At 45.7% G+C, this 72,089-nt stretch overlaps 1 protein-coding gene across 1 annotated transcript; it reads left to right on the top strand.

Moving 5' to 3' along the window:
- Window positions 1-15,008: 15,008 nt before the first annotated feature.
- Window positions 15,009-47,534, top strand: LOC144770650 (mucin-6-like). Its single transcript, XM_078655358.1, has 4 exons — window positions 15,009-15,073; window positions 26,654-26,711; window positions 31,778-31,813; window positions 44,577-47,534. Exons 2-4 carry the CDS (start codon window positions 26,672-26,674, stop codon window positions 45,266-45,268), a joined length of 768 nt encoding a protein of 255 aa, XP_078511484.1. The 5' UTR covers window positions 15,009-15,073; window positions 26,654-26,671; the 3' UTR covers window positions 45,269-47,534.
- The last annotated feature ends 24,555 nt before the right edge of the window (window positions 47,535-72,089 follow it).

Below are 72,089 nucleotides of genomic sequence, written 5' to 3'. Positions count from 1 at the left end.
AATTCTTTGTCTGATTGGCAGCCAGTGTAGGCTCCTTAGTTCATCCCTCACTGATGTTCGATGGGGACTTTGGAGCAGTGTGCGGGCCGCACAGTTCTGCACAATCTGCAGTGTGTTTAGGGTCGACTGAGGGGCACCCAGATACAGCGCGTTTCCAAAGTCCAGTCTAGACATGATAAGTCCCTGGATCATGATCTTCCTGGCCTCGAATGGCAATACGGGGAGAATCTTCCGAAGTACCCTTAGCAAACCAAAGCAAATCGCTGAGAGTTTTGAGGCTTGGGTGTTGAAAGTGAGAGCTTTGTCGAGCCAAATGCCCAGGCTCTTGATTTCGTCTTTGGGCACCGGGGGGGAACCCAAAGAGGAGGGCCAGAGTAGCTAGAGAGCCAGGGGGGAGGGGTTGCCCAGGATCATTAGCTCGGTCTTATCGCTGTTTAATTTAAGATGTGACATCGTCATCCAGTTGGAGACCTCCTCCAGGCATGTTATCAGATTGCCGGGGTTGGATTTCAGTTGGTTGAGGGACACCACCAGCTGGGTGTCGTCCGCGTAAGTGACAATTCGCACTCCAAACGGTCGAATGACACTCGCTAGTGGCTCCATATAAACATTAAACAGCGTCTGGCTTAATGTGTGGTGCCTCTGGAAGTTGTACCTGTTCTGGGAAGCTAGAAACTAAGCTTTAAAGACTTTGCTACAAGAAAAAGTTATCGCATCGCTCCCTGCGGAGCGCATCCCCGGCAGTGCAAGGAAATTCCCACCGCTACGAAGGCCGAGATCGTCGCAGCGCCTGTTGCCGCTGCCACAGCCGTCGCATCCTTCGTCTGCGGGACGCACCAGACCGGTGCGGGAAGACTAACATCGCTGCGAGTGTCGTCGCAATGCCTGTCGTCGCTGGGTGAGATCACTGCACCGCTTGCTTGCGGACCGCATCACGTCACTGCGAACATCGTCGCAGAGCCATCGCATCGAGGAGCTGCTAGAGAGAGATCACCGCTGGATCGTGCATCGTCGCCCCGGAGATTTATTTATTTATTTATTTGTAACATTTATAAAGCACACTGTTACCAGCCGGTGTCCTGACGCTGATTGACCACTCCGAAGACTAACCCTGATGCTTATTGCCTAAAGAACCATGTTTTCAGGACCTTCCGAAAGGACATCAGATCTGGGGCTAGATGTAGGTAATTTCATTTTACCACTTCTTAAATACCGAATTTTACCAATTCCGTATTTAAGAAGTGGTAAAATGGAGGGGGGGTGATGTAGGTAACACAGAATCGGTAAATACCGCATCGTTAAGATTCGGTATTTACCGATTCTGTAAATACTGATTCGGTAATGCCCATTGATTCCTATGGGCATTGAAGCCCATAGGAATCAATGGGCATTACCGAATCGGTATTTACAGATTCGGTAAATACCGATTCCAGCAAGGGTGCAGGGGGTGACACTTTGACACCCTCTAGCACCCCAAATACAGGCATGTGCGCCATGTGGCACACAGACATGCCCTAAGGGCATGTCTGTCTGTCACATGGCATAGGTGTGCAGGCACAGATGTGCATGCACACCTGAATTTTTGAAGAGCGTATAAAATCCGCCTCTAGCTCTGCCAGAGAGACTTTTAAAGTGGTCAAAGAACTCCTCAAAGTCCCTGAGCCCGTGGTTACCCATGATGAACAGAAGTGTATGGAGCTCGCAGACTTCTTTCATACGAAAATTGAGAAGATTTTAATTACCCTGCCTCAGCCCCAGTTGCCTCATTACAATCATAAGCCAAACATAGCAACACAGCCTAGCGAGGCATCTATCCATTTAGATACTTTTGGCCCAGTAGCAGTGGCGGAAGTTTTGAAAGCCCTTGGATCCATGAAAAGTGGCTCTCCTATGGACCCGGTCCCTACAAAGTTCCTTAAACTAATAGCAGCTACCATCGGGGCCCCCATCACAGATTTAATGAATGCTTCCTTTGCTCTGGGTTCGGTGCCACTGAGCTGGAAAACAGCGGTTGTAAAGGCACTCCTAAAGAAGCCTAGTCTAGACCCCGTAGACCTGGCAAACTTTAGGCCCATCTCTTTGTTGCCGGGTCTCGGCAAAATTGCGGAAAGGTTGGTGAATCAACAACTGTCGGGCTTCCTGGAGTCCAACGGACTGCTTCGAGATTCACAAACCGGATTCCGCCCAGGCCAGGGCACTGACACTGCCCTCTTGGCAGTCGTGGATGAAACTAGACGCATTTTGGACTCAGGAGGGTCAGTGGCAGTGATCCTCCTGGACCTCAGTGCGGCGTTCGACACCGTGAACCATCAGGTGTTGATTCAGCGGCTGTCAGAGGTAGGCATGTCAGGGGTTGCCCCGAAGTGGCTGAGGTCATTTCTTACCAGACGCACATACCAGGTTTGGGAAGGCAGTCATCGGTCTACATCTATCCCCCTCCAGTGCGGAGTGCCACAGGGCTCGTCTCTCAGCCCGACATTGTTTAATGTTTATATGGCCCCCTTGGAGGATGTGGTCGCCCCCTACGACATTAAGATCGTCAGTTATGCGGATGATACGCAGTTGGTGGTCACCTTATCCCAACTGGTAGAGAATCCCGACCTACTGCACTCCTGCCTGTCGGAAGTTCACACTTGGATGGATGAGTCAGCTCTTAAGCTGAATGGCTCGAAGACAGAAATAATGCTGTTAGGGAGTAAAATCTCTTCACTCCCCTTGACCAGCTGGCCGAGTTGCATGGGAGACCTCCCTAGCTCGAAAGAGGTGATCAAGAGCTTGGGGGTCTGGTTAGATCAAGATTTATCGTTTAGGACCCATGCCAAGAAAACTGCAGGAGTTTGTTTTGCCCTGCTACGGTCAGCTCGCAACATTTTTCCTCTTCTGCCTGTAACATCAAGGAAGCTGTTAATCCAGGGTCTGATTACATCAAGACTGGATTACAGTAATGCAATCTTTTTGGGCGCCCCGGAATCCACTTTGAACAAACTCCAGCAGGTCCAAAATGCGGCAGCAAGGCTGCTCATGGGCATCCCTAGGACACAGTCTGCCAGACCTGCTCTAAAGGCGTTGCACTGGTTGCCAGTGCGGGAAAGAGTCAAATTTAAAGCACTCTGTACAGCTCACAAAATCCTCCTGGGGAAGGGCCCCCCAATACTGAGGAATTTAGTGGTCCCATATAAAGCGAGCAGAACGCTGCGCTCTGATCAAAAACACTTTCTCTTAGTCCCCAGAGTTAAAAGGGCCCGTACCGGTGGGAGAAGGTTTTCAGTTAACACAGCGAAGCTGTGGAACTCGCTTCCTTTCAAATTGCGTGCCGAGACGTGCACTTTGCGATTCCGCAAATGTCTTAAAACTCACTTGTTTCCTGCTTGACTGCACTAATCTTGCCATTTTTATTATCTGATGGTGTCTGGAAAAGCGCTGGGATGCCCAAGGGTAACTGCGCGCTATATAACATTTTAAATAATAAATAAATAAATAATAAAAATAAAATTCGGTATTTTACCACACAATAGGATTGTGTGGTAAAATACCGAATTCTGAAGGCCTGTAGCACTGTAAACAGTGCTACCTACATCTTGGATTTACAGAATCGGTAAAATTACCGATTCGGTATTTTACAGATTCTGTATTTTACAGATTCGGTAAATTTACCGATTCGGTAAATTTACCGAATCTGTAAAATGATGCCCCTACATCCCAAAAACCCATTTACCGGTTGGTAACGGCCGAAATCGGACGTTACTGGCTGGTAAATGGCCACCTACATCTGGCCCCTGGTGCCTGTCTGAGGTTCGCTGGCAAAGCGTTCCAAGCCTTTGCTGCTCCCAAGGAAAAGCTTCTGCCTCCCCATCGAGGTTTCTAAATTCTTGGGACCACTATCAGCCCCTGATAGGCTGACCTAAGGGATCTAGCAGGTTTGTACCACCGAAAGTACTGGGTCATGCACTGAGGGCCCAACCCATTAAGTGCCTTAATGCTTTAAATGCAATCCGTTTGCGCACAGGTAACCAGTGTAATTTCACCAGCTCTTGGGCAACGGAGGCAAATTTGGGTGTACCCGTGATCAAGCGGGCCGCTGCATTTTGCAGAACTTGTAATTTATTGAGCAGGCCCTGTTATTGAGCCATTACAATAATCCAGCCGGTACAGGATCAATCCAGACATCACTGTTTTCCAGTGCTCATCTGGAAGAAAGGGCAGAATCTTGCGTAATGTCTTTAGAACATAAATGGTGGCTGAGGACAGTGCGTTTACTTGAGGCCTAAAGGACAGTTTATCGTCCATCAGAATCCCAAGGTTCTTAACCTTGGCAACAGGTGAGGAAGGGACGCCTAACTCCTCCGGCCACCATCTTGGGGACCAGAAATTGTCTCTAGCCCCAAAGAGAAGAACTTCGGTCTTTGCCGAGTTCAGTTTTAGGCAGTTCCCTACCATCCTGTCGCTGACTGCAAGCATGCAGTCTTTAAACCTGCTGCCCATGCCTTCCTCTCCCCCCGGTAGCAGCGACACCACAATCTGCGTGTCGTCTGCATACGATGTTAAATCAAAGCCGTAACATCTAATGACTGGTGCTAGGGTAGAAACATATACATTAAAGAAGGTAGGACTCAGAGATGAGCCCTGGGGAACCCTACAAGGGAGCACGAACGGACTTGACTCTTGATCATCCAAGGCCACCACCTGCCTCCTGTTGGAAAGGAAAGCTTTCACGATCTTAAGTGTTGTACCCTGAATCCCTGCGGCCCTCAGACGGCCCACCAGTAACATGTGGTGGACCGTATCAAAGGCCGCGGACAAGTCCAGCATCCATCACTTTCCTGATGTCTTCTGCTGACTTAATTAGGGCAGATTCCGTACTGTGGCCCGCCATGAATCCATGTTGCGATGGGTCCAGAGCTTGCACAGCCCTGAGGAAAGAGCTCAACTGAGTATTCATTATTCCCTCTATAAGCTTGGCAGGTAATGGAAGTCTGGCAATGGGCCGATAGTTGTTCAGATCGTCAATATCCAGATTTGTTTTTTTTAAAAGGGGCCAGATGAATGCCTGTTTCCAGCGGGAGAGGAATTCCCTACATTCCAGCATAATATTAAATAATGGTGTGAGCATGAAGGCTATCGGGGCTGCAGCTAGCTTTGATATAGTAGCTGGGCAGGGGTCATGAGGAGAGCCTGATTTTAGCCTCAGCAACCGTTTCCTTACCTCCTCCTCGTTTACCGGGGAGAAGCTCAGGAGCCTGCTTTCCTGTATATTATTCTCTACCACCTCTGGTTTGACCTCTGAGGGGTTGATCTTCACTTGGCCATCCAGGGAGTTAAAAATCGTCTCCACTTTATTTTGGAAGAATTTAGCCAGATCTTCACATAGTTCCCAACTAGGGGGCACTACCGCGGGTTAAAACTGTTTGGAATAGTTCCTTTGGGGAGTTCCTTGCCTCCTTAATGCGATTGGTGAAAAAAGTATGTTTTGCTTTCCCTATCAGATCTCTCTTTTTATCGACCTCATAATAGTTTTTCCTCCACTCCCATTCTAGTTTCTTACAGATGCTTTTATGCTCCCTTATCTCCTCTGAGAACCACGGGGCTGATGGCGACGTGCAAGTAGAGTGGCAAAGTTTGGGAGGTGCTAATTGTCTACAAGCCTCGTCCACCCAAATTGTGTAGGTGGTGGCCGCATCCTCTACATCAGCTGAGAGGGGCACCATCGTGGATATCAATAGGTCGTCAAGGGACGCGCCTTCTATATTTTTCCAATTCCTGATAGTCCTAGCTGGTTTCTTAACCTGTCTCGATCTAGGGCGTAGTGCCATAGCGATATTAAAACAAACTGCGGCATGGTCAGACCAGGGAATCAGGCGCATAGTCATGACACCTATATTAGGATGGTTGGAAAAAACTCCGACAAGGGTATGCCCTGCCTTATGAGTCGGGCCGATCACCAACTGCTTTAACTCCACCCCATCCATTAACTCCATGAGCTCCCGCGTATCCGGGTCAGAGCAGCAGTCAAGGTGGAAATTAAAATCCCCTAGAACTGTAAAAGTCTTAGCACATGCTGCTTTCCCTAGCATACTTCCTAATGCCGCTAGAAATGGGGCCTTAGTCCCAGGGGGTCTATACAGTAAACAGCCTCTGAGGGATTGATGATGGGACAAGCTAAAGTTAGAAGCCAGTGCGTCACCCAAGTCTACCACTACTGGCTGAAAATTCCCTCTTACAGAATCATGGTAGATGATCGCCAGGCTCCCACCTCTCTTCCCACATCTATTCTGGACATGGCACCCATAGTTGGGAGGGGGGTGGCTTTGACAATGTCTGGACCAGAGGCTGCATCAATCCATGAGTCAGTTATACAAGCTATCTTTACAGCTGTTTCCTGTATCAAGTCCGCTAGTTCAATTCTATGTTTAACTAGGGATCTAGCATTCAGCAACAGACATTTAACCTCGACAGGCTGAACCTTCACCTCTCCTCTACCTGTATTGGGAATGGCGTTATTAGCCTGCCACCAGACCTTTGGAAGGGCTTATAACAGCTCGGGCATCGATGTAATACAGCCTGTGGGTCTTTACAGAGTTCAAGACATACGCAACCTGACGTTCTACCTTCTCCCCCTAGGGCCCACAATGTCCCCCGATCATAGGTGAGGTAGCTTACAGTGCTCACGGAGCCCTCACCAGAGGGTCTGGTGCTGGACGTGGATCTGTCGTGGATGGGGGCAGACGGGCTTGCCTTTGGCGCGGCGCTGGCGCGCCAAAGGCGCACCCGCGCCAGCCTGACTTTTGTGGTCTAGGGGAGGAGAAAGACTAGACCGCTCAGCCTTGGCCCGCTTCAAGATGGCGGCCGTCCAGGCGAGCGTTGAGTCGCAGTTCCCTCGTCCCTGCCACCTAACCTGTGAGTAAACAAGGCTGCAGAGTCTCTAAATCAGCCTGCCCCTCACCCACCTCTGACTGACTTTCTCCAATTTAAAAGAGAAAATATCAGAGTTTTTTTTAAAATATAGCAGCACTCAGAAATTGAACTGTGCAAAATTAGGCAATGGGCAATAGTGTTTTCCACCTAGCTCCCGGCTCACGCCTCAGGGGCAGCAGATCGTTGCAGCCCCTACAAGATCGATGCATCGTGCCTTTCCGAGAACAAACTTCCTACGGAACCTACGCACCGGAATCCATACAAGTGGCCTTCCTCCCCATACAGATCGGATTCATCGCAACACGCCCGGCTCACGCCTCAGGAGCAGTTAGGTCGCGCGCCCGCGCCAGCCCGACTTTTGTGGTCCAGGGGAGGAGAAAGACTAGACCACTCAGCCTTGGCCCGCTTCAAGATGGCAGCCGTCCAGGCGAGCGTCGAGTCGCAGTTCCCTCGTCCCTGTCACCTAACCTGTGAGTAAACAAGAGCGCAGAGTCTCTAAATCAGCCTGCCCCTCACCCACCCCTGACCAGCTTTCTCAAATTTAAAAGATAACATTTCAGAGGTTTTGTTTAAAAATATAGCAGCACTCAGAAATTGAACTGTGCAAAATTAGGCAATGGGCAATAGTGTCTTCCACCTAGCTTCCGGCTCACGCCTCAGGGGCAGCAGATCGTTGCAGCCCCTACAAGATCGATGCATCGTGCCTTTGCGAGAACAAACTTCCTATGGAACCTACGCACCGGATTCCATACAAGTGGCCTTCCTCCCCATACAGATCAGATTCATCGCAACACACCCTCTGCTGCAGAGGGGTTGTCACATCGCCTCCCCAAGGTCTCAGGAACAACGCATCGCTTGTTTGCCACCGCACCAGCTTCTGCTTTTGGATCTTTGTCGCATCTAAAGGTACTGTTGGCTAAATGTGACGCAACTGTGAACTTTTCACGCATCTGTGGTTTATTTTTATCGCAACCTTAAGAACTCTTTCGCAACCATATTCTTGAACTGTGTATTTTGGATTTTTGTCGTTTTGGTCTTGTGTAGTTTAGATTTAATATCTTTATTTTTCTAAACTGTTGCGGAGTCAGTTTGTGGAGTTTTCACTGTGTTACTGTGAGTGTTGGTACAAATACTTTACACATTGCCTTCTGATTAGCCTTGACTGCTAGTGCCAAGCTACCTAGAGGGTGAGCATGGGTTATCTCAGAGGGTTTCCTCCTTGCCCTGACTAGAAGCAAGGGTCCCTATTTGGACAGTGGTACATATCTCTGCCTACTAGAGACCCCCTGTTCTAACAGTCACAGCACTACAAACCATATAATTACACTACACACAACACAGTTCACCTCCAGATAATGACACTACACATAATTATACTACAAGCTACATTTCACACAACATATTTATAATGCACATATATCCACAAAATTCCAAGACATATACTTTACAGTCCACATAAACAATTTCCACTTCACAACATGCCACATAATTCCACACCATATGATACTACTCCACACTATGCCACATAATACCACTGCAAACTCTGCCACATAATTCCACATCACACAAATCAATGCCACACAATTCTGCACCACACAACATAATTACATTCCACATAATACTATTAAGCACCACATAGCTACACTACACATGATTGCACTCTACTCAATACAACATAAATACACCCCACATAAATGCACTCTATGCCACATACCAGCAACACACATAAATGCACTATACGCCAAGGCATGTAATTCAAATAAGCTTAATGTCACTAAACACCATAACATTCCACACTACACAATTCAACTCCACACATTTCAAATACACACCACATAATTCCACACCAAACCACATTTAACAAATACACGACACAATTCAACAACACACAACATAAGTCCAACACACACTGCATATTTCCTCATCATGCCACAAAATTTAATACACCACATGAATTAAATCCGCAACATGCCACTACACAATACCATTCCACATAATTATGCATATTTGCCTGCATAACAGACATTCTCACTGTACATAATTCCAATATACTTAGTACAATTAAATTTTTATCCACATATTTCCACGCCACACAAATTGAACAGCTTTTCCCAAATGTTGTCCATTGTAAAGTTTCCAAAACACACTAGTAGTTTTCTGCATTATCCTCCCTAGCGTGAAAATGCCGGGATCACTTCGCAGTGATCTGAAAGTCACCCAATGACAAAATGCGGTTTCCTCAGAGGTCAGACTCAGACATCCTTAGATCTGAGCTCAGTACCATAAATAGGTGGCGAAAGTGGCTGTCATTTAGAGTGCTTAGAATTAACAGTGGTGAGAAATGTAGCACTATGCATACCATAAGCCTCATTTTCATAGGTGCTTCTCTATAGCCACAATCCATTAGAAAGGATATGACTTAAATAGTGGCCGGTTGCTTGGATGTAGCCTTACGGTTAAAGCTGTCGACCTTGAAGCTGAGGACCCGGGTTCGAGTCTCGGCATCGACGCTCAACATCCTGTGATTCTGGGCAAATCATTGAATCTTCCTGTGCCTTACAAAAAAGGAATGTGTTTAAGGGAGCACTGTAATACACGGAATGATCATATTGGTCATACAATTAGTATTTGAGCTCCACAGTTCTGGCAAGAGTCCTGATAATAGCGCTTGAGAAATCTACGACCAATGAATCGGGTAGGGTAATGTTGGGTAATTAAAATACAAGGAGGGGCATTCAAATCATCAAAAAAATAAATATATATATATATCGTAATGCCTCATTTGGATTTAACAATACCACAAGATTCCTGATAAGCACATCATAGTGACTCAGACAGGTTACACGGAAGTAGCTGTAGTACTACGTCTCCCGAGGTAGTGTTGGGGAAGATTATTGCATAGGAAATTAAAACACAGACGTTCTCAAACCGGCACTCCCAGGTGCCGGGCAAGAGGACAGGTGGCATTGGTTAGGAAATGCCCTAATGGAGAGAGTCAAGCGCAGTGACTGGTTCCAGCGCTGCCTCAATAATTCAGGACCACATGCAGTTAAGGGGCCCTCTATGCGAAGGAGGGGCACCCCGCGGAAACACATGAGGGTAGAGGAGCTACTGAGCACTTATCCCCTTTTTATATTCTGTGTTAACTGCAATTCATAAGTCCCAAACCGATATAGCAAGGTAAAACAGGGGCCGGCACAAGAGGGAATCAAGGAAACCATTAGGTAGCTGGTAAAACGGGAAGCGTTCCCAGTCTTTAGAATGTATGTTGGGAGGTGCCACAATACGGTAGATGATATTAGACTAATGTCCTCCAGCTGGTACAAGTTGATCAATTTCATGGTTTATGGCCATTGGGTTAAGGACCTTGCAAGAGGATTCGGTTCAATCACAGAATCATGCAGAACCATTGGAGGTTACATCGCTGAGGGAAGAGAGGGATGGCGAAAACCTATGCCCAGTCATACCGGCAACATAGCGCTGGTGAGGACACTTGCCGGTTGCCAGCATAAGCTAAGCACAAATTCAACAATGCTGAAGATGAGCTAAGCTACGCAGTGCACGCTACAGTGATACTGCTGGAGGGTAGCTTAAGATTTTCAGTCTACAGCTAAAGCCTCGGAGAGGCAAAAACGAGCGAAAGGGGGTACAGAACCCTCCAGTGCGGGTACCACTAGGCCATTGTGTTAAAGGATTAGGAGCAAGGCAAACTAGCATTATAGTGTCACTCAGAGAATTTTGTTGCGCGCACTGCATCACCAAATGTGATGCAGTGCGCGCAACAAAATGTGTTTTACTTATTTAAATGTTTACTTACCTGTAAAACTCCGTAATCCATACATTACTACCCCCCATCCTGCACCTCCCCCTGCCCACATCACCGCCCTGCAGTAACTCCTACTACCGACCGCTTCTGAAGAGGAAGGAGGGGGGAGCCTCAGGAAGACCTAAGCCTCCCTGATGGCGTGGCGGAGAGCTACAGGGATATTAATTGGTAAGAAGGCACACCGAATGGCAGTGTGATGGAATAGGACCACTCACCTTTGGATGCCTCACGGCTGGGTGAGTCGGCCTAAGGGCGGTGTGTAGGATCACTCACTTTGGGATGCCTCATGGCTGAGTGATTTGGCCTTCAAAAAGGGGTAGCAAACGGAGACGGCGCTCGCAGTCTAGCCCCCGCCGGATGGCAGGGCACAAAAGAGTACAACAAGGTAGCAAGTTGTAGCCTAACTCCGGGGACAGAAGCTACCCCCCGTGCAAAGAGAGCGCAAATCCAACCATACAAAGAGATGACCCAGAAAGGACAAGAAACAAGACAAGCATCCAAATAAGCTAACCAACGTACTTTCAGTCCAATTTGCTAATTGGTGATGTACATATGATTTATGACAGATATTACGTATGACAAATGCATATGATTTATGATGCAAATATGACAGTTATATGATGATGATTTATGTCCAGGGCATGCAAATAATGCCAAAGTATATCCATGTATTCCTAATAAAACTGCGGCCAACAAATGACCACTACAAACCCAAGGCATGTTGGCTTGCTCATTCTAAGGAATATAGTGGGGAAATGTAGCATGTACTCTGGAGTGGGAACAGTGTAGGGGTTATGCCCCTCTGCACAGCACTGCATAATACAAACCTGTGCACAGAGCCTCCGTCATGGAGACCCTCCACTCACACCTGATCGTTGGCAGAGACAGGGCAGTATTGTATTATGTCTCTGTCCTACATTGAGCAGTGTCTGGTGCATGTCATTAGCTTTATTGGACATGTAAGGATAATTTTCTAGGGTCCAGGATGCCTATAGCAGCTATGCACTCCTTGTAAGAAATGTTGCAGCCATCTTTACTATTCAATCCATTTAGCTGAACAGAGATGACATATAATGGCCTAGCTGCGTGTTATTGACCCAGAAGAATAAAGTTATAATTCTGGATTCCCCACTTGATGGATGCCATTGGGTGATCCTGTGCAAGCCACATTATTCCTTTATGCCCTGTTTCATGTGTAGGATTTGGAACTCTTCCAAATGTGTAGAATCAGCTATATTTGTGGACAATGAACTTGGTCCTTGCATGGGAGAGGCAGCACAAGAACACTGTACTTCTCGGGGAGTCCGGGGCAGCTCAGCAGAGGAATGTAGTTGTGCAGGTTGGTAAGAAATGAAATATTCACATAGCATAATGTTTCAGTACCCGATCAGATAGAAATCTGTGCTGTATCCATGGTGGGTATATTTAGTGCAACCCCCCCCCCCTGAAATGGGCGTATGTAAGTTCAGAAAACCCTGCCAAATCGGTATTTACCTATTCTGTATTTACCAAATCATTATTTACCGATTCGGTAAATGGCATGTAGGACGCACATTTAAGAGTGCTTATGTGCTTTAAGGATTCATTATTTACCACCAGTAGTAAAGTTAGACTTTTGGTCTAAGTTCGACTTTTCGTCTAAATTTAGACCAAAATTCTAACTTTAGTACCCGTAAATGCTCTTTGTGAATACCGAAAGTCATAAAGTTAGACTTTCATCTCGGATTACTTCTGTGAATCATTGGTGCTTGGTGGACCTAAAATAAATCATACTTTCGGAGCTGATAAGTGAAGTGTCAAAGTTGTCCTTGAGGTTTTTCTTCTGATTCCCCAACTTTGGCCTAGTAATGCAACTGCACAGGCAAACAATGGTCTTACGTTAGATTTAAGAATGCGCAAGGTTGCACCGTACTCTCTAGTTCCAAGCTGCTTGCAAATAGGCGTTAGCCATCTTCCACTTGGGCGGGAATATGGTTGGCAAGCAAAGAGAACATGGGCGGTTGATTCATTGGGAGCTGATCAGTTTAGGAAACACTTAGATTGGGCTGTGTTGCACGACCAGGAGTTTGTAAGTGAATTCAGAGGGAGTGTGCCAAGCCTAAACTGAATGCATAATTTTCTATCAGTTAGTTACTGAAGTAGGTCAAGGTGCCCTTCCAGTGAGCTAGTCATTTTCAAATCAACAAATTCTGCAGTTAGCCTACCCATCTTGGTATTCCTAATTTCATTCTGGGCTGACCAATCCCAATACATGGCTATATGTCAAGGTTTTCTGTGTCTATTCAACCCTGGGAGTGCAGAAGGTGCAGGGGGAGTAGGTGTACAGCCACTTGGTCCTTTAATGATTTGCGTGGGGCACGAAGAGTATTTCTTGTGTATTCTACTGTTGGTGCTGACACTCTGCTACATAGTCACACCACTACAAACCATATAATTACACTACACACAACACAGTTCACCTCCAGATAATGACACTACACATAATTATACTACAACCTACATTTCACACAACATATTTATACTGCACACATATCCACGAAATTCCAAGACATATACATTACAGTCCACATAAACAATTCCCACTTCACAACATGCCACATAATTCCACACAATATGATACTACTCCACACTATGCCACATAATACCACTGCAAACTCTGCTACATAATTCCACACCACACAAATCAATGCCACACAATTCTGCACCACACAACATAATTACACTCCACATAATACCATTAAGCACCACATAATTGCACTATACATGATTACACTCTACTCAATACAACATAAATACACCCCACATAAATGCACTCTATGCCACATACCAGCAATACACATAAATGCACTAAACACCATGGCATGTAATTCAAATAAGCTTAATGTCACTAAACACCATAACATTCCACACCACACAATTCAACTCCACACATTTCAAATACACACCACATAATTCCAAAACACACCACATAATACAAATACACATCACAATTCACCAACACACCACATGAGTCCAATACACACTGCATATTTCCTCATCATGCCACAAAATGTAACACACCACATAAAATAAAATCTGCAACATGCCACTACACAACACACAGTACCATTCCACATAATTATGCATAATTGCCTGCATAACACACATTCTCACTTTTCATAATTCCAATATACTTAGTACAATTTAATTTCTATCCACACATTTCCACGCCACACAATTTCACAACAAACAATTCCAATACAACACATCTCACCCCTGCACTTCTACTAACACTGGCATCTCTCCCCCACACAGCCACTGCCCCTGTCATCTTTCTCTCTCACACTCCCACTACCCACTCTCATCTCACAATACCACTGTCCCCTCTCATGCCTCCCTCGCAGTACCTGTCTCCTCTGTATATTGCCTGCTCACACATGATACCTTCCTGTACCTTCTCACACTGTCGACTAGTCCACTTCTCAGCCCCACTTGGTTCCCCTTCCACTTGTCCTTCTATCTCTCTAATGCACTATTCCCACCTATCTAATGTGGTTAACTTCAGGTCTTGAAGCACAGTTTCTATCCCATGACTTTTGAAAGTGTTTATCCCTCTTACCCACATTCTCCTGCTCTTCTTAGGGTGTCTTCTGAGTACACAAACCTCCCTCTTTATGTGTCTATGGCCTGCTCTCTCCTTCTTTCTATCTTTTTCACACACTATTTCTGCTCCTCTGTCCCAAATCCAATAATCACTTTCAACACAAACTACCTATCACTCATTTTTCCTTTCTATTTGCTGCAGCTCTATTCACCATGTCACATAATTCTACTATACGAATACACACCAGACAAGTTCAAAACAAAAAATTCCAATACAACCCACATAATTGAACTCCACAACACATACATTCACCACACTACATTCACCACACTCAAAAACAAAACACATAGGTAAAATCATTATCATTTACAGCGACAATAGCTCCAACTCTCACAAATGTGAGCCCTATTGAACTGCAAATGCTTGTTATAATGTTCCTTGTAAACCGACATTTCCTAATTCTTTCACTGGAGAAGAAAGATATGTGAGGGGGCAAGGGAATAACAAAGATAAAATATGAGCAGCGGGCTCAGTGACTCAGAGCTGGGTGAAATAATAAAAAACAACAAACAGGTGCCTCCCTCTATCTAAGCGTGAGAACATTTTATCACACCCTGTGAGCCATGAATATGAAGTACTCTCATCATGCCCCAGGGTGCATTAAGTGGTATTTAAAGCCCAGCGCTTGGGAAGAGTGCTCAATCCCAGAAGAGTGGTGAAGGAGCATATTTGTGCCACACAGCTGAAAGCAGGTAGGTTTCCTTTCACAATAATTTCACTGCTATAAAGATTGAAGGTTTTATCAATTGTACACATTTGTTTCTCACTTTCAGGACAAAATTAATTAAGCAACATGCCTACAACTTGGATGATTTCACCACAAGGGTTTTCCCTCTTCTGCCTTATTTTAGCTTCCCCTTCAAACTCCATGTCAATACTCCCATTTGATTCCCCTTCTAGTTTCTTCAGCTGTCTTTTTAAAACTCTAAGGTAGTTTCCTTTCCTGAATGCCCAGTCTTCCTGTTCCATGTCTCCTCTACATTCATCTCTCATCATCCTCCTTACCCATCTGCTATATCTTCACCATTCCTTCTGTGTCTCCTCCCTACTACCTGCAACCACCAACATATCTTTCTTCGCCGGACTGCTTTATTCATAATTATCCAGGCATCTTCTCCTGCAGGCTAGTTTATACTCCCCAACTATATTCACCCTCCAGATATCCATCACCTTGATCTTTCTGTACTGACTATGCTGTGTTTGTCTCTTCCCAAAGTTCTCCCACAACCTGCCTTCTCTTCTCTCCACTCCACATCTGTATCAGCTTTATTGCCTTCTCTTGCAGTATTTACTTCATCCAAGCTTTCTCACTCTTCTCCTACTCATATTTCAGGGACTTGGCCAGAGCAAACTTAGCAGTTAAATATACGCGACCTTCCTTCTCGTTCTTTCCAAAATCTAGGATGCGAAATCTCATAACACATTTGAATCCAAACATACTTGTATGTTTCACTTAATGAGATGCATTGTCTAATCTCCTTTTACCACAGCACTACAGTCCACCTCTTTTATTTCCACCTGACTTCATCTTCCAGCTGCTTTATCTTATCACCACTACTTTCTTCATCCATGTTACATTGGATCCTCATCTCTAAATTAAAAGTTCCCTCTTGCCTTTAAAGTCATAAAGGGAGGGTTACTAAGAATTCACGCAACACAGTGCAGCAAGGCAAGTTGCTGCACTGTGTTTTGTGAATAGGAAATATATATGGTGCTATTCAGCTATATCCCAGCGCAGGCAAACTTGTGACTGGCTAGCACTAGTACAGACAACCTTTCACCATGCTGCAAGGGGGCTGGCATTATGGGCAGAACTGTTTTTCTTCAGGCAGTTATACCTTCTGCAACAAAACATTCCAAAGATGCATATTCCTCTTTCCATGCTTGATGCATCATGCATTTAAAAAAGGAAGTAACCAGAAGACATAAACATATTTTTCCTCATTATGTCTCTCTGTGGTAGGCGCCCTGATTTCATGCAATTCCAGCTGTACAAATATTAGTGAATCGGGAATTACATTAAATCGATGGGTGGAAGCACAGGAACGACCATGCTCCATCCATGCCTCCCCTGCCAGCAAAAAAGTTAAGTTGATCGCCAACAGAAGGATATTACAAAAATGAATTGTTGGAATGTGGTTTATTAGTTGGGGTAAGTAACTATCTGCCACTAGTAATAATGCCACAATCACAATATAAGGTCCAGTCAAAGTCTCAATAAATTATTCTGTTGCTCGACCCTTGGTAGCTGGCTATGAGCAGGCAGGTTTAACTTAGGAGATAGGTTTGTAAAGCATTTAAAAGCACCAATACATTAAATAAGTAAGACACACACAACAAAAATCTAACCTTAATTTATAACAATAGGAAATATGTTTGTGATTAAAATGACAAAAGTCCAATGTAGGGAACTGGAGATATGAATGTTTATAGAATAAACACTTCCTAGTGCCTAAAAGCAGAAAGCGCCAACTTTGCACATTTTGTCTCGCTAGACCGGGACAAAGTCAAAGTTTCAGACCAACCGCGACGGAGTTCGGGTCAGATACAATAAGCGGTAGGCCCCGCTCAAGTTTTTACCTTCTGACTTTAGTCACTTTTTTTAGAGTTTTTTTCTCTGGAGAGCCAGCCAGGCTCAAGTTGACGACAGCGGCTTGGCTCAGTGCGAGGCCTCAGTGAAACCCTCAAAGCCTTGCGCTCCTGGAGCTTTGAGTGAGATGAAGCTGAAATCCAGGCCGGGTCATGGTTCAACGTCAGTGGCTTAACTCTCTCTTTTTGCCAAAAATTCTCCAAAGTTCTCTTACCATATGGATCTACTTCCAGAAGGTCCTTTGGGGTTCCAAAGTGCCTACAACACTATGCAGGGTTCCAGAAGTATTGAGTTTCTCCTTGGGATGTTGGGATTGAAAGTCTTGCTGAAGGTGGTCAGCTGGGTTCTTCTTGTTGGAGATGATGCATGTGGAGCTCTTATCCTGTTGCTTTCAGGGAGTCTACTCTATCTCATTTTAAAGCAAGGCAAAGTACTTATGGCTGTAGTTCCCAAAGTGTGCAGGAGGTGCTGTTATTCAGAGTGCAGTCCACTTGGTGCAGGCCAGGGTTCCAGCATGGCAGCCCTTCTTCTTTTTGCAGTTTCAGACAGGGATCTCAGTTGCTGGGCAGCTCTCCCATATTCATCCAGTGATCTTAGACGACAAGCAGCGGGAACCACTGATCAATGGGGTACAGGGTGACACTCAGATGTACGACATCTTCATCCAAAGTGTGGCTTATTCTGGTCCCAGAAAGCACTATTCTTTCAAAATCCAAGATGGATAAACTCTGCTGGAGGTTAGGATCTGGCTAAGCCAACCTACTGACATGGCTAAGTTTCCCTGACACTTCAATTTCAAGTTCAAGTTCATGAATTTGTATAGCGCACTACTCACCCAGAGGGTCTCAAGGCGCTTGAAGGAGGGAGGGTGCATTACTTATCGAATAACCAAGTTTTTAGTTGCTTTCTGAAGGAGAGGTGGTTCTGTGTAAGTCGGAGGTGAGTGGGGAGAGAATTCCAGGTCTTGGCCGCTAAGTAGGAAAAGGATCTTCCTCCCATGGTGGATCTGTGGATACGCGGAATTGCGGCGAGGGCTTGATTGGATGATCGTAGTTGGCGGGTGGGTGTGTAGAAGGATAGTCGTGTGTTGAGGCATTCGGGTCCTAGGTCGTAGAGGGCCTTGTGTGCGTGGGTGAGGAGACGGAACGTTATTCTCTTGTTGACGGGGAGCCAGTGGAGATCCCTCAGGTGACTGGAGATGTGAGTATGACGGGGAATGTCCAGTATGAGTCTGGCTGAGGCGTTTTGGATGCGTTGTAGTTTTTTCTGTAGTTTGGCTGTGGTCCCGGCGTATAGGGTATTTCCATAGTCCAGTCGGCTGGTGGCCAGTGCGTGGGTGACTGTTTTTCTTGTTTCGGCGGGGATCCATCGGAAGATTTTTTTGAGCATGCGTAGTATGTTGAAGCATGAGGATGACACAGCGTTGACTTGTCTGGTCATCGAGAGGGAGGAGTCTAGGATGAATCCCAGGTTACGTGCGTGATTTGTAGGAATGGGTGCTGTACCCAGGGCCGGTGGCCACCATGAGTCGTCCCAGGCAGAAGGGGATGATCCTAAGATGAGGACTTCCGTTTTGTCCGAGTTAAGTTTTAAACGGCTGTTCTTCATCCATTCGGCTACTTCTTTCATTCCTTCGTGTAGATTGGTTTTGGCAGTGTTTGGGTCTTTGGTGAGGGAGAGGATCAGCTGGGTGTCGTCTGCGTAGGAGATGATGTTGAGGTTGTGTTGGCGTGCGATGGATGCGAGGGGACTCATGTATACGTTGAAGAGGGTGGGGCTGAGTGAGGATCCTTGTGGTACACCACAAATGACTTCGGTGGCCTCTGATTTGAATGGGGGGAGGCGGACTCTCTGGGTTCTTCCGGTGAGGAACGAGATGATCCAATCCAAAGCTTTACCTTGTATTCCAATGTTGTTGAGGCGTTGTATGAGTGTGCTATGACATACTGTGTCGAAGGCGGCGGAGAGGTCGAGTAGGATGAGGGCAACTGTTTCTCCGTTGTCCAGTAGCGCTCGGATGTTGTCTGTGGCTGCGATGAGGGCTGTTTCGGTGCTGTGTTTGGCTCGGATCTTTTTTGAAAACAAGGGGGGACCCATTAGGTAGCAAAGGACCATGGGTATATACTGTTTTAGAAGACAACGGTCCTAAGCAAATTAAGCGATGTTACAAAACCAAATATTATATAGAACGCAATGGAAACTATATAATTCTCCTGTCCAGCCGGACCAGGGATTTATTTTCAATGAATAAAACAATAAACAAGAATGCAACAGTTAATCATCAGGGAAAGGGCACAATCCTGTGCTGTACTGAAAGGATAGAGAAAGATAAAAAGACCATTACACCATGCGCCTTAATGTCACAAGAGAGCGGTTGTGCTGTGGTATTCTGGTGATTCACGTGAACGCGGGAGGGGCTTACCTCGCAATGGAGGGTGGCCGTCAGAAGGGAATGCAGGCTAAGAACCGCGGATTGTTCGTAGTCACAATTCCGCGAATACAATGTCAGGCTGCATTTAAGTAGGTATGGGATTAGCCTTCCATTGAAGCGGTTTCTGGATGCGAATTCCGCTAGCAAACAAGTTAGTTGATGAATAGAAACCTATCAATGGGTTTCATGGCAAGGTCCGTGGCAGTCCGACGGGGTGCACTCGCCGAGTGGTGAGCTAGTGAAATTGTTCGTCAAACAACTTCACTAGTTAAGGCGCATGGTGTAATTCAGGCAAAGTAAAATTGTATTCTTAGTCCTGAGGATGATCCTTTTACATTAGAGCAAATGGATCGAAACGTCGTCGACTTGTACTAGTAGACATACATGCAAACCACTGTGTATAAACTGTGTATGTTCTACTCTGGAGAACACTCTTTCACACTGATATTACTAGTGTCCAGGCTGCTCTGTTTTCCTTTTGCCTGTGGAATCTTTGTCTCTCTTTTTATCTTACTCTATCCTTTCAGTACAGCACAGGATTGTGCCCTTTCCCTGATGATTAACTGTTGCATTCTTGTTTATTGTTTTATTCATTGAAAATAAATCCCTGGTCCGGCTGGACAGGAGAATTATATAGTTTCCATTGCGTTCTATATAATATTTGGTTTTGTAACATCGCTTAATTTGCTTAGGACCGTTGTCTTCTAAAACAGTGTTTGGCTCGGAAGCCGGATTGTGAAGGGTCGAGGGAATTGTTGGATTCGAGGAAGGTGGCGAGCTGAGTGTTGACGGCTTTCTCGATGACTTTGGCCGGGAAGGGGAGGAGTGAGATGGGGCGGTAGTTCTTAAGTTCAGAGGGGTCCGCTGTGGGTTTCTTCAGAAGGGCGCTGAGTTCGGCATGTTTCCAGGTTTCTGGGAAGGTGGCGGAGTTGAGGGAGCAGTTGATGACATCGCGGAGATGGGGTGCGATGATGGAGTCTGCTTTGTTGAAGATGTGGTGGGGGCATGGGTCAGTTGGTGAGCCTGAGTGGATGGAGTTCATCAGACGGATGGTGTCTTCAGTAGTGATTGGGTTCCAGGTGCAAAGGTTGTGAGAGTGCTGTTTTCGTTCGAAGGTGAGTGGTGTGGGTTGTTCTTCGGACAGGTTTTCAAAGCTGTTATGAATGTCGGCGATTTTGTTGTGGAAGAAAGAGGATAGAGAGTCGCAAAGGTCTTGGGAGGGAGTGATGTCGTTGGTGCCGGCGGTGGGGTTGGTAAATTCTTTGACGATGTTGAATAGTTCTTTGCTGTTTTGAGCGTTGTTGTCGAGTCTATCCTTGAAAGCTGATTTCTTGGTGGATCGGCTCAATTGGTGGTGTTTGCGGGTGGCGTCCTTGAAGGTAGTCAGGTTGTTAGTGGTTGGGTTTTTTCTCCAGGTTTTCTCGAGGGTACGACATAACTTCTTGGATTTCTTAAGGTCATCGTTGAACCAGGGGGCCTTTTTGCTACCTTGTTTGAACTGGTGGTTTTTCAAGGGTGCTAGTTCGTTGGCGCTGTGAGTGATCCATTGTGTGAGTTTAGTGGCAGCTTGGTTTGGGTCCGATGATATGGCGGGGGGGTTTTGGTTAAGCGATGTGAAGAGTTGGTCGGTGGTGATTTTGTTCCAGTTTCTTCGAGGAATAGGTTGTGGTGGGATGTGGGTCGTGCTCTTTTTGTAGCTGAAGTGAACGCAGCTGTGGTCCGTCCAATGGAGAGCTGTGGTGTGATCGAAGGAGATGTGTTTGCTGGAGGTGAAGATAGGGTCGAGCGTGTGTCCGGCTAGGTGGGTTGGGGTGTCGACAAGTTGTTTGAGTCCGAGATTGGCCAGGTTGTCTAGGAGGGTGGTGGTGTTGCTGTCGTTTTTCTTTTCCAGGTGGAAGTTGAGGTCACCCAGTAGAATGTAGTTCTCGGAGGTGAGGGCATGTGGGCTGATAAAGTCAGTGATGTTTTCGTTGAATTGTGTGCGGGTTCCCGGTGGTCTGTAGATGAGGGTGCCTCTAAGTGTGGTCCTGGGGTCGGTGTGGATCTGGAAGTGAAGGTGTTCGGCGTTCGCGAGGTTATCGTCGGAGCTGGTCGTGATTCGGATGGTGTTCTTATGGGCGATGGCGATGCCTCCTCCTGTTTGGTTGGTGCGGTCTTTTCGGATGATCTTGTAGGTGTCCAGGATGGCTATGGCGATGTCGGGCGCTGATGAGGTGTTCATCTAGGTTTCCGTAAGGAAGGCGACGTCCGGCGATGTAGTGTCGAGTAGGTCCCAGAGTTCAGTGGCGTGTTTGTGGACCGATCGGGTGTTCAGCAGGATGCATTTCAGGTGGTTAGAGTCGGAGCTGTGTTTGAAGGAAGAGGATTTGGCGTGGGTTCTGATGCAGGCGAACTTGCAGGATTGGCATGCGAATGGTCCGTGGGTGTATCCTGGGGTAGCTACGCAGCATTGTGGGGTGCGTTCTGGGTTAATGGCAAGGAGGGTAGCAGCGTCATACGTTAAGTGAGTGGGGTGGGTAATGCGAGGACCGCGAGGGCCAGGGGGTCTGGCGCTGGGCGCGGTCCAGGCGCGGATGGGCGTAGACGAGCTTACCTTTGGCGCACCTTCGGCGCGACCGCTGCGCGTGGACGCTGCGCGCAAAGGCATCTGTCGTATGTGGATAGTGGGGGGGAGGGGGCGAGGGAGGAAAAGCTGGGAGGCGGGGGTGCGGGGTGAAGAGCCGAGCTGGGAGTAAACAACAAACACCAAAATGGCTGCAAGCCAAAAAAACGAAACAGGCACGATCTTCCTGAAGCGCTATGGAACTGGGCAGCACAGTCAGGCAACAGAAATCAAAGCAGGCAAAGCGAGTGACACAGTTAACAACAATGGCAAAGCACAGTCAGATGGTACAGCGCCACAATGACCTACAATACAGCAATGCGAGCAAGTCTGGTAATGAGCGCTGCGATGATCAATAGATTAGCAGTGTGAGCAATGCGTGGGGCTCTAAGCGCTACGATACTAGCCCAATGATCAGGGAGCAGCGAGGGGAGCGACCGCTTCAGAGAGGCTCCGGACGGTCACAGCGCTGTAGGTGGATGGGTAGGGCTAACACTCTCTGTGGGAGGGAGGAGCAGCTGGGAGGCGGGAGTGCGGGGTGGAGAGCCGAGCTGGGAGTAAACAACAAACACCAAAATGGCTGCAAGCCAAAAAACGAAACAGGCACGATCTTCCTGAAGCGCTATGGAACTGGGCAGCACAGTCAGGCAACAGAAATCAAAGCAGGCAAAGCGAGTGACACAGTTAACAACAATGGCAAAGCACAGTCAGATGGTACAGCGCCACAATGACCTACAATACAGCAATGCGAGCAAGTCTGGCAATGAGCGCTGCGATGATCAATAGATTAGCAGTGTGAGCAATGCGTGGGGCTCTAAGCGCTACGATACCAGCCCAATGATCAGGGAGCAGCGAGGGGAGCGATCGCTTCAGAGAGGCTCCGGACGGTCACAGCCCTGCTGCAAATTCAATTACTACCTGGCTCTCTATAACTTCTTTTCTGTGATAGTTATAATAAATCTAAACATTGGCAAATTGTTGGATTTATACTATAATTTCCATACTTTGACCTATGTTTTAGCTCACTTCTATCAATAGTTACACTTTATTAAAGTATTCCCATGTTAGCCGATGGAGCCCTTGTGCTACAATGGTTCAAATGAATTTGGCAGTTTTTCCCTCACCGGGGCATATAAAACTTCTATTATAATGCATGTGCTTATACTTATAAGGTACCCTACCCCTGGGGCACCCAGGGGAGACCTTTGGAATAATGTATGTGTAAAAATAAGATAGTTTAAGACTTACATAGTACCTTTAATTTCAAACTCTAAATTGCATAAAATGTAATTGTTTAAAGCTGTCTGCAAAGTAAGGCTGCCTTTAAAATGACAGAAGGCTACACAGCAGTGCACACTTAAGTACATTGCATGTGCTGGGCCTTTATACCTACATGCTCTACTATATACTATAGAAGTACAGGTAGGTTGTAAGTACCAAATATATTAATACATAATTACCATGTACTTTTAATCAGAGCACAGGCCCAGGGTCTGGTTAGCAGAGCCCATGGCACAATCAGAGTCAGAAAAACAGCAGCTAGTACTCAGGATGGGAAACAGCATTTACAGCGTGGAGTGAATCCATTATCACACAAGTATTACTGTGCTTGCCTTCATAACACATTTGCCTAGAACACTCATATGCGTGGTAAAGACAGTCATTGCTCTAGATTTAGAGCGTTAGGCAGGGGGTGGGAGGTGTTGGAGACTTGGAGGGACTACCTTCAATTAATTCCTGCGAATGGAAGGAACAGGAAGGATCGGGAAGCGGCTTGGTGATTAGGCCGGGGGCTGAGTTTTATGGATCGGTGCGGGGGACTTGTGTCGTGACTTGTGTTAGGGCTGTTTTAGGGCCCAGGGTTGGGAAGGCTTTGGTGTTTTTTTAAGGATGGGGTTGTGGTCATTTGTAGGGCTGGGGGTTGGTTTATAGCACTCAGGGCAGGGGGCTGGGTGCATATAGGGTTGGGTTTGGTTTCGGTTTTAGGGCTGAAGGCTGGGTTCAGGGCTCAGGGAGAGGATTGGGGTTTTTTAGGGCAGGGAGCTGGGTCATTTTTAGGCATAGGTAAGGGGTTATACGGGTCGGGCAGGGGCTAGGGGGATCTATGATGTTACAACGCGTTATTTTACAACGCGTTCCGTTACAACGCAGATTTTACAACGCGGGATCCATTACAACGGATGTCATTACAATGCATGGCATTACATCGCAGGTGCTATTACAACGCATGGCATTACATCGTAAATATAGGTAAGTTGACTTTTTTTTTTAAATGTTATTTAGTTTATTGTAATTAAAATTTTTTAAATAATTTAATTAAAAGACATTTAAAAATTGTCATTAATTTAATTTAATAAAATAATATCTATTTAATTAATGTAAATATAATAAAAATTGTAATTAATTTAATTTAATTAAAAAATGTAATTAATGTAAAATAATTAATTTAATTTATTAAATATATTTCATTTAATTTAAAAATGGTAAATATAATTTAATTATCCCTAAAGCCAAACCCTGGCCTAAAACCTAAAAACACCCCTGTACCCCAAAACCCAAACCCTGCCCTAAAACCTAAAAACACCCCTGTACCCCAAAACCCAAACCCTGTCCTGAAACCTAAAAACACCCCTGTACCCCAAAACCCAAACCCTGCCCTGAAACCTAAAAACACCCCTGTACCCCAAAACCCAAACCCTGCCCTGAAACCTAAAAACACCCCTGTACCCCAAAACCCAAACCCTGCCCTGAAACCTAAAAACACCCCTGTATCCCAAAACCCAAACCCTACCCTGAAACCTAAAAACACCCCTGTACCCCAAAACCCAAACCCTGCCCTGAAACCTAAAAACACCCCTGTACCCCAAAACCCAAACCCTGCCCTGAAACCTAAAAACACCCCTGTACCCCAAAACCCAAACCCTGCCCTGAAACCTAAAAACACCCCTGTACCCCAAAACCCAAACCCTGCCCTGAAACCTAAAAACACCCCTGTATCCCAAAACCCAAACCCTGCCCTGAAACCTAAAAACACCCCTGTACCCCAAAACCCAAACCCTGCCCTGAAACCTAAAAACACCCCTGTATCCCAAAACCCAAACCCTACCCTGAAACCTAAAAACACCCCTGTTCCCCAAAACCCAAACCCTACCCTGAAACCTAAAAACACCCCTGTACCCCAAAACCCAAACCCTGTCCTGAAACCTAAAAACACCCCTGTACCCCAAAACCCAAACCCTACCTTGAAACCTAAAAACACCCTGTACCCCCAAACACCTATACATATACTCCTATACTCATATTTATTTAAAAAATTACTTAAAATAATAAATATTAATTTATAATACTTAAAATAATAAATATTAATTTTTATTTTTTTAAAAACATAAATAAATATTTTTATTTATTTTTATTTATAATTAATATTAATTAAATCATTTATATAATATTAAATAAAATTAAAATAAATTATATACTTACCAATACTTACGATGTAATGGTATGCGTTGTAATAGTATCTGCGATGTAATGCCATGCGTTGTAATGCCATGCGTTGTAATGGATCCTGCGTTGTAATAGCTGCGTTGTAACAGCATTACGACGTAAAAGTTGCGTTGTAAGTGATACACACCGGGCTAGGGTTTACTCCTTATCACACATATGCCTGTACAAGTCATACCTTTCCAACTAAATTAATTGTAAAGGCATACTTGGTAAAGGCATGTGTGGTAAGAATGAGGTTGTGGTAAAGACAGCGTTTTTAAGGCATAAATATAATCATGTGTGTGGTTCTGTCATACAACCAGTCAAACTTGTGGCAAGCAGTGGGGGCGGGGCACTTTAAAAAAAAGCCCTGGTTTCCATAGGAATCAGAAGATGAATACTGTGTTTTAAGTAGAACACTTATAAGGCATGAGGAACAATATATTGCAGGGAAGATGCTTGATTTAAATGTTTAAATATGCCATACGTATTTTTACAATGTAAATGAAAAAACTGTCAATATGTTTACCTGTAATAAAGCACACACAATCTTCTGAAACAAAAGAGCCACAAAGGAGCAAATTAACATTTCATAGTGTTAGTAAACGAAATACATCAAAGAACACTCACTGTCTCCGAATTGCAAACTGACCAGCATGTCACTCCAGCAATCTTACAAAAGTACTTGAGCCACATCACCAAAACCGAAAGAGAACACAAATCGTACAATTTCATCATCCACAAAATAGGATGGACTAGATAGATACCAGTTCCAATAAATGGCGACGCATGGAAAACACATGAAATGGTAGGACTCAAAGAAACTTTCTATGTACTTATTGTACTTTTTTACATTTTATGATATGAGGAGCTAAACGGTTTAAGCTATTTCTAGCCAGACCTAAACAGGACACCACTGGAGGAGAGAAATTGCTGGAACAGTAGGATGCATAAACATCCAGTACTATAGTAAAAGAATGCACTAAACGCAATCTGTTTTAAAACTGCAAGAGTGAGAGCCAAGGGAGAGATGGGAAGTTGCAATCATGAGTGAAAAGGTGCCTAGTGAGCTACATCTCTGCGTAAATATGCTGTAGTCTCGAGTGACTGACACATTAAAATCTCCAACATACCGAACGTCCTAAACTTTCTTCTCTCTCTTGCAGGACAGCTTGATTTTCAGAATGGCGAAGAGAAGTTGTTTCCTCCTTGTGCTGGTAACAGGTGAGTTAACACCACACTGAAAGGCAGATCCTAGAGAAATACGTCAATGAACCAGTTAGTATTTGGAGCATGAATACTCCCATCTCTTGCTCCGAGCGAGTTGTCAGAGGGGATTAAAAATTAAAATACCCACAAAGGACAACCAGATGATTCAATGCATTTTGCGATCGCAAATGGTCCGATTCCCAGAATGGGCCCGTTTGCGAATGCAAAAATGCGTTTTCAAATGTATCAAGTGTCAAGAAATCAGAATATGAATAATCGCATTTATTTACTACTACCTAAATTGCAAATGCATTTAGGGAATGCGATTCCCTAAATGATATTCCTGTAACCATAGCTATTTGCGATATTCCCTTAAGGAATCGCAAATTACCACCAACTACAAGTTGGTGGTAATTTGAGATTTACTTGAAAAATGCACTTTTTAGCATTTTTCAAAGCGCAATGTGGCAGACATACATGTCCTTAGGGAATGTATGTGGCCACATGTGCACACATGCACATTTCAGGGGTGCAACAGGGTGTCCTTTAGGAGCCCTTGAACCCTTGAAATTGCGTACACAATTTGCGAGTACCTATTGGTTACTCGCAAATTGCGCACACAATTCCCATTCATTCTTCTTGGCCCATAGCAATGAATGGGAAGCCATTCCTTATTTGCGACTCGCAATTTGTGAGTGGCAAATACAGAATGCGTAGAAATCACAAAAATTATTGCGATTCCTACCTACATAGCTCTTTAATAGCGATTCTCTAAAATTCGCTATTTAGGACTCGCTATCTGCTACAATGATACATCTGCCCCACAACTTTTTAAATGGGTTTGATTTAGAATAACTAAACATTTTGCATAATTGAAATTATGGCTACGTTTACTGATTAGGGTAGAAAAGAAGTTGTGATGTCAGAGACAAGCCAGTTCATTGAGGATATATTTTATCTGTAATTTGCAGTTTTCACATTGTCTCATATTGTTTTGCAATGGTAAAGTCAATGTCACTTTGCACATATGCAATAACCACCTTAGGTTGGTTACCATTTTCAGTTTAGGTTTTCAACAGCTTGATCCAAAGAGATGGCCAGTTGTGTTTAGTGGAAAGATGAGAACAGGATCCTTCTCTTAAACAGGCCCTTCTGACTTTAGGAACTATGTGCAGACCTGGGACGAGGGGAGAATGGTCCTAATTTGAGAGCAAAAAGTGAAGATACATGGGAATTTCCTTGTTGACCCCATAATGGGAAAGAAAAGGGCTTTGAAGAGGATTATTTTTTGTTACTGACAGCAAATACAGTTAGCCTATTGATGGGAAATGTGTTCTCATAGTTCTGAATGTCTGGAAGGATATGTGATCAGGTTAAGACTAGGAAGCTCAGTATTATGTTTTAAATTCGCAGTGAGACCAGACATTCTGGTATTTCCAGTGTGTCACATCAATATAGATTGTGACTGGCAGCCTATGCATACTGGTGTACGTATGTAGCACAAACTTAGCTCAGGAGCAACAGATTATTAAACAGAGAGAAAAACCCAAGTACATGATTCAGAATTGCTTGTAGTAAAGCAGATGGAGAGGAGAGTCCTGTTGTGTGGGGCAGAAGTGATAAAAGGGTGAATCTTTTAATGCAGAAGGGTTGGAGCAGTTCTGAGATTGCTTACATTGAATGTGATAATGGATTTATGGTGAAAATCATTTTCATGGGATAATGTGTTAGTGGAAGAAGTCCCTGGATTGCACGGATATCATTAAATGCCTACAACATTGTTTCCACCCTCCCTATTCATTTTGGTGCTCTCGACTCCAAAAAACGATGGGGCATATTAGCAATAACCACATTAAAATTATCGCCATTCGTGCCGCTAAAACGGCGATAATGGGCTTGCTAATATGCGTTATAGAATTCCAATTGAAGCCCAGGGTAGATGTGCAGGACATCTAACCTGGGCTTCTATTGGAATTATTATTATTTTTTAAATTTTTTTTAAAGGTTTTATATATTGCTGGCTAGGCCCGGAGGTATCAGAGCGCTTTACATGAGTATCAGATCATAGTTACAGGTTACATTGTCACAAAAGTTACACAGTTATTAGAGCATGGCAATATAGTTACTTGTAAGGTCAAGATAAATAATAAGCACAAATACGTATGGGGAAAAGCAGGGAAGGGGAGAGATTCAGGGGAGGGAATGTAGGAGATGGGGAAGTAGACAGAAAATGAAGGCGGGAAAGAGGAGGGGAAGGTGAGAGACACCGCAGGGGAAGGGCAACGGGGACGCAAACCAATAGATGAGTCAAAGCAACATCCAAAGTCCAGTAAGCTGTGATCCCAGAGAAAGTGGTGTCACTTCCCTATCTCTGTTGCAAGAGGCTCCCTTTACCCAGTGGACTCGCTCAGAGGGGTCTCTGAGACTCCAAGGCCTACTTACTGGATCTGTCCCCAAAAAGGGGAGAGGGGATGCTCTGACAAGGGGTGCCATACCATACCTCAGCTGTGAGTGCCTCCCTTGGCGCAGTGGACTCTCAGCGGGTTAGCTGAGACTCCAGAGTATAAATATTGGATCTTTCCCCAACAAGGAGAGAAGGAGTGCTTAGTCAAAGGGCACAAAGGACAGGGGGCTAGGCAGAGTAGCAGGCAAGGTGAGAGATTCTGGGTAGAGGCATAGGAGCTAGGGAAGTAGACAAAGAGAGAAAGATGGGAACATATTTATTTAATGAGTTATTATATAGCGCTGGCTAGACCCGAAGGCGTGCCAAAGGCAAGCCTGTTTGCTCACGTCGGCGCCTGGACGGCGCCCAGCGCCAGAACCCCTGGACCCCGCAAATGCCACAACACCAGACTCCGCTACGACGGCAGCACCCTCTAAGCACTCAACGCCGGCCAAAACCACACCTGCTTCCAAGCCGCCCTGAAACGGACTCACGGACCTTTCTCCTGCCACACCTGCAGCTTCACCTGCGACAGAGCCACCAAATCTCCAAGGACCGGATCTGCTCGACACCTCCGCCCCAGACGTGGCCTTCCTGACCGAGACCTAGAGGAACGACTCCTTGGCGCCCGACATCGCCATAGCAATCCCGGACGGCTACAAGATCACCCGCAGGGATTGCGCCAACGGAATCGGAGGAGGAATAGCCATCGTCCACAAGTCCACACTCAAGGTCACCACCCAAGCAGACGACACCCTCAACACTGCCGAACAGCTGCACTTCCGGAACCACACCGACCCCAACAACACCCTCAGAGGAACACTCATCTACAGACCACCCGTACCCCGAGCTCAGTTCAGCGACTTCATGGCCGACCTCGCCAGAACCCACGCACTCGCCTCCATGGACTACATCCTCCTCGGGGACCTTAATTTCCACCTCGAGAACAACAACGACGCAAACTCCGCTAACATGATCGACAACTTCGCCAACCCCGAACTCAGACAACTCGTCACCACACCCACCCACACCGCCGGCCACACGCTGGACCCACTCTTCTCCACAGGCACCCACGTCGCCTTCGACCACACCACCGAACTCCACTGGACCGACCACCGTTTTTTTTCCTGGTTGCTTGTGGGCTTTCCAACCCTCCCTCGGGGATGCTAGCCAAGCAAACAATTTATCCATGGGGTCTAGTGAAAGCACCAGGTCACCACATCCACTGTGATCACCAGGTGATTTGCAGGCAGACAGTGATACCATTGGAAAGCTGTGCTTATTAGCCATTTCCTGGGTGCTGGTCCTGCTAGTGACATCATTGAACTGTTGCAATACTGTCACACACCCCTGCTCTGCAGCAGGATAGTCTCCTGCTCCAACCCATGGGAGTTAACAAGGTAGGCCCTCAAGCAGCATACAACAGCTACTACACTTGTTCCAAGCACTTTGATGTGTACTCCACATAAATAGCACCCTGTTGGGAGCACTCTTGACATTGAGGTCACTTCAATAGCACCCAAGAAGTTAAATCAATCAATCAATCAATCAGAGTACTTGTAAAGCGCGCTACATACCCGTGAGGGTCTCAAGGCGCTGAGGGGAGGGGGTGCCGCTACTGCTCGAAGAGCCAGGTCTTGAGGAGTCTTCTGAAGGCGAGTAGGTCTTGGGACTGCTGTAGGTGGGTGTTCAGACGAAACCACAGCACCGAGACAGCCCTCATCGCCGCCACAGAAGACATCGGGCGCCAACTAGACAACGGTGAAACATCAGCCCTCATCCTCCTGGACCTGTCAGCCGCCTTCGACACGGTCTGCCATTGCACTCTAAAGACACACCTCCTAGAAGCCGGATTCCAAGAGAAGGCCCTTGACTTGACCACGTCCTTCCTCTCCGGCAGAACCTGGAGCGTCCGCCTCCGACCCTTCCGATCCAAGGCCACCGACATTATCTGCGGCATCCCCCAGGGCTCATCCCTCATCCCGATGCTGTTCAACATCTACATGGCCCCCTCGCACAAGTGGCCCGCCAACACGATCTCAACATCATCTCCTAAGCCGACGACACCCAGCTCATCCTCTCCCTCACCAAGGCCCGCACACCGCCAAAACCAACCTCCACGAGGGAACGTAGGCCGTTGCCAACTGGATGAGCAACAGCCATATCCGCTCTACAGAAGGGGCAATAACGTCTTTCTGCCACCCGGGGGCATATAGGAGTTTTGTCCCAATTGGGAGAATTTGGCCTAATCTGCCCCGAGTGGACAGAAAAATCACTATATATGGTAGATTTCACCTTTGGGAATAACATTAGGCCATACCCCAACCCAAAACAGTTTTTCTGCTCCCCCAGGAAGCCGATGGGGGTTTGCCCCCTATTTTCCCTTGGGGAAAAGAAAGCCAATGAGACAACTTGGAGTTCAAAATGTCTCCAAAACAATCAAAACGATGGGGTAGTCCACCATGTCATCGGATATTACCCTTAACCACAAGCGACATTAAAGTGAGCCATCACCCTTTTAATACACATTAAAGTGACTAGAAGTGCAGGCAAAAGAAGAATTTAATAGTAATATATTATTTAGCAATAAGAGCAGTTTACAATGCCTATCTTGTTTAATTATTTTCTCTCTCTCTAGTGCTAACAACAATGCTATGGATTGGAAACTGTCAAGGTGAGAAAAGTCATACATTTTTGTTCTCTTACTTATGTTTTAAGGTACAAGGTTTGCTTTGCACATTTTGATTAAATTATTTTAATTCCTATTTTACTGTCTGTATATATGCACCTATTTGTGAGAATTATTAAGTGGCGGACTTGGTATCAAAACAATGGAATTTTGTCCAAGGAATTATTTTAGATTACTAATTTAAGTTGAGAACCTAAGCAGAGTAGAAATAGAATGAAATGCAGGGATGTTTAGATGATGCATGCTTTTTGGACGTGTAGTCTTTTCTACACAGTAACACGGGATGCTGGAATTGATAAGTTTGTCCACTTTCTAAAAGTGGTGTTTCTTAAATAGTAATGTCAAATCCAACTTTATCAGTTAGGAGGATGTTTCATTACCATTCCAAACATATGAAACATGAAAAAGCTACTCCTCTCTGGTCAGGAATTGCAGCTTAAAAGTGTATTAAGGAATTCCCAATGCTAGGCAGTGAGAGGGGTAGGCCTCACAGTAGTGAAAAATGAATTTAGCTGTTGTCACCACCAGGACACATAAAACTTAAAAAATGCATGTTCTACCTTTTTAGTTACTCAGCACCCTGACCTTAGGGCTACTTGGGGCATGCCTGAGGGTTGACTTATATGTAATAAGAAGGGTTTTAAGGTTTGACAAGTAGTTTTAAATGCCAAGTCGAAGTGGCAGTAAACTGCACACAGGTCCTGTAATGGCAGACCTGAGACAGGTTTGAAAGGCTACTTGTGTAGATGACACAATCAGTGCTGCAGTCCCACTATGTGACTTACAGGCCCTGGATAAGTTATATCACTGAACAAGGGACTTACATGTAAATCAAATATGCCTATCAGGTAAACACCAATGTCACAATGTTTATGGGAGAAGCACATGCATTGTAGCATTGGTTAGCAGTATAAAGTGTTCATAGTCCTAAACCCAACAGAAAGAGTTTGGCAAAAAGAAAAGTGGGAAGACAAAAAGCCCAAATTAACCTGTGCTCAACCCTCGGGTAGCTTGGTACAGAGCAGACAGTCTTGGCTCAGAGGCAATTTGCAAAGTATTTGTGCATCTCTTCCAACAGTAACACAGTTAAAACACACTACAAAAGTAGCCTACATCTGAGTTAGAAAAATAGAGATCAAAACGAGACACAACAAAAGTCCAACTAGTAGAAAAGAGATATTTGATTTAGATTTTAGTAAACAAAAGTGCCAAAAGTCAGTAAGTGCCAACTGTGGATATCTGGTCATGCTGGACCAGGACTAAGGGCCTGATTTAGATCTCAGCTGATGGGTTACTCCATCACAATGGTGACAGATATCCCATCCTCCAAAATATAAATCCCATTATATCCTATGGGTTTATATTTTGGCGGAAGGGATATCTGTCACCGTTGTGACAGAGTAACCTGTCTGCCAAGATATAAATCAGGCCCTAAGTCCAAAGTTCATCCCATCTGAAATAGAGCGTGTGCATGATACAAAGACCCAGTTAGACCATCTAACGGAGTATTTTGAATCCTAGTTTGGGGCACTTTGCAAAGATCCACGTTGAAGATGCATCATGCAGCTGAAGTTATGTGCAGGTTCTGAGATGTGGCAAGGAAGCAGTGCGAGGTTCTGCATCATCATCATCAAGGATACCTTCAACTAGGGCTTGCAAAGCAAATTCCCGACTAGAAGTTGCCCTGTGCAGTCTGTGTGATGCATCATTTCTGAGGAACTATGAGGCTGCAATGCAGAGTCCGGCTTCATTGTGGAGGCTGCAGTCGATGACGGATGCGAGGGCCTGCACTGATGATGCATTGCCCTGCAGTGGTTCCAATGCACCAACAGGCTACGACGTGGGTCTTATTAATGGTCTAATCCATGCAGTAGAGGTTAAGTGTTCATTCTACCGACGGTTGCGCAGTGCACACAGCAGATGAGAAAGTATACAAATAAGTGATGGATGGAATGGTTGAATTAAGCTCAGTGACTGTTAATTACTTAGGGCAGCATTCCAATCCATTGTTCTTTTGCACAGTCTGCCCCTCAGTTTGGACCCAGCTATGTGCAAATCAGACCTGATCCTGCGCCTGGTTTGCTTGTGTTATGTTCAGGGAGGACCTGACTTTGGAGATCAGGATGGATAATTCCCATTGGAGCAGGGTCAAGAGTGATTTGCATATAGCTGAGTCAAAACTGAGGTGGCAAGGTCCGCAAAATAACGATGAATTGTTTTTCAGCCCGAGTCGTTACCAATGGCTTAGATGAATTCAAACATGTTATCCATCACTGTTTTGTACACTAATTGTGTTGCCCTAAGTGAGACGGGTATGCCCAGACATGGGTCCTGTGCACAATGTGTCACTGGAACCATGCTGCTCCTGGCTGATCAGTCCATATTTAGGGTGAAGCCGGTTCTGTGTTCTATGCGTTCCAGTTTGGGGAGGCATGGCTTGGCAATTCGGGCTAGACTGTTCCCCTCGGAGCAGGGTCAAGACTGATATTCATATTGCTGAGTCCAAACTGAGGTGGCATGGTGGGAATTGGGATGCATCTGAGTGATTACCAGTGGCTGATTTTAATTTGAGCATTCCATCAATCACTGTTTTATGTACTAATTATTTTGGCCTAAGTGGGATGGGTATGCCCAGACGTGTGTCCGGTGTGCACTGTGTCACTGGAACAAAGTTATACCCAGCTGATGAGCCCATAACTAGGTCAGAAATTGGTCCTGGATTGCCTGTATTCTGGGTCGGGGAGGACCTGGATTGCCAGTTCTGGATGTACTGTTCCCACTGGAGCAGGGTCAAGACAGATTTGCATAAAGCTGAGCTCAAACTAAGGTGGCATAGTGTGCAAAATGACAGTGGATTGGGATACAACCCCAAGTTATTGCCAGTGGTTGGGATTAATTAAAGCATTCCAACCAGTGTGCTGAATGCTATTTGTGTCTCCCTAAGTGGGGCAGGGATGGCCATTGCGTCGCTGGAACCAAGATGTACTCGGCTGACGCACCCATAACTAGGAAGAAACTGGTCCTGGGTTGCTCGTGTTCCAGTTCAGGGAGGACCTGGCTTGGCAGTTCAGGCTGCAATTATCCCATTAGAGCAGGGTCAAGACTAATTTGCACATAACTGGGTTCAAACTGAAGTGGTATGGTGTGCAAAATAACAATGGATTGGGATGTGGTCCCAAGTGATTACCAGTGGCTGAGACTTATACAAGCATTCCATCCATCTGTTTTGTGTACTAATTTTGCAACAAAGGAGATGCATGGGTTCCACTAGATCCACAGAGGCTTGCAGAGCACTTTAGTCCCACTTCCAGGGCTGGGGTGGCACCACTAGTGTAGACTTATAGATGGCAGAGTCCAGGTGCAAGTTTGTTAGAAGCATGTTATGTCCCTGAGGGTCAAATCAGGAGGCCAGCCACCTAGCCCTTGGAGCCACTCTGGGTTCTGGGTGCAAGAGTTGCAGGTCCAGTCCTTCTCACCCAGGTGAGAAGGCAGCAGGTCCGTACAACAAGGCAGTAGCACAGCATTGTAGTAGCCCTGCAGGCACCACTTTCAGGAGCTCACCAGCCCTTCTTCCTATCAGAATATCTACAGGCCCAGAGGTGTACTGAAGTAGTGGTGTCTAAGATCCAATTTTTACACCCAGTTATGTTTTACAAGTGGGGGAGAAACTTCTAGAGGTTTCTGTGTGAAGCCCCCAAGCATCCTAACCTCCCTGTCCTAGCATCAGACAAACTAAAGGGGGTATACAGCCCTTTGTATGGAAGCAGGACACTACCTATTCAAGTCTAAGTTAGACTCTGCCTAGCACCTCCCTACCTTCCTGCCAGTGATGGCCAATCTAGGCACATCTGATCTCCCTTTTTGTGTCTGGCTTTCCAGAAGGAATACATAAAGCTGAACTATCAGCTACACCCAGTCATGTGATCCAGGTACAGGCTACTTGCACTACATGCAGCGGTGGTTGGCACAGATCGGAAGTAAGGGGTGGGCCAGGAGGAGGGAGGATACAGATGGTAGGGGGCGGGAGGTGGGAGGAAGGGGGGGAGCAGGAATAAAAAAACAAGAAAAACTTACCTTCTTGCCACTTCCTTGCCTCCGTAGTCCTCCCTCTCTCAGACTCAACAGGAAGCACAACCAGGCTCCCAGTTAGCCAATACCAACGATGCCTTAGCAGCATTGTGATTGGTCTGAGTGCTGTGCTTTGGTGCTCAGACACTGACACAGGACCTGGGCATGTTCTCTACATTGGCCTGCATAGAGAACACGCAAAGTGTGCAAGACTGTTGTGGGCAGCACAAGCAGACACATTGCACTTAGAAGGGTGCTACTACTCCTCCCCTGCCCCCACCCCCGCATGCAAAGCTGCGGGCAGAAGTAGGAGAAAATAAAATGATAATAATGCAAGTTATTATCATTTTATTTTCTCTCTGTTTCACTGCAAAAAAGCAGTGGGGCATTGTTCCTCCGCCTAAGCGCCACCAGCACTTTGCACAACACTGAAAACATTTGAAAGGTTATCACATGAATGCCAGACTGGTGCAGAAAAATGACCCCACTGGCCACCTCGTAGCATGCTGGCCACCGATTGCTGCATGCCACTGGGCAAAAGCCAGGCTCCGACATAGCCTATTACACCAGATTTCTACCCTGCACTCTCTGGTCAGTCTTGGAGCCACACAGCCACTTGAGCTCCCTTCTCCTGACATCCTCCAAGCGAACTTATCCCCAACACCTGCAACCCAATAACTACAACATTTGAAATGCTTTGAAGAACATTAATGATATGAGGGTGGCCCAAAAAACAATTCATGCCCCTGACAAACCCCTGGCATAACCTTACAAAACAATGGCCTCCAGACTCTCCTTGTTCTTCCCTAGTCTCTCGGCGAACCTTCCAGCATCCCGAGACATAGTTTCCCCCACCAACTGTTCGTAACCTCACAACAACTTTCCCATGAATGCCACAACTGCCAGTTTGTCTGCAATTCTCACCCATGACAAACACCTGTCTGTTAAATCCAATATGAACTGGACCATGTCCTACAGATGCCAAGAATTCTGCCCAAGCTCTTCTTGTTGACTCAGCTAGGTGCCCTACCACCAGCTGCACCTTGCTGTACTGACTGCAGATCACAACTCTTGTTGCATGGACATCTTGCAGCTGTCTGCTTTCTTGGCCAGACCACTGAATCTCCACCACTGTGAATGAGACAAGGCATCTGCAATGTCATTGTCTACTCCTGGAACACGCTGCTCCCTGAATGATTTAAGATGCTACAAGCTACCCAACACAAAACACACATCAGATTCAATAATGTGAACTAAACACACTTGTCCACCCTGAACAACACCCTCCGGTATGCCAAATCCTCTGCCCACTACATGAGGTCAACCACCAAAGGAAAGAGTTAAAAACAAGTGATGCTTCTCCCAAGGCCTTACATTGTTCCTACCAGTCTCCCATGCACCAGCACCACTGCTAATAGAAGTCAAAGCCCACACCCTCTGCCACATCAGAGAATGTTTGCACATCCCAGTCCATATCCTTCTGCATCGCCCGCAGAATCCCATTAAAGGAATTCAAGCAAAGACTCCACAGTCTGAGACCCTCCTTGACCCCTGATGGCAAGCACACATGATGATGTGGTAATGAGATGCCCCACAGAGTCAGACCAAACCTTCTGCAAAATGTCGTCCCTGATCTGACCACCCTGCAAGTGAAGGTCAAGTGCCCCAGCAACACTTGTATCTCCCTCACTTTCACCTTCTCCTTTGCTAACGTGTCAGCCATCACAACCTAAAATGCCTGCTTCTTGTCCTGCAGTAAACTAGCTTCCATTCTATCAAATTAATTTTGTATCTCAGGAATGGCACAACCGCACTTAGACCTTTGTCTTTTTGGGTGCTAGAGGAACACCCAAATCACCCATGAGCTCCTCGAAGCTTACCAGAAGCCACAGGCAGTCAGTCAAACCAGGTGCCCCTACAAAGAAGAAATAATCTAGGTAATGTGTCACTAGTTCGTGACCCGTGTGCCATGTAAAAAGCCATTGCAAAATTTAACTCACGTATTTAAACAGTGCACACGATATGGAGCAACCCATTGTCATTGACTTGTTCATGTACCAAGTCCCTTCAAATTGAATGTCCAATAGCTAAAAATCATATGGTTGTATCGGAAGAAGCTGAAAAGCTGACTTTATGTTGCAGTTTGCCATGTTTGCTCACGGGCGAGACGCCACCACCAGTGACAAGGCCATTGAGAAATATGACACTGACGCCATGTCCTCAGAAATTAAATCATTAACCAACCCATCCTCTGGCAAGTAGAGGTGCTGGAGCAACCAAAAATTACCTTGTTTTTTCTTAGCCACCACATCAATTGGTGACACAATCAAATCTTCCATTGGCCAGTCGTCAAACGGGTCTGCCATCATCCCTTCCAAGACCTTCTTGTCCAATTTATTCTGCACTGCATGTCTGTGCTCTCTTGAGGACTAGCCCATCTCCAAACCCTGGGGGCCTCATACCCTAGTTGAAAACCCAATCTAAATCCATCCCGCAAATCTAAATCCATCCCGCAATACGCGTGCGCCTTCTTGCTGCCTATAAATTTCCAGCCAGTACTTCAACCTGTCCACTTTAAACAGAATACGAGATTTACGCACCAGGGGCCTGTGCCCCCTTACCTCCTCTGTTGCCAAAGGACTGCTACTGCCGATGTGCCCCTTGACTGCTGCCCAAAACAATGGATGAGGACCAATAGACTATTGGCAAATTACTGGCTGTGAAAATCATCTTCCCCGACTTCCTAGCACCATGGTGTACTGCCAAATATCAGAGTCCAACTCCCTCCACTTTGCTTCAGGGTCCAGGACCAACCGTGCCTTCAATTGCTGGGTGTATTGAGCCCAGGTGTAACCTCCCCTGGTAATCTAAGCCTTATGGATCATGTCCATATATTTGAACATGACCACACCATGCTCCGGATACTTCTCACAGCACACGCAGGCATAAATCAAGAACGCTGCAGTCCAATTCTCTATTGTCAGGGACACCCAAGGTCTCTCTGCCAGTTCCTACTCTTCTTCTTTAAACCCTTCCTTTATGTGCCTCTCCGTATGTAATAACTTGAGCATTTCAACATATTCCCTGAGTCATATTTTCTCTTTAGTTGCCAACATCAAATACACCCCCAAGGACTTTGTCACACCCATATATGGCAACCATTTTATCTTGAGCTCCTGCTCCGCAGCCCTTCCTACTTCTCTTTTTTTTCTATTCTCTCTCCTCTGCCTCCAAAATACTTCTACCTCCATAACCTACGGACTCCCCTCCTTGCCTCCATACCTACTTCTACGTCTGCTACAAACCTGCCCTTACATAGCTGGTCTCCTGCCTCCTAATCAACCCCATGTCCCACCATGGGACACCAGTTCTGGACCCACCCTGGCATCCTGGCCCTTACTTGTATCTAAGGTTGGTGCCTGTACAGCTGCTTGCCACCTCGACAGTGGCCTCCTGGAGCCCATTACCAGAATCTGTTCGGCCACACTTGTCTGCCACACATTAGACAAGAACATATTAGACAGACCCCCCTCCTGTGCACCCACTTGTGCCTCCACAGGCTCTTCACTATCCAGCACCTCACCTTCTTTGACGCTGTCCTCCTCCTAATGCACCAGTGACATATCCAAATTGTCATCCAAACCAGCCAGTGTGTGGGCTGACACACGGCGTCCAAGAGGACCATACAAGCCCCACTATACTGCTGTGCTGACACCATCTGTCTGTCCGATGTGCCATTGGAACTGGAGGCTGTCCCAGACCTTGCTGCTAGTGGAGCTGATGAGTTCTTACTGGATCTACTTCTGCCAGCTGCAACGGAGCCTCCGAAGACATCCGGCAAGCCACACTGGGTCCTTCCATCTCTTCACCTCTGTGCACATGAGCCGCACCAAGCCCTATCAAGTCCAGAAACCAGCGATGCTGCAAACCCTGCAAGAAAGATGACAGGACTGGTGTACTGGCCCCTTGCACATGTTTCGCACAGGCCTACTCAACCTCAGGGACACAGGACCACTCATTGTGCTCCACGCCAAGAAAGATCTGCCCCCCCAGAATACCATTCCACACCAGCTTCCCTCACATAGCCCAACCCTGGCTCGCCACTGGTTACCCCAGTCACCTGTTCTACCACCTTCCCCTCATTTTCCTCCCCACTCTACTCCAATATGACCATTACTAACAAGGATGCGAGGCCCTGGGCCAGAGGGTGCCCCGCCACATCTAAACCACCCGGGCCAGGAGCTGAGCCCATCTGGCACAGCCCAGAACCCTGCAGCCTGCATCAATCAGGGCCCACTTCCCACTCCAAGAGTCCCCTGCCACCATGCATGACCTCAGCCCCGTTTGGGGCCCTCTTTATCCATTTCCAGCACCCCAGACAACAATCTTGCTCCATAGAAGTGTGGGGCTAATCCCTGTCCTCCACTCTGGGCCTCTGCAAGGGCCCTGTGAACCCAGGTCACTCAAAATTATTTGCGTCTGCACCCTCCCCTTGCCACCCCTTTCTACCCCACTGCCAAGTTACCCATGGGAGGAGCTGCACTGGGCCTCCCGCGTCACTCTTGTTTCTTTTGCAGCAGACCAATACACACAGAGCACTTGTGGTCAGTCCGCTGCCAATGTATCTAGCCTTGTAGCTGCTGCCTCATGCACTGCCTCCCTGCTGCTAACCTCCTTATCCCCTAAGCTGTCATCCTCACTCCACAACCCCGCTTCCTGTCACGGGCCAGCACCGCCATTGCAGTGGGGCAGCTTGCCTTGTGTAAGAGCATCCCATGTACTCACCTTGGGCCTAGCAGCTGTCAGCCAAACTTTGAGGGCAGCAAACAGGCAAATACCACTGTGGCCATGCAGGTGGAGGCTGTGTAACTTATGCCCACTACCTGCAACCCGGTCCATATGTCAAGCTTGACAAAAGAGGCAGATGGCCTCCTCGACTTTTGCTTCCGCAGACTCAATTGGTTTCAGCCCTGGAATTAATTGAAAGCACAAAATAATCACCCTAAGGACTCTCTGCCACCAGTCACGATTTAACCTGTACCTAGAATGGTGGCAGGAGGTCCAATTACTACCCCTATGAATCCTTTGGGCTACTTTGGGTTACACACTCCCAAAATCCTTGGGGGCAGCCGTCCCTGTGGTTGGCTGCCTCCCATATCTCAATGTTGGGTACTTGAAGTAGTACTACAGGACTAGTATTTTACATACTCCTACACGCCTTTGTGAATTGGGTTCAGAACATTCAAATCCCTTTTTAGCAGAAATGAGAAAGGGCCACTGTCCTTTCCATTTGTACTGATTGTGTATTACATTACCTGAAAAATCACGTTGATCCCATTTTAGAGGTTTTGGGGTGAATTCACAAGCATTTAAGAGTACATAATGCAGGAGTATCACTTTTCATATTATATAATCAATGCCTTTTTTTAATCTGCCCCAACGCAGTTGTGAGTATTTGAGGCAGCGTAGCACTACTACACATACTCCTTTGTGCCTATTTGAATGGGCATTATATTTTGGACTATAGAGGATTATGAAAAAAAAATTATCTGTTCACCAAAAGTGTATCCATTATAAAGGACACCACCAAAATTAAACCATTAATTTAGTTTAAGCTTTAGTGTGACAGCCACCAACCAACAAAATCATTTGTGAGTATGTGAAGTAGTACCATGGATGCTCATAAATGCTTTCATGAATTTTCCCATCAAATGTCCCCATTATGCATTGACTCTAAATCTGAGGGATATTTACACAATTTCCTTTTGTTTTAAAATGTTCCGAATTTATTGGTAGCGATGGTGCATTAGAACATTGTTTTAAAAAGTATTTTAATTAATGTGTTGCAGTTACATATTAGTACAATCCTGTGGGGAGCGCCTGGTAGACGCTCCACTCCCAGCCGCACTGCGCGTTTTTGGATTCCAAATCCAACCATTATTAATCCATTATAACATTCTCCATATTCGTCATATTTTAGCGATAGTTTTACCATGTTTTCATTTTCATCGTTAGCTATTCCACGGTTCAATCAAATTGTATTTCAGAAACTTCACATATTTACACGTGCCAATCCAGGCCTCCTTGTAAATAGGGTCCAATACAACCAGTGGCTTAAAGCAGCATCTCTTTATTTCAACCCAATGCATTTCGGGCTTTCGCAAGCCCTTCGTCAGGGGTAACTGAAAGTCAACAATAACATACATTATTTCACTATATATTCTGTGCTAACTGAAAGTATTTACATTTCAATTTGGCATTACACATGTGGCATTTTGCATATAAACAAACAGTAACCTGTATTTAAAATAGCCCAATTCTTATCTAATGTTCATCTCTTCATTATAAAAATGAAACGAATGTATCAAAAGTATCTTTACGTGCTTGAGAGTCAAACTTTGTGTTTTAGGAATCGTGCATTATGTCCTTTAATATAAACGAGAACCCGTCAATTCAAACTGCGTGTTAATTCCTAGAGCCCCGAACTGAATGCTTTATGCAATTAACGTTGTGTTTAAGAAAAAGCTTTCTGTCTTCCCCCAAGTATTGTTAACCCTCTTACCATGAACCCATCCTGCATATTTATTCAACTTAATTCGCAGACGCCTGTCAACAATCATTCGCTCTTCAATTGTCAGCAAACCACGTTTAACCGATCTAAAACAAAAATCAGTGCGTACCTGCTTAAATGAACATCTTTTTCTCCTTACAGAGCAACAAACATCAGGTTATCTCGCCTGTTACACCTTCTCAAGTACTCAGCTTGATTTAAACAATACGTGCTCCACCCACATTACGTGTGAAACAGCTCCCAAGACTCTTTGCGTCCATTACGTGACTACAATACCCATACTACATCTGTTATCATTCGCTAAAGATGTTTAAAAATATGCACAAAATGTCACAATTCTCCACATTTTGTATATACGTCCTTTCGAGTTGCCTCCGTCATCCACTGCCGTTATGAGCCCGTTGTTCATGATACGTGGAATCACTCGTCCAAAAATCTCCTTTTAGTCTTACTGCATCTTTGGGTGCAAAACCAGCGGGGGGCATTATAAATTTGAAAAATGAATATGGTGGTATGCACACCGCGTTTATCCTTTTTAATCAATATTAATCTTTAAGCATTTTAGTCAGTTCGCGTGCAGAACTAGGTCGTGCCATGCGAACTGACTAAAATGCTTAAAGATTAATATTGATTAAAAAGGATAAACGCGGTGTGCATACCACCATATTCATTTTTCTAGACTAAAAGGAGATTTTTGGACGAGTGATTCCACGTATCATGAACAACGGGCTCATAACGGCAGTGGATGACGGAGGCAACTCGAAAGGACGTATATACAAAATGTGGAGAATTGTGACATTTTGTGCATATTTTTAAACATCTTTAGCGAATGATAACAGATGTAGTATGGGTATTGTAGTCACGTAATGGACGCAAAGAGTCTTGGGAGCTGTTTCACACGTAATGTGGGTGGAGCACGTATTGTTTAAATCAAGCTGAGTACTTGAGAAGGTGTAACAGGCGAGATAACCTGATGTTTGTTGCTCTGTAAGGAGAAAAAGATGTTCATTTAAGCAGGTACGCCCTGATTTTTGTTTTAGATTGGTTAAACGTGGTTTGCTGACAATTGAAGAGCGAATGATTGTTGACAGGCGTCTGCGAATTAAGTTGAATAAATATGCAGGATGGGTTCATGGTAAGAGGGTTAACAATACTTGGGGGAAGACAGAAAGCTTTTTCTTAAACACAACGTTAATTGCATAAAGCATTCAGTTCGGGGCTCTAGGAATTAACACGCAGTTTGAATTGACGGGTTCTCGTTTATATTAAAGGACATAATGCACGATTCCTAAAACACAAAGTTTGACTCTCAAGCACGTAAAGATATTTTTGATACATTCGTTTCATTTTTATAATGAAGAGATGAACATTAGATAAGAATTGGGCTATTTTAAATAAAGGTTACTGTTTGTTTATATGCAAAATGCCACATGTGTAATGCCAAATTGAAATGTAAATACTTTCAGTTAGCACAGAATATATAGTGAAATAATGTATGTTATTGTTGACTTTGAGTCACCCCTGACGAAGGGCTTGCGAAAGCCCGAAATGCATTGGGTTGAAATAAAGAGATGCTGCTTTAAGCCACTGGTTGTATTGGACCCTATTTACAAGGAGGCCTGGATTGGCACGTGTAAATATGTGAAGTTTCTGAAATACAATTTGATTGAACCGTGGAATAGCTAACAATGAAAATGAAAACATGGTAAAACTATCGCAAAAATATGACGAATATGGAGAATGTTATAATGGATAAATAATGGTTGGATTTGGAATCCAAAAACGCGCAGTGCGGCTGGGAGTGGAGCGTCTACCAGGCGCTCCCCACAGGATTGTACTTTAAATGGTGCATTCAGGGCATGGCACGACCTAGTTCTGCACGCGAACTGACTAAAATGCTTAAAGATTAATATTGATTAAAAAGGATAAACGCGGTGTGCATACCACCATATTCATTTTTCGCAGTTACATATTAGGCGAACTGCTTTTCAATTGTATAGAGCAGTTTTGTGACTATGTGTCGATGTATTGCAATGGCCAATACGTGTGCAATAAATACTGATCGTTTGATTAAGTGGACTATCATTTCCCTGCCATTCATTTTTTCAGAAACGTGTAAGGAACCCATGGAGTACTCAACGTGTGTCCCCCCTTGCCGGAGGACCTGTGACGATGTGGCCAAGCTGTTAGACGACAAGCCATGCCCTACAAATTGCAGTGCTGGGTGTTTCTGCAAGCCTGGATATGTCTTAAATTACAATCAATGTATGCCAGAGAAGAATTGCACCTGCCCCGAGAACGCTGAATATTCGTGTCGTAAGTGCGAAAGAACCTGCGAAGATGTAACCCGCATAGGACGACCTCCAAAGATATGTCCGATGATCTGCATCCTAGGGTGTGAGTGCAAGCAGGGGTATGTCCTGGAGGCGGGTAAATGTATCCCAGAGGCGCAGTGTCACTGCCAGAAGAACTCCGAGTTTGTCGAAAAAGGCACTTGTCTGCAGACCTGTGAGGATGTGGCTAGTATGACCCCATACGCATGCACAAATCCAGGAAAACCGGGTTGTTACTGCAAACAGGAGTACGCCATGAAGGGCACCGAATGTATCCCTCAGAAGGAATGCTCCTGCAAGAAAAATGCAAAGTATTCCGATTGCAACACTGCCTGCCCGCTCACCTGTAGCAATTATCGCGCTCCAACAGAACCGTGCCCAAAAAAGTGTGAGAAAGGGTGCGACTGTGAGAAAGGTTATGTTAAGTCTGCTACTGGCGAGTGCGTGAAACCCGAACAGTGCCCCTAAGACCCATGAAGTGTGCGCAATGCTTCTGTGTATCTGTGAAGAGCGCGTTATTTATACTCGTGCTTCATTCGGCCAATGAAAAATCAAATTCATTTAATGTAAAATACAAATATGGAATTGTTATGATAATGATGCATCGGTTTATATTATCGATTACATGTAAATCTAAGTATTAGCGTGAAAAAACACATCAATACAACATTCCCATACGAGCAGTGATGAACTTGTGATGTAAGAGGTGTTTATTATATATTGATGTTTGAATATATATTAGGAATTAGGTAAAAATGTGACTTGATATATTAGAAACCCCATGAACCCACAATCATTCAGAGGACAATACTCAATAATAGCATTAATTAGAAACTGAATTAAACATCAGGCACTAGGGGACTAAAATCAAAGTTGTGCAGAAACTGGTCATGCCACTAACCAATGTGACAGATGTGCGGGTCTCAGAGGATCTAGTGGTTTCGATAAAAGGCTGGGTGGGGGGGAGCTGGGGTGGACACTAATCCATAGCTAGAAACCTTTGAAATGTTTCTATGACATATTCTAGCATGAGGCATTTGTAAAACAACGATTACCTTAACTACTGTTACTTCGACATGACAATCCACGTACTATAAAAAAACAGCATTAATTCTCAAATTGGATGTGCTTGAAGTGAACATAGTACAGGGGTAACACCGGCCTCTACAACCCCTGTGATGTGGTAGGCCCCGACATTCTAGCCCCCCCAATCCTTCAGGGGGCCCCCATTCAGCCTAAAACTAATCAATATGAATGGGATATGAAACATTTGAGGCCTCTTATCATGTTTTGCAGGAGAGGCAGTCCTCATTTTGCCTTATGCCACTGGGATTATATATTATTAAATTCAGAGTAATGGAGGATTTCATCCTCTTCCCTGCACCACTCATGACTGAAACAACAGAGCAGAGGCCGGCCATGTTTTAGAGAAGGGGGAGATTAAAATTCACTGTGCATTCTACTTTCTGATCAAAAAGTCTCTTTCTCTCCCCTACACAAGCACACTCATGAGTACATTTTTATTAAAATGCCATTCTCATAACGATTTTCAAAAATAGGTCAAACAGACCTATAGGGTGCTATTTCAACATTGCCTAATTTGTGCTATTTGTTACCTGTGGTGGACACAGGAATTCATTGTTTCCGACTGGACTCCTTTTTCATGTTCCGACTTTGACCCATAGCAAAAGAGAGAAAGGCACGAAAGGGAGAAAGATTTAGGAATTGAAATTTAGGAAACCAGTGACATATAGAGAAAGCAGTGATGAGAAATAACCAGCAAGGATTCGATAAAGAAACACAAAATGAACGGTAGTGAATGAAAAAGCCATGAAGTGGGATCAGAATGAGGTAGCCGTGGTATTCGGCAAACCCAGCAAACAAAAGTTTCAGATGCGCACTCCTAAGAAAAAGTTTGTGTCCCTTCCCTTTTTTTTACAGGTTAAGGAGAACATTTAATAGGAAGTTCCCTCCCCTTTCACCATAGTAATGCATACATATTCTAATCCTACTACAGCCCTTGAGTTAAAATATAACTCTGCACTGTAGTTAGGGAGATGATGGGTGATAGTGGTGTAAAGGGCAGGGTACTTGGGGAGGGAGTTGACAGGCGACGATAAAGGAGAATTACATTTAAAAAGAAAAAAAACACTTACCTTGTGTTCGCAGTCATCGCGGACTCTGCAATGCAGCAAGCACAGGGTAAGTGCTGCTCTTTTTTTAAAAATTTAAGTTTCCCTCATCATCATGTCGACTCCCTGCCCCCTTCCCCACCACCCCACTGCTCTTACCTGCACAAGCTGCTCCAAGAAGAGAGATATTACATCAGCCATGATGACGATATGCCATAGCCTGAGTGAGTGACCAGGCCTTTTTATTCAGTAATATTGCTTGCATTTGGTGGTATAAGTTTCTTGTTCTGCTAATTATTTGTGGTCTAAGCAGCATCAGAAGACGGTATCCATATTGTAAATTGTCGAGCTACAGGGAAAGCATCTATTTAGCAGCTCTGTCTTTCTGTTCTTCAAATGTATTTGAGTTAGTAGCTTTCAGGTGATATATTTTAATTCTTGTTACCTGGGATAGATATGCATTTCGTGTTGATGTTTTTTAAGTTAGTGGTCAACATTGTTACCCTCTTGGGTTACGTCTATGCCAGAAGCCTTTATTTGTTCTGTTTTTCTTCCTGCTGCTACATAAATCAATACAAATAAATTGGTAGCAATTTACCAAAGCATGCCTTGTGAATTTATTGTCTCTGGAACGGCAGCCAGATATAGTTCTTTAATTGCATGGTTGCTGGAAAAGGGCCATCCCTGAAGGGTCACCCAAACTGTGTTCATTCCTCATCCTCTGTTTGCTGAATTCTTTTTGTTGGCTTCAGGAGTCTGAGCACTTTACAACTGCTGACCAGTGCTAAAGGGCATGTGCTTCTCCCCTAAACATGGTCAAATTGGTGTCTTCACAATTGGCATATTTAATATAGTTGTAAGTCCCTTGTAAAGGAGGCCTATAAATTAAATGCTAATAGTGGGCCTGCAGCACTGATTGTACCCCTCAAACAAGTAGCCCATCAAACATGTCCCAGTCTTGCCACTGCAGTGCCTGTGTGTGCCAAGCCATAAACTCCCCTTTTATTACACATGAGTCACCTCTAGGTATTCCATAGGACAGGTTGCTGCGTAAGTAAAAGTTAGGATATACTTTTAAGTTGTGCATTTCCTGGTAGTGAAAAACAACTTAATTCGTGTTTCACTGCTGTGAGGCCTACTCCGCGCATAGTTTAACATTGGGAATTCCTTAATGCACATTTAAACTGTAATTCTTGATTAGAAAGAAGAGGTTGTATCATGTTGTATATCTTTGGAATGGTAATAATTAATCCTTTTACTGGTAAAGTTGGATGTAATGTTACTGTTTAAAAAGTACACTTTTATAAAGTAGACATTACCTCTGTGCTTACAGCCCTGTGTGCCTGCAGTCAGTCTCCAATCAATGTCTACGGTGGGTGACAGCTACACTTTGTGCATTCCCTCTAGATAGCCACAAACCTAGGAAGGTTAGGCATTATGAGGGCTCCTCCTGGGAAGGAAGGGAGGGAGGCTCTGACACTTACACCTGAATAGGCAGTGCCTTTCCACCACACAAAGGTCTGATTACCCTTTCAGCTACTGTGGAGCCGGGTTTGAGAAGAAAGGGCTTCTGTGCACTTCAACTACCCTTCTTTGAAGTCACCTCCACTTCAAAGGCATAACTGGGTATAAGTACCAAATAATACACTTCTGGACCAGCAAAGAACCTCTGTCAGAAGAACTGCTGTACTGCTTCATGGACTGAAACTCTACTGGACTGCTGGTCTGGAAGAACTGTGTTTCTGCTGTGCTGTACTGCCCTGGTGCCTGAAGCTCTCTGGCCCTGTTTAGGGAGAGCTGGACTCTGCCCTGCAACCAAAGTGATCTCCAAGAGTTTGTTGAACAGGACTCCCTTTTCATGTTCAGACTTTGACCCAGAGCAAAATAGAGAAAGGCATGAAAGGGAGAAAGATGTAAGAAGAGAACTATAGGAAACCAGTGACATAAGGAGAAAGCAGTGACGAGAAATAACCTGCAAGGATTCGATAAAGAGACACAAAATGAACGGTGGTGGAAGAAAAAGGCATGAATTGGGATCAGAATGAGGTTGTCGTGGTATTCGGCAAACCCAGCAGACAAATGTTTCAAATGCGGACTCCTAAGAAAAAGTTTGTGTCCCTTCACTTTTATTTTTTACAGGTTAAGGAGAACATTTAATAGGAAGCTCCCTCTCCTTTGAGCATAATATTGCATACATATTCTAATCCTATTACAGCCCTTAAGTTAAAAAATATAACTCTGCACTGTAGTTAGGGGGATGATGAGTGATAGTGGTGTAAATGGCAGGGTACTTACTGGAACAAGATAGCTGGAGGGGCCTGTGCAGGTAAGATTGGTGGGGTGGGGACGGTGTTGACAGCGTACAACAAGGGAAAATTAATTTTTAAAAGAAGAAAACCACTTACCTTGTGCTCGGATCATTGCAGACTCTGCAATGCAGCAAGTACAAAGTAAGTGCTTTTTTTTGTTTTAAATGTAATTTTCCCTCATCATCATGTTGACTCCCAGCCCCGTGCCCCACCACCCCACTCCTGTAAGGGAGACATAACAGCAGGCATGATGACAATATTCCATAGCCTGAGTGAGTGACCAGGCCCTTTTATTCACTATTATTGCTTGCCTTTGGTGGACTAATGTTATAAGCTTCTTGTTCTGCTAATTATTTGTGGTCTAAGTAGCATCAGAAGACTGTATGCATATTGTAAAATGTTGAGCTACAGGAAAACATCTATTTAGCAGTTCTGTCTTTCTGTTCTTCAAGTTTATTTGAGTTAGTAGCTGTCACATGATCTATTTTAATACTTGTTACCAGGGATAAATATGCATTTATCGTTGATGTTTTCTAAGTTAGTGGTCAACATTGTGACCATCTTGGGTTACGTCTATGCCGGAAGCCTTTTTTTTCTGTTTTTATTCCTGCTGCTACAGAAATCAATACAAATAAATTGGTATGAATATTACCAAAGCATGCCTTGTGAAGTTATTGTCTCTGGAACTGCAGCCAAACATATTTCTTTAATTGTATGATTGCTGGAAAAGGGCCATCTCTGAAGGGTCACCCCAAACTTTTTAGGTTTCGACTTTTGGCGAGTGGCGAAGCCACTCCCAGTCGAAATCTGTTGTTTTTAGTAGTGAGGTTAGGACAGCCTCTGTTTCCAATTGGCTAGCTCCATAAATGGAGGCTAGCCATTGGGAGGCAGAGGCTGTCAATCGCGCTTTCTCTCGAAAACGCGATTCGGGGGCGTTTCTGGTGCTTTTTTTAAGCCCCGCCCCTTTGTCCCGGGCCGCGCTGCCATTGGCTGCTGGCCCGGGACACCCCCGTGACGTCATTCCCGGGCCGCGCTGTGATTGGCTGCCGGCCCGGGACACCCCCGTGACGTCAGCCAATCACAGCGCGGCCCGGGACCTGACTTGTTTTTTTTTGCTGTTTGTTTTCCTCATTCCATGCCGACCACGGCCGCCGGAAGAAGTCCAGGTGAGTGCCCGTTCCCGCCGACCGTGTGCTGTTCCTGCCCTCCCCCCCCCCCTGTCCGTGTCAGCCCCCCCCCTTCCCGCTGTCCGCCCCCCCCCCCCCGCCCCGCTGTCCGTGTGCCCGTAGGTGCTTGTTTAGGAACAGCCACGCACCACCTACGGGACACCGCCTTGATGCAAGGTGACACAAAAGTGCGCAACTGTGTTACTTTGGGAAACTATCCCAACATAACACTGTGCCTCGGGTTTACATTTTAGAAGTAATATCTCAGCGCAAAGCATTACATAATCTGGACCTTAATTTCTAGCTCACCTTGAAAGTTGCGTTAAACTCATTTCTTATAATTTTTTTGCTGTTTGCAAATATTCATGAATTAGGGCACAGAGTATCGGTGAGAGCGAGTATTTTGCACAAACTCCGATATATGGTAAAGCCTTAAACCCCAGTGGCGTAATACAGATTGAGGGGCCCCGTGAGTCTCCCATATCTTCATTGGCCATGGGCTGAATGGGGTCACTCACTTTGAAGTGCAGGGGTTGCCCCTGGAGGGCTAGGGCTCCCTGCGCCGCAGGGGCTGCAGGAGCCTGCGTTCCTCCCCTGCCGTAAGCAGGAGTTGCGCGCCGTCTAATTCTGGTGCTCCTGTCGCTGCGCCACATGCACAGAGCATGGGTCCGTGAGCGGCTCAACCGGAGCTCTCCCTACATGGAAACAAGTGATGCGGCCGAGCAGCCAATGGGAGCGGCTCCTCCCGCACCTGAACCGAAATCTGAGGCAGGCAGGGGGGATTTACAGCGTATGTGACGCCTGCACTTTCATTTCCTACCCCATTGTGTTAGCGTCGACCCACCAAAAGTTTCTGCTGCCGCCCACAACTTGAGAGCTAGTTCTGCACGGATCGCGAGAAGGAGAGTAACTGGACCAACACAGACGATGGCTGAAGAACGCCAAGACCTACTGGGCAACCAGGAGATGCCCTCCGTCGTGGGGAGCGAGCCTGCGCCACGGGGGTACGTATGGCTGGAATTCATCCACTAGCTTGTTGTATCAGCTTGTAGTCTTGTATTATGGTTTTTGGTATTTTATGCATTGTCACAGATGCATCCTGTATGTAGTAACGTAGCTCTTGCTTAAGAAGGGTTTAAACCTGCCAGCGGGTCTGATGTGACTCCGTGCGCGCTCTGCCAAGGAACCCGTCAGTGCTCGGCTGGGAGAATTTAGGGTGTCGGTTTAGGGGCACTTATTTCTGATGCCACCCACTGCTAGTCCAGCACCGCATCTTGACCACTAGACCCTCACACTCGCACTGCCACCTGTGCCATCTCATTACAGTGCCCTTTCTTACACTGCCCACCTGTGCCCGCTTTATTCTGCCCACCAGTACCCATCGGTGCCAGCTCATAACATCGTCCAGCCAGGGGAGGGCAGCCTTCCACAGTGGCTTTACGTTTACATTCAATCGCCAGAGGATGAGAATAGAACATGTTTGTTTCTTCCTTTGTGCAGAGAGAGCGAGCCGGCAAGGAAGATGGAGTGTGACAAAGAGTGCGTGACTGCCCCCATCTCATGACTGATATCGAAATTAACATTTGCTGTTATGTCTGGTTTTTTTTTTGGTGCAGAGTTTTATATAGCGTGAACTTGACCTGAATCGGGTATCGGGGCGCTTTACATAGCACCAGTTACATTAAATGAGGACACACATACATTTTTGTTAGGCACGGGAGATTAAGTGATTTGCCCAGAATCACACTGATGTTTAGCGTCATTGCCGAGACTCGAACCCAGTTCCCCTGATTAGAGGTCGACCGCCTTTTTTGTGAGGGCTGCTTGTCCTAGCGGGAAGCAAACCTCCTGGGTTCCCGTAATGCCCTGCTACAGAGAGAGCGGCCTCACAAACGAGCGTCCAGCTTTTACTGACCTCTGAGCAAGCGGCTCGGGTACATCCATATTGAGCGGGAACTGCAGAGGCCCAATAAAAATACCTTCTAAGGTGGAAGGAAATGAAAGTTCAGACTTGTGTCCAGCAGATGCTGTTGTCCATCATGTTGCTCTCATGCTGGTAAAACTATTACCCAGCATTAGAACAGTGCCCAGATTGGCTTTAGCAGGTTAAGTTTGCTCTCCAACACGGACTGGGAGCCTGTGCCTACTGTTCTCCAGCCCTGGCATATCAGCTCGGGTTGGGGAGATGTCAATGCCAATAGCTCGAACTTTTCAAAAGGCGAAACCATTGCATTGTAAATGCTTGTTTCATTCCTCATCCTGTTTTTGCTGAATTCTTTTTGTTGGCTTCAGGAGTCTGAACACTTTACTTCTGCTGACCAGTGATAAAGGGCATGTGCTTCTCCACTTAAAATGGTAACATTGGTGTAAAAACAATTGGCATCTTTAATCTAGTTGTAACTCCCTTGTAAAGTGGTCCAATAAATTAAATGCTAATAGTGGGCCTGCAGCACTGATTGTACCGCTCAAACAAGTAGTCTAGCAAATAAGCATGAGCGCAAAATCCGTTACGCTCGCGGATTTTGCGAATTTTCGGTAAATTCGTGATCCGCGAACTCCCGCGAATTTACCGCGAATTCGCAAATCCGCGAGCGGTGGATTCCGGGGGGCAAAAGTTCAAGCCTTGCTGGCCTGTTGTAACTATTTTACGATGGCGCCGGCAAGCTGCCAGCGCCATCCTAAAATAGTTACTAAGTTAGCTTCAACAGGAAGCTCTAATAGATAAAATAAAGCAGGTGCTCGAGCACCTGCTTTATTTTATCTATTAGAGCTTCCTGTTGAAGCTAATTTAGTAACTATTTTAGGATGGCGCTGGCAGCTTGCCGGAGCCATCGTAAAATAGTTACAACAGGCACAAAACGGTGGCGTCTTCTTGAATAAATATGAAGGGCAGGGTTCATTCTGGCACGATGGTCCTGGCACAAAAATTAAACCTCAACCGGAAGCACTTACAGATATCAATTAAGCATGTGCCCTAGTTGAAGCTTAAATTCAGTGACTCATTCATCGGGCCAAAAAACAATTGTGAGCGTTGTCAAGGCTGGGCAGATGTGCCTTCTTCACAAATATACCATCGAAAATCAGCTGTGATGCTGGACAGAGGCCTTTGCATCCTTGACTTTCACAAGCGCAATCCTCGTGCTGTTCCTGTGGCCAGGAGCTTCTGTATCTTCATCTGCTGCTCTGATCGGTCTCTGACCTTTTATACACACAAGAGGCATGTGCACTCGCATGGAAGCCCCGTCCATTTGGCCCCGCCCACACACTCGTGGTGTGCACCGTCTTCCCGCCATTTACCCACTATGATAGCTCACTCAAGGGACCCCTGCGCCCTTCGGCGCGATTGCATAGTAACACACACCTGGTCGCTGTAGACAACTCTCTGGCACTTTAGGCAGCTGTAGTGTAGTAAAAGCACTATACATTTACCCAACGAGGTAGCACTTACTGATTATCCAGTAGAAAGTACTCCAGTTGAGTAGAGGTATGGCACAAAACGATGGCGTCTTCTTGAATAAATATGAAGGGCAGGGTTCCTTCTGGCACGATGGTCCTGGCACAAAAATTAAACCTCAACCGGAAGCACTTACAGATATCAATTAAGCATGTGCCCTAGTTGAAGCTTAAATTCAGTGACTCATTCATCGGCCCAAAAAACAATCGTGAGCGTTGTCAAGGCTGGGCAGATGTGCCTTCTTCCCAAATATACCATCGAAAATCAGCTGTGATGCTGGACAGAGGCCTTTGCATCCTTGACTTTCACGAGCGCAATCCTCGTGCTGTTCCTGTGGCCAGGAGCTTCTGTATCTTCATCTGCTGCTCTGATCGGTCTCTGACCTTTTATACACACAAGAGGCATGCGCACTCGCATGGAAGCCCCGCCCCAAATCCGCCGATCCGCAAATCTGCAAAATCCGCAGATTTTGCGGATCCACGATCCGTCAATACGCAAATCCGCGAATCGTGGATCCGCAAACTCCGCCCATGCTTACTAGCAAACATGTCCCAGTCCTGCCACTGCAGTGCCTGTGTGTGCCAAGCCATAAACTCCCATTTTATTACACATAAGTCACCTCTAGGTATTCCATAGGACAGGTTGCTGTGTAAGTAAAGGTTAGGCTGTACTTTTAAGTTGTGCATTTCCTGGTAGTGAAAAACACCTTAATTCGTGTTTCACTGCTGTGAGGCCTACTCAGCTCATAGTTCAACATTGGGAATTCCTTAATTCACTTTTAAGCTGTAATTCTTGATTAGAAAGAAGTAGCAGTATCATGTTGTATATCTTTGGAATGGTAATGATTAATCCTTTCTACTGGGAAAGTTGGATATAACGTTACTATTTAAAAATTGCACTTTTATAAAGTAGACATTTCTCTGCTCTTACAGACCTGTGTGCCTTCAGCCAGTCTCCAATCATTGTCTACGGTGGGTGACAACTACACTTTGTGAATTCCCTCTCGATAGCCACACACATAGGAAGGTTAGGAGTGTCTAAATACCCATCTGCATTATGATGGCTCCTCCTGGGCAGGAAGGGAGGGAGGCTCTGACACTTACACCATCGGCAGTGTCTTCCCACCACACACAGGTCTGATTCCCTTTTAGCTAGTCTGGAGCCAGGTCTGAGAAGAAAGGGCTTCTGTGCACCTCAAAGACCCTTCTTTGAAGTCACCTCCATTTCAAAAGCATATCTGGGTATAGGTACTGGGTCTCTGAACCCACCAAATCATACACTTCTAGACCAGCAAAGAACCTCTGTCAGAAGAACTGCTGTACTTCTTCAAGGATTGACACTCTACTGGACTGCTGGTCTGGAAGAACTGTGTTTCTGCTGTGCAGTGCTGCCCTGGTGCCTGACGCTCTCTGACCCTGTGTAGGGAGAGCTGGGCTCTGCCCTGCAACCAAAGTCATCTCCAAGAGCTTGTTGGCTTGCCTGCTGTTGCTTGAGACTCAGGGCTATCACAGTCTCTACCCTTGCGCCTGTGGCTGGTTCTCTGGAAGTGGGCGCAGAAACTTGCACTAGAGAAATTGACACATCTCTAGTCTGCTGCAAGAAGAACCAGCACATTAACACTGTTGCAGAAGTAGAATAGGCGCATCGCTTTCAGAACCAATGCATCACTTCTAGGCCCAGACGCATTGGAACTACACATTGCCACCGCAGCAGTGTTGAGAGATCGACGCATCCCCTTGACTAAGTCGGGAAACCTGAGGCATCGCATCATAAGCAACACCTCTTGGCTTCCACGTTAGGTCTCTGGAACCAATGCATCACCAACCTTGCGGGATAGGCATTGACACATTGCTCAATTGTGCCTGCATCTCGCTGTTGAAACCAGAATCAAGGTACTCTGTTCACTAGGCCTGCATGCCTCCTGCCCTCGGCCTACACTCCATCGCGTTTGACTTGAACTTTTGAATTTGTCCGGGTCCAGTGCATCTTGGTAACCCCCATAGACTCCTCTTGCTTTTAAGCACTAGAAACACTTTTATATCTTTAAATTTCTATCCCAATGTCTATTTATTGGATTATTGTCAATTTGGCCTTGATTACCTTCTGTGTGGTTATGTGTGTTGCAAAAATACATTATACATTGCATTTTTAGATAAGTCTGACTGCTCTGTGTCATGCTACCAGAGGGTGAGCACAGGTTATCCTTTAGTATGTATCTGATTTATACTGACTAGAATTGTGGTGTTTGCTTGGACAGGGTGCATACCTTTGCCAACCAGAAACCCTGTTTCTTACATTGGTGTAAGGGTGAGAAAGGATTTGTGATTGTGCAATACCATATAGTAACTCATTGTTCTTTACTATACTAGTCTATACTAAAGACCAATTCGAACACTTTTTCATTTCTCCCTAATAGTTTTTTTGATTTTGTCTAAAACAATGTCTCTTTCTGGAGAAACAGCATCTGAACCTGCAGTAATTAATTTCAAGCTGGCCAAGTTGGAAACCTACACAGTGGCCCAGCTCACGGATTTTTGCAAGGGAGTTCAATTATCCACTATGACTTCACCCTGAGGGTAGAGCTGCAGAAGGCATTGGGAGCCTGGGTTGAGGCCTGTGGTGCAGGGGCTGGGACCTCAGACGAGGAGCAAGTAATTGAGTAGAAGGATAAGGAGATGATCCTAGAGTCTGATGTGGATCTGGGACTGTTTGTGGAGGGGGCCAACAGCTTGCTGGAAGCAGTGGTGGTTCCCAGGGGAGGCAGCAGCATGTAATCAAGGAACCTGTCTCAAGAGGAGCTGACAGACAGGAGGTAGAAGGGAAAGCTCATGCTGGAGCCTGCTAAATTAGAGCAGGAGAAGAAACTTGCTTTGGCTGCGAAAAAGCAGCCCTAGAAGAGAGGTGGCTAGTAGGCATAGGGGAGAAGAAGGTTTCCCATGAGCTGATCCTCAAAAAGCTATACATAAGAGCACTTCAGGTGGTGTCCAGCAGTAATGGTGGCAGCATACCCGCATATTCAAAGACTTGTTGGGCAGTTATGTAGTGGGTGATGACATAGGTATGTGTTTTACAGCCTTTGAAGTGGCTCTAAAAGTGCACAAAGTCCCAGAGGAGTTATTGGGGGAAAGTGTATGGAGGTACATGCCTACAGTGGGGGAGAGATGCACTCAACACAGGAGTCGGCAAGCTTGGATTGAACCATGAAATGTATAGGGAACGGTCCAGGGGCAGCCACAAGATCTCATCACAGACATGGGTGGATTTCTTACATTATGCTAGCAAGGCACCAAAGGGCTGGGTGAGGGGCAGGAAGGTAGATGATTATTCAGGGCTGTACAACTTAATTTTGAAGAAACACTTGCTTAACACTTGTTTTACAAAGCTGCACCAACAGCTGGTTGATAGCAAGCTGACTGCCCCCAGGGTGCTTGCTGGGGAGGCAGACATCAGGATCAGCATCAGAGTGTCTAAAAAGGTACCTGGGAGTGGCCATAAAAAGGGTGGTTCAGTTTCCCTTAAATAGAGGGAGGGGAAGGTCAAAGGAGGCCCAGGCAGGTCTCAGGGTAAAGGGGAAGGAAAGAGTTCCCATGTCCCTTCTGAGAAGACAGAGGGAGGTTCTGGCGGGTAGTGGCACTGGGCGCCCCATTTACAAATCCGCTGCTTAGAGTGTTTCTAGTTAGGACACAAGCAAGGGGACTCGGTCTGTACAAATAGACCACCAACTGGTGGGAGCTCTATAAGGGTGGCCAATGTGGCCCTAGAGGGAAGAAGTCTCTAACAACAGGTCATAGACCATGCCAGCTGGGAGACAGGTGGTTGTGGAAGAGCTAGTCTCCTTAGAGCAGTACACCAGCCAGGTGTGCAGGGTGACTTCAGCCCATAGCTGGGACTTTTTCCGCCCAATAGCCCTGGTGTCCCTAGAGTGGGGTGAGGAGGTGACCCAGAGAAGGGTCATAGTTAGTCCCCAGATGCCCATTGACTGCATTATGGGAAATAGTGTCAGGAGAACTGGGATGAGCTACCCATCAGGTGCCCTGACAGTCCAGTTTTCTGGGGGTACCACTTCCAAGCGTAGGGTACACAACTCCAGACAATGGGTAAGGGTGAGGAAGGATTCACCCATGACTTCTATTCAGCCAAAGGTTTAAGGATCAGTTTCAGGATACTACCCGTGAACTGGTGGGATGTGGATTGGTCAATAGGATGCAAGGCATCTGGGGCTATTGCCCCCACTCTGGGAAGCCACAAAGGACAGAGACCTTAGAATGCCTGGGACCAGGCTTTTGACACTGGGAGCTGTGGTAAACAGCCCTTACTACGAATCTGTAACCCCTATGTTGTTACAATGCAGTTGTTACAACAACCGCATTGTATCAACTCATAACATTACCCCGCAAGGCGTAACAGTTACTTGCGGAGGGGGGGAGAGGTGTTGGATTTAAAATCCGCATTAACTAGAGTTTGAATAGTAAACTATACCATTCCAACATCCGGCTCCCCCCTCCGCAAGTTGTTGTTACGACTTGCGGGGTAATGGTATGCGTTATTACAGCGCAGTCATTGTATCAAAATGTTGTAACAACATGCGGGATGGCGGAAAGCGGAATAAACAGGCTTATTCACAGCTGTCAGTGGCCTCTGATGGTTGCTATTCTTATGGATAGAGTTTTCCTTGGGTTGGGGAGAGAAGTCAGACCCAAGGGATGAAATGGACCACATAGCTTTGCTGGTCATGGTGGTACTGTCTAACTACTGGGATACATCTGTGAGCAGATTAAGGTAAGGTGCTGCACATATGGGGTCCACAGGTAAGGAGAATGATTTCCCATGGGCTATCTCAGGGGCACCAGAGAGTATAGACAGAGGGATCCAAATGGGTTCAGAGAGACGTAGAACTGGCAAGTCCTCCTGCAGTAATGAGCCATTGTCCATGTTATACCACACTAAGCAGGAAAGTCTATCAAGGTATTGACTAGTATACCCTGACTTCAGGCTGGAGAAGGGTTGTGTTGGAAAAGGACCCTCTCTGAAGGGTCACCTCAAACATTTTGCCTTCCACGTTCTCTTTTTGCTGAATTTGTTTTGTTGGCTTTAGTAATATGAGCACTTTACCACTGCTGTCCAGTGCTAACGTTCATGTGCTTCTCCCCTAAACATAAGACGATTGGTTTATACACAATTGGTGTACTTAATTTACTTGTAAGTCCCTTGTAAAGTGGTATACTACATACCCAGGATCTGTAATTAAATGTTACTAGTGAGCCTGCAGGACCAATTGTGCCACCCGCACAAGCAGCCCTTTAAGTATGTCTCAGGCCTGCCAGTTCAGAGCATGTATGTGCATTTTAACTGGGTATGTAGTATACCACTTTACAAGGGACCTCTCCTTGCCTCATTTTCCCCCGCGCAGCCGAGGTAGACGCTGCAGCGGGGTCAGCCTCTCTCGCTCGCCGCCATCAGCGAGCCGCTCCCCGAGCCACGCCCACTCTCATCTGGCCACGCCCACTTTGGGGTTAAAGGTAGGAGCTGACTACAAGCTCGTCCACTGGATCCTCCCCTGCCTTCCGCGGGAGCTCTAATCTAAGCCCTGATGTTTTTAAAGCCTTTGTGTGTTTAATTTTGTGTTCTACCATTTTAATTACAAACTTACCTACCCTCGCAGGGACCTCTCCTTGCCTCGTTTTCCCCCGCACAGCCGAGGTAGACGCTGCAGCGGGGTCAGCCTCTCTTGCTCGCCGCCATCAGCGAGCCGCTCTCCGAGCCACGCCCACTCTCATCTGGCCACGCCCACTTTGGGGTTAAAGGTAGGAGCTGACTACAAGCTCGTCCACTGGATCCTCCCCTGCCTTCCGCGGGAGCTCTAATCTAAGCCCTGATGTTTTTAAAGCCTTTGTGTGTTTAATTTTGTGTTCTACCATTTTAATTACAAACTTACCTACCCTCGCAGGGACCTCTCCTTGCCTCGTTTTCCCCCGCGCAGCCGAGGTAGACGCTGCAGCGGGGTCAGCCTCTCTCGCTCGCCGCCATCAGCGAGCCGCTCCCCGAGCCACGCCCACTCTCATCTGGCCACGCCCACTTTGGGGTTAAAGGTAGGAGCTGACTACAAGCTCGTCCACTGGATCCTCCCCTGCCTTCCGCGGGAGCTCTAATCTAAGCCCTGATGTTTTTAAAGCCTTTGTGTGTTTAATTTTGTGTTCTACCATTTTAATTACAAACTTACCTACCCTCGCAGGGACCTCTCCTTGCCTCGTTTTCCTCCGCGCAGCCGAGGTAGACGCTGCAGCGGGGTCAGCCTCTCTCGCTCGCCGCCATCAGCGAGCCGCTCCCCGAGCCACGCCCACTCTCATCTGGCCACGCCCACTTTGGGGTTAAAGGTAGGAGCTGACTACAAGCTCGTCCACTGGATCCTCCCCTGCCTTCTGCGGGAGCTCTAATCTAAGCCCTGATGTTTTTAAAGCCTTTGTGTGTTTAATTTTGTGTTCTACCATTTTAATTACAAACTTACCTACCCTCGCAGGGACCTCTCCTTGCCTCGTTTTCCCCCGCGCAGCAGAGGTAGACGCTGCAGCGGGGTCAGCCTCTCTCGCTCGCCGCCATCAGCGAGCCGTTCCCCGAGCCACGCCCACTCTCATCTGGCCACGCCCACTTTGGGGTTAAAGGTAGGAGCTGACTACAAGCTCGTCCACTGGATCCTCCCCTGCCTTCCGCGGGAGCTCTAATCTAAGCCCTGATGTTTTTAAAGCCTTTGTGTGTTTAATTTTGTGTTCTACCATTTTAATTACAAACTTACCTACCCTCGCAGGGACCTCTCCTTGCCTCGTTTCCCCCGCGCAGCCGAGGTAGACGCTGCAGCGGGGTCAGCCTCTCTCGCTCGCCGCCATCAGCAGCGGACGGGCGCAGCGGTCGCGCCGAAGGCGCGCCTAAGGCAAGCCCGTCTGCGCCCGTCCGCGGCCTGACGGGCCCAGGGCCCAGAGATGCCGCCCCTTCCATCACTTACTCCCCTGCTTCGCTTAGAAGCCTCCAGTGTCCCTCTTGTGCCCTTCCATCCACAACTTGGGATCGTCTGGTGTCTCTTGGCATCTCGGCCGACCTGCCTTCTCCCAGACTCATCCGGGCATCCGTGTCTGTCCCTACCCCGCCCGAGACCTGCATTCGTATATTTTATCTTAATACACGGTCTCTTCCTCAACATCATGCCGATATCTTTCTTTTGTTGACGGCTGAGAATCCTGAGATCCTGCTGCTCACTGAGACCTGGCTGTCTGATCTTTCCCTTCCTGACATCCTGGCTGCTCTACCCCCTAACTACTACATGCTGAACGCCAATCGGCCTAATGGCCGTCGTGGCGGTGGGGTGGCGGCAGTCATACGCAAAGATTTGCCTTTCATCACGTCCTCCTCACTATGTCTCCCTGATGCCGAGAATCTCGTCATCAGCCTGGCAACTGAAGCTGGTGCCCTGACCCTTATTGTCCTATACCGCCCCCCTACCCCTATGCCCCTGTTCCCCGCCGCTCTCTGCGAGCAGCTCTCTGCCTTGATGACTTCTTCAGCCCGCATTGTTATGTTCGGAGATTTCAACTATTGGTTCAATCACGCTGACGCTGGCCCCCACGCCATCGAACTGTTTGAGGCGCTCCTTAGCCTTAATCTGACTCAGCACGTCACCTCCCCTACTCATATCGGGGGTCATATCCTAGACCACATCTGGACACAGGGGGTGTCGCTCTCTTGTCCGATTATCTCCCCTTGTGTCTGGTCCGATCATTCATTGATCGAGTCTTCCATCCTCGTAAAGGGTCTGGTTAGGCCTCCTTCCTTGGAGGGAGGCACTGCTCGGAAATGGAAGACCCTTGATTCATCTGCCTTCCTTTCCTCCCTTGCTGAGACCCAGCCTCCAACTATTGACATCCCAGATGTTAACATCATGGACGCTAACATCTCCCATTGGCTCACGACGGCTAGCGACCTATTTGCACCCTTGTCCTGCTTCCCTCGAACACGCCCCAATAACTCTCATAAATAGTACAACTCTGCCCTGAAACAACAATATCTTGAGCTGCGCCAACTGGAGCGTAGATGGAGGCGTAACTATCTTGGCTCCGACAGGGAGGCGTACGTGTCCGCACGGAAAGCTTATAAAAAAGCCATTATCATAACCAAGTCTGCTTTCATCTCTGAGAGAATTTTAACAGCCCCCAACAAATCCAAAGAGATTTTCAAGGTCCTTGGCGAATTAACATCGGACGCCAGGACACTTCCGAATTCGCCTCCCTCTGCAGAGTCATGCAATGCTTTAAATTCCTTTTTTATCAATAAGATCACCACAATTAAAAATTCTATTCCCCATTCCATCCCCCTAGCCACAGCAGTATCCCCCCCCGTCAATTCCTCTACCCTGTCCCGGTTTCCTACACTTGACCCGGAGTCCCTTGCCAAGCTGTCCACCCGTGTGAAATCTGGCTCCCCCAAGGACTGTTGTCCCCCCTCTGTGCTCCGCGATATCTGTCACACCCTTCCACAATGCATCCTTCCCTTACTTAATTCTTCCCTCAACTCTGGCATAGTCCCCAGGTCATTTAAGGAGGCCGTACTGGTGCCCCTGTTAAAGAAACCCGGCGCGGACCCAGCGGTCCTCGCTAACTATCGGCCCATCTCCCTCTTGCCCTTCCTGTCTAAAATCTTGGAGGCACATGTCACTACTTGCCTCTCGCAATTCATCGAGGAGTCCAACTTCCTGGCAAATAACCAGGCCGGTTTCAGACCAGCCCATTCTACAGAGGCTGTGATTCTTGCCGTGTTGGACAACCTCAGAAGCAACGCCGACAGAGGACTACCCCAGGCATTAGTCCTACTTGACTTATCGGCGGCATTCGACACGGTGGACCATAACATCTTACTCCACCGTGTCGAGTCCGCCGGAGTCTGTGGGCCTGCTTTGTCCTGGGTTAAATCTTTTTTAGAGGGGAGATCTCAGGCAGTCAGTTTGGGTCCTTTCAGCGCCACCAGCATCTCGTCATCTTGCGGGGTCCCTCAGGGATCTTCCTTGTCCCCCCTTCTTTTTAATTTGTATCTTCAACCCCTCCTTCACTCTTTAGGCAGGCAGGTGGGACGTCACCGTGTTTAATTACGCGGATGATTTGCAAATTATTTTCCCCCTCACCTCCCCTGACGCTGTCACCAACTTTCAAACGGCCATGACACACATCCAGCACTGGATGAACCAAAATCAATTAAAGCTCAACCCGGGCAAGACTGAGCTTCTCCTTCCTGGGAGAAGTGCCCCTTATTGGGGCCCCCAGTACTGGCCCATTGAGCTTGGCACACCTCCCTCTCCTGCTGGCTGTGTAAAGAGCCTCGGGGTTATTATTGACTCTGGGCTCACTCTCAAGGCCCAGGTGAGTGCAGTAACATCCCCCTGTATGTTCCAGCTATACAGGATACGGAAAGTTGCCCACCTCCTGACTCCCGAAGCCTTGCTACAAGTCTTAATAGCCTTGGTGATGTCCCGTCTGGACTTCTCTAATTCGATATACCATGGCCTTCCCAAATCCCAGCTGTCCAGGCTACAGATTGTTCAGAATCAGGCTGCTAGACTTGCATTCAAAATCCCCAGATGGCAGTCGGCCCAACCGTAATTATATCAACTCCACTGGCTACCAGTCAGTGAAAGAATAGCTTTTAAGGTCCACTGCCTGGTCTTCAAGGCTCTCACCGGTCCCTCCCCTGCTTTCCTGAAGTCCCTGATTACTCCTTACTGTCCCTCTCGCACTCTGAGGTCCACCCACCTCCAGCTCCTAGTTGTTCCCCGTGTCAAACTTACCAGATCTGGTGGTCGCAGTTTCTCTCATCTGGCCCCTAAGCTGTGGAACTCTCTTCCACTTTCACTTAAGACTTCTTGTTCCCTCCTCTCTTTTAGGAAATCCTTAAAAACATTGCTCTTCTCCCATTGCCACTAAATTCCTTCTGTCCAATCTCAGGATCCTATCAGCGCCAGGAAACTCATGGTGACAGCGCGCTTAATAAATGTCTCTTAACATTAACATTAACATTAACTTTGACTTGGCATTTAAAACCCTTTGCCATGCCTTAATTCCCCTTTTATTACACATAATTCACCCCTAGGTAGCCCGTAAGGCACGGTGTGGTGTACGTGAAAGGTAGGACATGTACCTTTAAGTTTTGCATTTCCTAGTAGTGAAAAACACCTAAAAACATTTTCCTTACCCAAAGGCCTATTTCTCTCATAAGTTAAGATTGGAAATTCCTTTTTGTTATTACTGACAACAATTGCAATGCTTTTAGTTAATTGAACAATAACATTTCCTTACACAAAAAAGAACTGGCCTTTGCAGAGTAGATGTTTCAAGGTGATATAGAAAGTTTAATATGGGGGTGGTATTCACAAGTGAACACATATAGACATTTATTTTAATATGTGAGCATCTTCTAGAAAGTAATTGTATCTCAACATTGTCCATTATTTTTGTGTTTCATAGTGAAATTCTTTCCTTAACTGTCGTGGACAGGGTTTCAAAATCATTCTCTTTTCCAGGGACCCAATCTTTACAGACCTCAGCTTTTATCGTATAAATCACTGTTAGTTGAATAATTGCTTGTAAGCATTTTATTGGCTGTGTTCAGCTGTTTTATGATGCAAGCTGATTGCACCGTTTTAATGGCTGTATTTTATATGCAGAATCAATCTGTTGTTGATGATAGCAACTCATTTCTCTCAGATGTGCCCGTGTAAATACTTTACAAAAATAGTTTTACCTTTTCTTTAAAAATATCTTTTTTTATTCTTTTTTTTATTTGTGGCATTTGTCAAAATAAACAGTAGAACAACAGCATTTGAGGAGGACAAAAGGGAGTGGAGCAGTCGGGGGAGGAGGGAATGGAGCGGGGAATACAGCCAGAAAGGACGAACACTAACATCTCCACAAGGTATACAATCCTTATAGAGCCATAGTACACACAATGCTGCTCAGGAAATCTTATATAGAAACTGGTGGTAGCATATACCCAAAGTGCAAACATTGGGAATTATTTCATACACTTTTAAACTGTAATTCCAGAGGGGCAATTATAGAGAACCACCACTATGGGAGGGTTGGAATGGAATCCCACTAACGAACAGGTACAGCGGCTTAGAGTCAGTAGACTGACCACCACAGCCAGAAGACCCTGGGTGCAACAACCCAGAGAAGCCCAACACCCCCCGTAACTCCCAAAGTTCTGACACCCAAATCGATAACACCCTCGCGAGTGATTACTCACACCTGGATATAGTTTCCTGGAACATTGCCGGTTTACGCCCAAAGACTGAAGATGGAAGTATCATTTACCTAGTGGGTAGACACCAAATAGTCTGCCTTCAGGAGACATGGTCACCGACAGAACACCACCTACTAGGCTTTAAGACGTACTTCTCCCCAGCTCTGGTAGGACCTAAAGGCAGGCCAAAGGGAGGATTAAACATCCATATAGATAACACCATCCAGCAAATAAAAATAACGACAATCCAATTGGATGTTAACTCACAGATTCTTAGTCTTTCCCTACCTAAAAATGAGCAAGTTATCCTGATAAATTTTTATAATAACCTTGAGGAACAACAGTTATTGAGGGCGATAGCAAACCTACATGAGAAACTATCTACCCTAAGGGAAAAAAAAGGTGAAAAGGGCTCTGTCTTCTTCATATGGGCGGGGGACTTTAACCTGCATCATTGTAAGAATCTGGAGAAAAATTGTGGTGGGATGGTGACTGAGGAGGGCAATCCCCTCATTCACTTTTCCCACACTAAATATGGCATCGTAATGAACGACCTTTTATCAGATCTGGACCTCCAGATAGTTAACACCCTAGACGGTAGCACGAATCACCTAGAACCAACTTATGTAGGAAGGGGGTTTTTGTCAACGGTTGACTACATCTTAATATCTGCGGGTCTTCAAACTAGGGTTAAACATTTTGAAGTCATCCCAAACATTTTAAGCGATCATTCTGTCCTTAAATTGGAACTGAACTTAATTCAACAGCGGTCCTTACCCCAAATAATAGCTAAGGCACTGACTCAGAACAACATAAGTCTGGGCCAATTAAACGGTTTTACAATAAAATGGGGGAAGATAAACCCTGGAGAACTCACCGAAGAGTTGATAAAAGCCACTTACTCCCAGTTTATGAAATGTCTGGACTTAACGACGGGAGACGAGGAGATACTTAGTAACTTTTCCATAATTATGGAAAAAATAAAAACTTTACTTACAGCAAGACCAAGTACTCGACCCCGGAGCGATAAAGGCTGGTTTAATCACGATTGTACCCAGGCTCACACTAAACTTAAGTTAGCACTAAACAAAGACGACAGAGATCCCCATCAAATTGCCATCCTAAGAAAGGAGTACCTTGTAACAAGGAAGAAGAGAAAGGCGGAACTAAAGCAGGCTCTATGGGACGAACTCCATTCCAGTGCCCAAGAAAGAAACAGCTAAGCATTTTGGAGAGTAGTGAGAACCCCATTCTTGGCAGATGATAAGACCTCAAAAATTGAAGTAGCCATAGATGAGACAAAATGGGTATCCCACTTTTCCAAAATCTTCCAAAAGCGGGCAACAAACCAAGAACTTGAACGAGAAACACTTCCAGTTGTTATGTATCCCATCCAAATAGAGTTTGAAACCCCGGAGATCCTTTTGGCCATAAAAGCAACTAAAAATGGAAAAGCCCCTGGCCCAGATGGAGTCCCGGCTGATCTTTTTAAACATAATACAGACCTTTGGGCCCCCATCCTGAAGACCTGGCTGTTCGAGCAGTAGCGGCACCCCCCCCCCCCCAGCGCCTTGAGACCCTACGGGTATGTAGCGCGCTTTATAAGTGTCACTGATTGATTGATTGATCCTTACCAGGGTATGCACGGCAGCCGCAAAGAAAGGACTCCTGGAGTCTTGGACAAGGTCTGTGATGGTCCTGATTTTTAAAAAGGGAAATCGCCAGGACCCTGCCTGCTATCGCCCGATATCCCTGTTGGATTCGTTGGGCAAGATAGCAGGCAGGGTAATACTGGAGCGATTACAGCAATGGGCGGAGGAGAGAAACATTCTCTCTGATTTGCAATTTGGTTTCCGGGAGGGCTTCGGGACAGTGGAACAGGCCCTTAACCTCTCCATCATCATGGGAAAATACTTACATGCAAAGCAAGACAGACTCTACATGGTCTATGTGGATCTGTCTGCCGCATTTGATTGTGTTTCCCATGAAAAGCTATGGTCAGTGCTGTCCCAAATGGGGGTGGACTCGCCACTCTTAAACTTTCCGAGGGAGCTGTATTCCAAGCCTTCTGCGAGAGTCCGTTTTGGCACAAAGGGCGAGCTATCGACGTCATTCGGAGTGGAGCGTGGAGTCAGGCAAGGATGTGTCCTGGCGCCCTTCCTATTCTCCCTCTATACTAACAGCTTGGAGGTTGAGCTTTTGAGGGGTGCCCAGGACCTCCCACAGGCAAAACAATGCCAGATTCCCGCTCTACTCTACGCAGATGACGCCGTCCTGCTGGCACGGACCCCTCGCGAACTCCAGAAGGTTCTCAGTAGATATTCTTCGTTCATGGGTAGCCTTGATCTCCACATAAACGTGACAAAGACTTTTGTAATGACGGCAGGCACAGGGAGAAAGCAGCCCAAAGATTTAGTGCTAAAAAACCAAAAAATAAAATTTACTTCCGACTATTGTTACCTGGGCATCATGATAGATGACAAACTGTCTTGGAAGGCGGCAGTTGAAGCCAGGAAACATTGTTTCAAGAGAGCCATAGCAGCTTTGGTCTCCTTTTCACAAAAACTGGGCAAACGCCCACCCCTAGAACTATTAAAAATATACAGAGCCAAATGCCAGTCAACCGCACTCTATGGGGCTGGCGTCTGGGGCCATACAGACGTCTCTGCCCTACAGGTTGCAGAAAACGCATTTCTTAGGTTTCTCCTGATGGCCCCAAAGAGATCCTCAACATATGCGTGCCACGTAGAACTAGGCACCCCATATGTTGAGGATCTGGCAAGACTCCAACCGCTGCTCCTATGGCGGCGTATCTGGACCTCGGAAAAAAACGTATTTACAAAAAGGATAGTGGCAGATGCCATGTCATTGGACCATTCTCAAAAAATAAAATGGCTAGCCTACATCAAGAACTTTCTTACTGACCTAGGATTGGAGACTTATTACTCCACTCCGGAAAAAATTAGTGAAATCTCCAAGAAAGAGCTAAAAGACCTGGCCCTGGGTCACTTGGACAATTTGACACTTCTTATTGAATCGGGCAAGCCCTCTGTCCAACACGCTATAATGATCCAGACTACCCTCACTATTCAGCCCTACTTAAACCTTGAAATGAGTACATTTGACCGTTTCCTTCTGACAAGATTCAGATTAAACTTATTTCATAGGCTAGTAGCCTTTCCTGAAACGAATTCTTGGGATACGCCCTTACCCCCCTGTCCTTGTGACGAAACCTCAGTACAACCCACCTTACATGTAGCCTTGTTTTGTAAATTTTATAAAGAACATCATAAATTGTGGTTATTGTCTTTGTTAAAATCTTGGGGATTTAAGCAGTGTCGTCCAGCCATGTTATACCTACAGTATCTAGACACAGAAACCACCTGCTATCATGTTCTTAACTTCCTGAAATGCATATTTAGGCACAGGAAAAATTTGTAAATATAATTAATTAATGCACTTAAAATGTACTGTGAAAATAATTTTTGCATCCTAAATCTCAATGTATTGTTACATTTTATGCTTAAAATTCTTTTTAAATGAAAAATTACATGTATTAACACTGCTTTTATGGATTTCTAAACTTGAAACTCCGAATAAAGAATTTAATAATAATTCCAGATTATAAAGGAGTAGCTGTTTCATGTTTTATATCTTTGGAAAGGTAATGATGTATATCATTTACTGGTAAAGTTGGATTTAACATTACTTACAGCTCTGTGTGCCTGTAGGCTGTCCCCATTACACATCTGGGGTGGGTGACAGCTACACTTTGGGAATACATGTAGTGCACATTGCTAGGGACTTACAAGTAAAATTAAACATGCAATTGGGAATGAACCAATTTTACCATGTATCTGGGAGAGAGCACAGACACTTTAGAACTGTTCAACAGTGGTAAAGTGTGCAGAGTCTTAAAGTCGTCAAAATCGAGGTCAGAAAAATGGAGGGAGGCAGGCAAGAAGCAGTTTAGGAGGACAAAAGGGAGTGGAGAAGTTGGGGGGAGGAGGGAATGGAACAGGGAATACAGCCAGGAAGGACGAACACTAACATGGCCACAAGGAATACAATCCTTATAGAGACATAGTACACACAATGCTGCTCAAGAAATCTTATATAGAAACTGGTGGTAGCATATAACCAAAATGCAAAAATTGGAATTTTTTTAATAAACTTTTAAGCTGTCATTCCTGATTATAAAGGAGTAGCTATTTCGAGTTTTATATCTTTGGAAAGGTAATGATGAATAGCGTTTACTGGTAAAGTTGGATTTAACGTTACTTATAGCTCTGTGTGCCGGTAGCCTGTCCCCAATACACATCTGGGTGGGTAACAGCTACACTGGGCATTCCTGAAAAGGGCACATGTAGTGCACATTACTAGGGACTTACAAGTAAAATTAAACATGCAATTGGGAATGAACCAATTTTACCATGTATCTGGGAGAGAGCACAGGCACTTCAGAACTGTTCAACAGTGGTAAAGTGTGCAGAGTCATAAAGCCGTCAAAGCCAAGGTCAGAAAAATAGAGGGAGGCAGGCAAAAAGTTGTTAAAAGACCACCCCAAGGCTGTCAGGTCTAACAATGCTGCTCAACATAAATCAATGTGAACAATGTCCCCACTAATTATTCATGCAAATAGGTAATATATCCAAATATGTATATGTCCCACAGAGCTTTTGATGTTCAATCATTTATTATCAAAAATATAAATTTTTTTCTTGTTTGTTTTTCATTAGTTTTATCAAAGTTTGTTTTTAAAAGACACACTTGTACATATAACAGGTAATGTGTACAAAAAAAGAACAAGAGCCCTACATCTATATTCAAAGAACAATGACTGTAAAATTTTCAAAATAACAGACATAGAGGTCATGTGAAGAAAATACTACAATGAAATACATAATTACAATAAACATATACATAACACAAACAGTTAACACATTGAATACAAAAAGATTGCAAGCAAACGAAAAGATGGGGTGTGTGCGACGACAGACATTTTGGAAGTACCAAATGTTAGAAATCCTTCATCAGGGCGCAATATTCATCATGATTGAGTAGTGGTCAGGAGGGGCCATCTATATTAATGGTACTTTATCCAACAATAGCGGAACAGCCGGGCTCTAAACAAAGAGAATCAAGTGTCTGTGGGGACAACCAAACAATAAAACATAAACAAATGTATATAATATGATGTTAATAAATTGGAGCAAAATCGCAAAATTAGTTACTGAAGTCCGAAAGATGTGCAATACCATGTTCAAAATACCAACACCTATGTATGTATTATATGTACAAGGATTTCTTATAATTACAAACTTTGATAAAACTAAATACAAAATACCAACACCCATGTATGTATTATATGTACAAGGATTTCTTATAATTACAAACTTTGATAAAACTAATGAAAAGCAAATAAGAAATATATGTATATTGTTGATAATGAATGATTGAAAATCAAAAGCTCTGTGGGTCATATACATATTTGGGTATATTACCTATTTTTATGAATAATTAGTGGTCAACATTGTTGACGTTGATTTGTGTTGTGTTTTTCCCATGCCAGTTCCCCCCAGAATCTGCTTTGTTCTCAGGGACCTTCTTTTGTTGCTTTACTAACAATGCTGCTCTACATAAGGTGTGTTCAGGCGTTGCTGAGGGTTGGGATACATGATACTTATGTGGCCCAGTCCTTGACTTCGACATTAAGGCATTGTTCAGGTCTATGGATGATGCATCTGTCTGTCCAGATTTGTTGGAGCAAATTGAATGTCAGGTTGAAAACATGTCTGACATCTCTTTTGATGTGGTAAGGGGTTCGGCACTATCTGGTTCGGCTTGTGTGGTCGCCCGTCATAACCTGGTATTAAAGGACTGGCCTGCTGACTTGACACACAAGGCATCCACTCTCAGGTTGCCTTTCCAGGGAAATCAACTGGTTTGGGGCAGAGCTAGAGGAGAAATTCTACAAATTGTTTAAAGATAAATAACATTCCTCCTCCTTGAAAAATTTTTCCTCTGAAAAGCAGTCTGCAAAGCCTAAGTCTTCATTTCATCAGCCCTCTAGGAGACAGTGTTATAAATGGGATTCCTGGTAGGCTGAGGTATGTACCCATGCCAGGCACGAATCACGGTTCTAGTCAGGGTAAGCTAGATGCAAAATAGGTTAACCTGTGCTCACCCTGTGGTAGCTTGGCAGAGAGCAGTCAATCTTACCAACAAAGGCAATATATAACGAATTTGTGCAACACACATGCACACACACACACACAGTAACACATGACACAAATAATACACCACACAGGTTTAGAACAATAGAGAATATTTATCTGAGCAAAATGAGACCAAAACAACAAAAATCTAATCAGTAGAAGCTGGGATATGAATTTTTAAAGATGGAATCAAATATAGTGCTTAGAAGTCACATGTAGTCAAAAGGTTACTTGAGATCATGAGAGCCAGTGCAAATCCAAAGTTCAGGCTGACCATGATCAATGTTAGGCAGGCTACAGAACCCAGACAGGTCCAGCTGAAGAAATACCTCGACTGGAGCTTTTGTCGATGTTGAGAATCTCCTGCGACGTTGTCAAGCTGTGCAAAGGGGGTCCCGCTTTGTCGAACTCCACTGAAGTGAATGTAAATGCATCATAGTCGAGCTATGCTGACAGTTATTGTTGACCCGCGCAGGCTGCAAAATCGCTGTTGTCGACCAGCCTCTGCTCCGACATTAAAGGATGTTGCAGAAGAATTTCTTACGCAATTGATGCAATGAGTCTGTTTTTGATGAAAAGGAGGGAAGGCAGCAGGCAGCAAAGCCAGGTAGCAGCAGGCTGTAAGGAAACAAACACAAACGTAGTTCTTCCAGAACAGCAGTGCAGTTGGGTCCTTTAAGAAAATTTACATTTAGTGGCAAATCCTTTTCAGTACTTGATCCAAGACTGGGGA

The sequence above is a fragment of the Lissotriton helveticus genome, chromosome 7 (assembly GCF_964261635.1).
Source record: "Lissotriton helveticus chromosome 7, aLisHel1.1, whole genome shotgun sequence".
NCBI classification, from domain to species: Eukaryota; Metazoa; Chordata; class Amphibia; order Caudata; family Salamandridae; genus Lissotriton; species Lissotriton helveticus.
The sequence above is the reverse complement of the archived record's forward strand: the minus strand, read 5'-3'. Positions and strand labels throughout refer to the sequence as shown.

Coding starts and splice junctions, on each gene's coding strand:
- LOC144770650 (XM_078655358.1), top strand. CDS start 26,672: ATGGCGAAGAGAAGTTGTTTCCTCCTTGTGCTGGTAACAG. Junction 26,712..31,777: donor CCTCCTTGTGCTGGTAACAG/GTGAGTTAACAC, acceptor CTCTCTCTCTAG/TGCTAACAACAATGCTATGG. Junction 31,814..44,576: donor ATGGATTGGAAACTGTCAAG/GTGAGAAAAGTC, acceptor TCATTTTTTCAG/AAACGTGTAAGGAACCCATG.